At 42.5% G+C, this 72,089-nt stretch overlaps 2 protein-coding genes and 1 non-coding gene across 4 annotated transcripts; 2 read left to right on the plus strand and 1 right to left on the minus strand.

Annotated features, from left to right (window-relative positions):
* Window positions 1–2,931: 2,931 nt before the first annotated feature.
* Window positions 2,932–54,641, plus strand: LOC106583019 (protein FAM107B). Of its 2 annotated transcripts, XM_014166756.3 has the most exons (5): window positions 2,932–3,387; window positions 33,054–33,117; window positions 48,006–48,234; window positions 52,805–52,964; window positions 53,069–54,641. In XM_014166756.3, the coding sequence occupies exons 1-5, from the start codon at window positions 3,364–3,366 to the stop codon at window positions 53,180–53,182; spliced, it is 591 nt and encodes a 196-aa protein (XP_014022231.1). In that variant the 5' UTR covers window positions 2,932–3,363; the 3' UTR covers window positions 53,183–54,641. The 2 variants fall into 2 exon arrangements, with proteins under 2 accessions (XP_014022231.1, XP_014022232.2); XM_014166757.3 differs by lacking the exons at window positions 2,932–3,387; window positions 33,054–33,117 and adding an exon at window positions 34,302–34,577.
* LOC123729729 (U7 small nuclear RNA) lies at window positions 14,871–14,925 on the minus strand. Its single transcript, XR_006761437.1, has one exon. It is a non-coding gene; the product is annotated as a U7 small nuclear RNA (small nuclear RNA).
* A 1,591-nt stretch (window positions 54,642–56,232) lies between the features above and the next one.
* LOC106582949 (uncharacterized) lies at window positions 56,233–58,051 on the plus strand. The gene is made up of 4 exons (XM_014166593.3): window positions 56,233–56,346; window positions 56,799–56,932; window positions 57,440–57,493; window positions 57,577–58,051. Exons 1-4 carry the CDS (start codon window positions 56,277–56,279, stop codon window positions 57,619–57,621), a joined length of 303 nt encoding a protein of 100 aa, XP_014022068.1. The 5' UTR covers window positions 56,233–56,276; the 3' UTR covers window positions 57,622–58,051.
* The last annotated feature ends 14,038 nt before the right edge of the window (window positions 58,052–72,089 follow it).

Genomic DNA, 72,089 nt, shown 5'->3' on the forward strand with positions numbered 1-72,089 from the left:
TCCATATACTGTAGGTAGTGAAGCATAATGTTGAGACAAGTGTATATGATGGCTGGCAAGGGGTGGTGGAGATGGGAGGCTGCATCCTGAGGAAGAGCAGAGAGAGGGGAATATGATGGCTACACGGAAGAGTTCCTTTACAGAGCTGTCCTCATTATTCAATTTGTAAAACATTACATGTTGATGTTAAGTTCTTTTTTCATTTTACTTCAACTGTATCAGTTTCTATCCTTTCAGAATTCAAATCAAAGTTTATGTGTCTCGGAAACAGTTTAGCAGATATTATAGTGGGTGCAGCGAAATGCAGATGTTAGTAGCTCCTAACAATGCATTAACGTCAAACAAGTGCACAAATAATCCAAAAATAAAATACGGGGATCACGTGACCCTTGAACGAGATGGCCGCATGAACTGAGAGCTCCGCACAAGTAATTTCCAGTTCTTAATCTTACCTCCACTTCAAGTTAAAACCCCATTAGCTTTAGTTAAAAAGTCATGGCGGCTACAAAAGGTGAAATTACATGTGACATTTTTACCCGGACTCGGAGAAATAGCCGTGGAAAAAGCCTCCAAGAAACAGCTACCTTCAGAAAAAGCTAGCACCATTAGCCAGGGGCAAGAGGACCCATCCCTTCCCAAGGCCAAACAACTGCCAACCGCCCTCTGTTGAAGACATCCTTTCTGTGCTGAGATCCCAACGTACAGAACTCAACATCAAACGAGATGGCATTAACTCTCAGCTCAGTGCGATAGGGGGCAAGGTGACAACCCAGGAAAATGCCTTGCCTGACATCAACAACAAGATAACCATCAACACGGGGCGCCTGGATGAGGCAGAGGGGCGAATCCTATTCATGGAAAACTCACTGGCAGAAGCCATGGAAACAATAGCATCTGCTAAAAAGAAAATAGAGCATCTGGAAGAGAAAACAGAGGACCTGGAAAATATGGGGCGAAGGAATAATTGTGTTTTATTAAACCTGGCTGAAAAAGAAGACGGAAACATGCCACTGAACCACTACCTGCAAGATAAACTTCGTAGTGGCTCCGCCTGTCCACCGACAAGCCCATAAAACTCGAGAGAGCTCACCGAGCACAATCACCATACGTTTCCTGAGATTCACCAAAAAGGAACGAGGCAGCAAAAATCAACACCATTACAGTGGGAAAGCCAAACTCATTTACACCAGGACCTGTCAGCTGGAATACGCCGAAAGCGCTGAGAGTTTGACAAGGTTAAGAAACACTCCATTGACCGAGGCATCATTAGGGGATTCAAATACCAAAACGAGCTCAGGATTCTTCACCAAGGAGCCCTGAGACACTTCAAAACTCCCGAAGAGGCAAAACGTTTTTTGAAGGACAGTCCTGCCAACTGAGAAATGGACCAATGACTAAAAGCGATTACTGTTATTACTAATGGAGGTAAGACAACATATAGCCGCCATCCAATGACCCACCCGCCCCGCTAAATGTCTTTATAGCCGTCTAATATTTATTTTCTTTTAGCTGAGAGAGGGATAGGCCCTATAGCCTATCCTAGGCCTATTAACGTTTTAGCCTACTTTTATTTCCCCTTTTATGTCAAGTAAGAAAATGTGCCATTTACAGCCTGTTATATTGTCTGTAGAACATATTGGCTAGTTGGCAGACAAAGTGATCAGATATTAGGCCTATAGACAATTTTCTGTATTTTTTTGTTTGTTGTATTTATCATTTTCACATAGGCCTTCTTCATTTATCACCATTTTATCGATTAAGACACATCTACAGTCATAACGAGAGGCTCAGTGTGTCAATTATCTCCATGCCGCCTAACAAGAGCCTAGGCCCAGACAGATTTCCCAGAGAGATTCACAAAGCTTTTTGGCCCCAGCTTAGATGTATTTTCATTCCAATGCTGGATAAATTTTGCAAAAACAGAGCTCTCCCAGACTCTATGTACACAGCCCAAGTTACAGTGTTGCTCAAAAAAGACAAGAACCCTCTATCCTGCTCGTCCTTTCAGCCCATAAGCTTGTTGGATTTTGACCAAAAAATTATTACCAAATTGCTCGCCAAAAGAGTAAACACTTTTCTTCCCAAAATAATAAAAGCGGAGCAAACTGGATTTATTAGAGACAAGTACTCTTCTGATAACATTCGCTGTTTTTTTCATATTATAGATCAAGTAAACACACAGAAGACCCCTGTCCTGCTGGCTTCACTGGATGCTGAGAAGGCGTTCGACAGGATGGAGTGGAGCTTTCTGTTCTCAGTCTTAGAAAAGTTCAATATGGACCCAAACTGAATCCAGTAGTACGTTAGAATGCTTTCCCTGGGACACTTGCCCGATTTGTGGCAGCTGCTCCTAGTGGCCAAATTCTCAAACAGGGAAGGGGACGACACTCAGAACCTGGGACTGTATTTCAGTCAGTAAATGACAGACGAGGGAGTAAATAAGGGCATAAGCGAGGGAACAACTTTCTCGAAATAAATGCAGCTCTAGCAGAGCCTGAGAAGGTCAACCTAAAGAGGTGAGAAGCAGAAAAGACCATAACAAACAGTTATAAACTCCCACACACACTCACACACCTAGGCATGGTCCGTCCAGCCCAGTGTTTTCCAGCTCCTGGTAGTAGCCAGGGGGATGACTGGTGACATAGCGACAGTGACCACCCTGGCTGGAGCTTCTGTCCCACAGTGTGCTTTCTCCCTGGGTTCCTGCACTGTCAGGCCCAATTAGCATAATCCCCCCTACTGTCCTTAAGTCTGCTAAGAGTGGGGAGTCAGCCAGCAACAGGTGGCTGAGAAGGGTCCGCTCTAGTACAATGGCCATGCTCAGACAGGTGCTCACTCACACACATACAGCACATACACCTCTCTCTCTCTCTCTCTCTCTCACACACACACACACACACACACACACACACACACACACACACACACACACACACACACACACACACTACCCAGCCTTCTCATTCTTACTCTCCCTCTCTTTATACAATCTAACTGATAGCATGACCTTGCAATAGTTGAGGTTTGATTTGTGGAGTTATGGATCCCTCCTCAACCAGTCAGGACAGCCAGTCTTGAGGTGCATCTTATGAACTAGCCTTGTCTGGAGTACAGTACAGCAACCCTGTCTGTTGTTGTCAGCGTGCCAGAGGGAAAGCTAGGAGGCCCCTTTTCTCTACCGTCCATCTGCCCCCTCCCTGGAGCAGGCAGGCAGGGTGGACATAGCAGAGCTGAGGGAGAGCCTGGAGCCTGGCCCTGCCTGGTGGAAGTAGAGGGACGTAGGGAGAACTGTGGTGAGGGAGACCCAAAAAAAGCCACACCTGGCCGGGCATACGGAGTTAGCAGACCTCTACATGCAGGAGCATGGGGGCATCTTATTCAAAGAAAGTAAGTGGGCTTCCTCTTCTAAGACGGGCTGGAGTTGCTGTTCAACACTGTTAATATGTCTTACTATACTGCCTCAATACATCTTGTTAACTAACCCTAGATATGAGTAAGTCGCTCTGGATAAGAGCGTCTGCTAAATGACTAAAATGTAAATGTAAATGTATATGTTTGGTTGCTTATTTATTGATTTACCTATTGGGGAAGGTCTTGGAGGGAGTCACATTCGTTGGCCTTTGTGCTAGACTACTACTTGTTACTAAAGCTATGGTATATAATTTGCTGAAAACATGATTTATTTGAAGACTCATTATAAAGAACCAAGAACAGCTTTTGCAGACAATCTCTTTAATGGCTTAGAATAGACAGAAATACCTGTGTTTGTTTGCTAGTATACCATGTTCAGTATAGTAACTGTGGACTTTACAGACTAACAAATCAATTGAATCACTTGGCTGAACATCACACAGAACATAAGCAACTTTCACTAGTCAGCCTTGAAATATGTGATATTAGCTGTTTGAATGGCAGGATTAGCAACCTTGACCTTTCCATTGTTTACCGTCACACATCCATGCATAAATGTAACTGTGGATAATGCTGGGCATGAAGGCATGCATAGAGAATATAAATTCCGCAAATACCCCAGAGGTTTCTGATTAACTAGGGAACTTCATTGTTGGCCATTGAGCAAGCAGACCATGTCCAATAGAGTATGCACAGGGCTGCATTCACAAACATTTGAACTATGGGGTGGGACACACCTGTTTGAGGGTGTGGATCAGGTTGTGTTACCATGGAGCCAGCGGATGCCAGCTGACAGCTGGGGTTCCCAGAGGGTTACTAGAGCATTATGGGATGCATGTGTCCTCTCATCACCCGAGGGGCCTGTGTCATATCTTTTTTGTTGTTGTCATTTAGCAGACGCTCTTATCCAGAGTGACTTACATTTCATTTCATGCATTTTTGTACGGGGGTGACCGAGTAAGATTAATGGGCATATGTTTGACTGTAATTCATACAGTATCTATTTATGTGCTATGGTGAAGCCATCCTGGAGTCAAAATGTGTTCATGTGAAAGAGCAGGGAAATGAAAAGTGCAAAAGTTAGGAAGTTTGTCATAAGAGAAACACATTACAATATCACCTATATCAGACACCTGCAGTCTGCTGCAGATGTTTTTGCATAGCTATGTTTACCATAGCATTGTCACCAAGTAAGGGAAAAAGGTACACACACACCACATACAAATAGTCTTATACTGTGATGAAATACAACCATCATAGGACTAGAATATTTACTCCATAACATTCACGGATCTCAACACAGTGTGACTGTATCTTCAGCTATCTCTTCCCATCTTTACAAATTAAATGACTCAACCTTGCCCAATATCACCAGCATTTTAACTGCATAGTCCCAATCAGAATTACCCCTATGGGTGTTTGGGTGTTGTGGCCCAAATGCAGCAAGAATTTTTGTAAACAACGTTAGATATGAGGCATTAAGAAACATACTCACTCGGTATTATGTGCCTCTTTACAGAAGCTAAGGGGGCGTTATAACAATGTTCCTTATTATTTAACGGGTTACATAACAGAATACAGTTCAGTAGACAACCAGCTGTAACATGATTGATTCAGTCTAACCCTTTTGTTTTGATTTCTCCCAATTCTTTCTCATTGGATGGCTAGGGATTTTTTGACATTATTTTAACAATGCTGAGACCAAGTTCTCTTTTCCAGATGAGGCCTGTAGCAACACAATACACATCAAAATTCAATGAACACAATGAACACAAATTCAAAGTACACATTCATATACACATTAAAATACATGTTATTATACACAGCAATACACAAAAAGAAGAACACCATCATAAAAAATGATGTTAGGTCCCCTAACAACCGTCTGAAATGTACCAATTCCTCCAATTTTAAAGTGTACTATAGATCATTCCACACGTAAGGTGCAAAAACACACAAAAACAAGAAAACTAACGACAGTTAGACAGTTTTGCAGGCTAACAGACAACAATGCAAAATCAACTTCCCACAAAAGACAGGTGGAAAAAGGGCTACCTAAGTATGGCTCCCAATCAGCGACAACGATGTACAGCTGTCCCTGATTGAGAGCCATACCAGGCCAAAACAAAGAAATACAACACATAGATAGGGAACATAGAAATAGAAAACATACATCAAAACCCCAAACACACAAAACAAACACCCCCTGCCACGCCCTGACCAAACTACAATAACAAATAACCCCTTTTACTGGTCAGGACGTGACAGTACCCCCCCAAAGGTGCAGACACCGAATGCACCTTAGCCATAAGACACCAACAATAACCCATATCAACAAACAAAAAACTAAAGGGAGGGAAGGGAGGGTGGCCACCGTCACTGACGGTTCTTGTGCTACACCCCCCCTTCCCAATCCTCCCCCCTACGGATGTGTCTCAGGAGCGGGACGCAGACCCCGCTCCAACACTGGCTCACCCCACTTTGGTGGCGCCTCTAGAGCGGGGTCCCTCGCCGCCAACCCCGGATGGGGGACCCTCGCAGCGGGCGACTCTGGCTGCGCCGGACAGGCGGGCGACTCTGGCTGCGCCGGACAGGATTCACCAGGCTGGGGAGACATGCAGGAGGCCTGGCTCTGGGAGCAGGCACAGGACTCACCAGTTTGGGGAGACATGCAGGAGACCTGGCTCTGGGAGCAGGCACAGGATAGACCGGGTCTTGAGGATGTACTGGAGGTCTGGAGCACACAGCCTGCACAACCCGTCCTGGCTGGGTTGTAACAGTAGCCCTGCACGGGCGGAGTGCTGGCACAGGGCGAACTGGGCTGTGCAGAGGACTGATGGCTGCCATGCGTAGAGCAGGAACAGGGTAGCCTGGGCCTAGGAGATGCACTGGTGGCCAGATGTGCTGCGCAGGCATACTCCTTCCTGGCTGGATGCCCACTCTAGCACGGCACTTGCGGGGGGCTGGGATGTAGCGCAACGGGCTATGAGCGCGCACTGGAGACACTGTGCGCTCTACCGCATAACACGGTGCCTGACCAGTACCACGCCGCTTCCGGAAAGCACGGGGAGTTGGCTCAGGTCTATTGCCTGACTTAGCCAATCTCCCCGTGTGCCCCCCCCCCAAAAAAACATTTTTGGGGCTGCCTCTCAGCCTCCTCTTGCCGTGCCAGCTGATCCTCCCAGAAACGCCGTTCTGCCTTCGCTGCCTTTATCTCCTCCGGCGGGCGACGGTATTCTCCCACTTGTCTCCAGGGTCCCTGTCCGTCGAGAATCTCTTCCCAAGTCCATGACTCTAGATAGCTCCTCTCCAGCTCCTTACCCCGCTGCTTGGTCCGTTGGTGGTGGGAAGTTCTATAACGGCCGTCGTAGTGAATGGACCAAGGAGCAGCGGGTTGAGTGCTCATTTTTGACTTTTATTGAACACTTACACAAAAACAAGAAAACGAAGGACAGCTAGACAGTTTTGCAGGCTAACAGACAGCAATGCAAAATCAACTTCCCACAAAAGACAGGGCTACCTAAGTATGGCTCCCAATCAGCGACAACGATGTACAGCTGTCACTGATTGAGAGCCATACCAGGCCAAAACAAAGAAATACAACACATAGATAGGGAACATAGAAATAGAAAACATACATCAAAACCCCAAACACACAAAACAAACACCCCCTGCCACGCCCTGACCAAACTACAATAACAAATAACCCCTTTTACTGGTCAGGATGTGACAGGAACATTTTTGGAAAGCAACTACAGTTTAGTAGTTTTAGGTTATTGTCTTGCTAAAAGGTGAATTCATCTCCCAATGTCTGGTGGAAAGCAGACTGAATCAGGTTTTCTGCCAGGATTTTGCCTGTGCTTAGCTCTAAAACGTTTTTCATTCGGAAAAACTCCCCAGTCCTTGACAATTACAAGCATACCCATAACATGATGCAGTCACCACTATGCTTGAAAATATGGAGAGTGGTACTTAGTAATGTGTTATTGGATTTGCCCCAAAAATAACATTTTATATTCAGGACAAAAAGTGATTTGCTTTGCCACATTTTCTGCAGTATTACTTTAGTGCCTTGTTGCAAACAGGGTGCATATTTTAGAATATTTGTTATTCTGTACAGGCTTTCTTATTTTCACTCTGTCAATTAGGTTAGTATTGTGTAGTAACTACAATGTTGTTGATCCATCCTCAGTTTTCTCCTATCATAGCCATTAATAAACTGTAACTGATTTCACCATTGGCCTCATGGTAAAATCCCTGAACAGTTTCCTTCCTCTCTGGCAACTGAGTTAGGAAGGACACCTGTATCTTTGTAGTGACTGGGTGTAAAAATACAACATACAAAGTGTAATTAATAAGTTCACCATGCTCAAAGGGATGTTCAATGTCTTATTTTAAAAATGTTACCCATCTACCAATATGTGACCTTTGTGAGGCATTGGAAAACCTCCCTGGTCCTTGTGGTTGAATCTGTGTTTGAAATTCACTGCTCGACTGAGGAACCTTACAGATAATTGTATGTGGGGGGTACAGAGATGAGATAGTCATAAAAAATGTATGTTAACCCCTGGTCGGACATCCAGCGAAAAATCCTTTCCTCATTAGCATAACGAAATGTAATATATATTTTTTTCAAATATAGGACTATGTTATATCGTTTTATAGATACACCTCTCCTGAATCGAACCACGTTGTCCGATTTCAAAAAGGCTTTACAGCAAAAGCAAAACATTACATTATGTTAGAGGAGTATATCGTAAAAGTAGCCACATAGCCATTTTCCGACCAACCACATGCATCACAAATAACCAAAAAACAGCTAAATGCAGCACTAACCTTTGACAATCTTCATCAGATGACACCCCTAGGACATCACGTTACACAATACATGCATTATTTTGTTCGATAAAGTTCATATTTATATATAAAAACAGCATTTTACATCGGCGCGTAACGTTGACTAACTATTTTCCCTCAAATGCATCCGGTGAATCAGCGCTACAATTTACTAAATTACTATTCGAAATTTTTTTTTAAATGTAATATTGTCATTCTAAGATTTATAGATGAATATCTCTTGAAAGCACCTGTAATGCCAGATTTAAAAATAACTTTACTGGGTAATCACACTTTGCGATAAAAGGGGATGCGATACTCAGAAAATAGGCTACTGTTACAGGTCAGCGCCATCTTGGAACAATCGCATATCAAATCTAGTCTTGTATACTATTGTCAATAATCCCTTACCTTTGATTATCTTCATCAGAAAGCACTTATTTCGGTTCGTTCAAACATGTCAAACGTTGTATAACATAAATCTTTAGGGCCTTTTTCAACCAGAGCTCCAATAAGAATCAAGGGGGACGATTGCATTGTGTTTCAAAATGTTTCGAAAGGGGAGGGTAGCCAGGGGCGCCGGCGTCATAATGGTGATGGCCCTCTCTGTGTGACCACGTTCCACTGCGTCTCATTCATTCAGTTTTCACAGTAGAAGGCTCAAATCACTTTGTAAAGACTGAGGGCCGGGAAACAATAAGAAGTGCTCAATGAACCATTGCTCACTGTGTGATTTACAGGCAAACTGATGAAGTTGAGTACGCAATTCAGAATTCCACTTCCTGTTACGATCGGTCTCGGGGTTTTGACTGCCATATGAGTTCTGTTATACTCACAGACACCATTCAAACAGTTTTAGAAACTTTAGGGTGTTTTCTATCCACAAGTATTAATTACATGCATATCCTAGCTTCTGAGTTTGAGTAGGAGGCCGTTTAAAATGGGCACCATTTTTTTTCAAAAATCGCTGTAGCGCCCCCTATCCTAGGCGAACGACAAGAGGTTAAACACTATTATGCACAGAGTGAGTCCATGAAACTTATTTAGGCTTGCCATAACAATGGGGTTGAATACTTGTTGACTCAAGACATTTCAGCTTTTCATTTTTAATTAATTTGTAAAACTTTAGAAAAACTTAATTCCACTTTGACATTATGGGGTATTGTGTTTAGGCCATTTTATCACTTGTAAATTCAGGCTGTAACACAACAAAAGTCAAGGGGTGTAAATACATTCTGAAGGCACTGTAGATTGTTAAAACTGTATCAGGTTGACCTTACTAAACTCCTATTAATCATAGAGGGGAAGAGACACATGTAACACCAGGGTCTTTTATTTGACTGCAACCATGATGAGAGAGAGCATGGATATGGCTCTCAGTTTCTTCACTGATAGTACTGCATTTTCCCTACTGCTATCTGGGACATCGAGTAGAGTTAAATCTGTCTTGTGCCAAAAACCTACTGAGGCAGACTAAGTCAATCAGAGACAATCCCTGTCCACATTACCCAACGGACAGACTAACAATACTGGCTACCTCTTTAGAAAGAGTTTAACTGTGAAGTAACTAGTGTTATGGACTCGTTCATGCAGAGAAACTACAGTATCAGTGCTATGTTTTTTCACAGGTCTAATGTTACCCTAAAGCTTGCCATTTTTATTGCAAAGTAATGTACACTGTTGGTCCCATGTTTCATGAGCTTAAATTAAAGATCCCCCCTAAAAAATGTATAAGCACAAAAAGCTTATTTCTCTCAAATTCTGAGCACAAAAGTGTTTACATGCTGGGGACTCTAAAATGTGCAGTTTTTTCACACAACACAATGCCGCAGATGTCTCAAGTTTTGAGGGAGTGTGCAATTCGCATGCTGACTGCAGGAATGTCCACCAGAGCTGTTGCCAGAGAATTTAATGTTTATTTCTCTACCATCTCTAACATAAGAATTTGGCAGTACATCCAAGCAGTCTCACAACCGTAGACCATGTGTATGGCGTCATGTGGGCAATGTCAAAGTTGTGAACAGAGTGCCTCATGGTAATGGTGGGGTTATGGTATGGACAACAAACACATTTTATCGATGGCAATTTGAATGCACAGAGATACCGTGAAGAGATCCTAAGGCCCATTGCCGTGCCATTCATCCACCGCCATCACCTCATGTTTCAGCATGATAATGCATGGCCCCATGTCGCAAGGATCTGTACACCATTCCTGGAAGCTGAAAATGTCCCAGTTCTTCCATGGCTTGCATATTCACCAGACATTTCACCCATTAAGAATGTTTGGGATGCTGGATCGACGTGTACGACAGCGTGTTTCAGGTCCCGCCAATATCCAGCAACTTCTCACAGCCATGGAAGAGGAGTGGGACAACATTCCATAGGCCACAATCAACAGCCTGATCAACTCTATGCGAAGGAGATGTGTCGCGCTGCATGAGACAATTGGTAGCCACACCAGATACTGACTGGTTTTCTGATCCTCCCCCCTACCTTTTTTTAAAGGTATCTGTGACCAACAGATGCAAATCTGTATTCCCAGTTATGTGGAATCCAAAGATTAGGTGTCACGAATGCTAGGAGTGGTGGTAGGAGTCAGGCGCAGAGAGCAGAGGTAAGAAAAAATGAGATTTATTTTCTCTGGTACGACACGGTCGACGCCAACACAACAGGCGTGTGAACTAAATGACCAACCCATACACAACGGGCACACAGTCCGGAAAGAAAATAATCCAGGCAGATCGCCAGCACATCCAAAAAGCACACTGACGTAAAATAATCCCGCACAAACCTGGGCGGGCTAAACAGGCTTAAATAACCACAAATCAAGACACACAAATAAGGAACAGGTGCAAACAATAAGACATACCGACAGAAAAGGGAAAAGGGATCAGCAGCGGCTAGTAGGCCGGCGACGATGACCGCCGAGCGCCGCACGAGCAGGCAGGGGGGCCAACTTCGGTGGGATTCGTGACATTAGGTCCTAATTTATTTATTTAAATTGACTGATTTCCTTAAATGAACTGGAACTCAGAAAAATATTTTAAATTGTTGCATGTTGTGTTTATATTTTTGTTCAGTGTATTTGATAGAACATCACTATAAGAATTCTACTGAGCAACCATTCGTCTGTTACCTACAAACCCAGAATATATGTGTAGGTATTTCTTACATAATTGTTTAATTAGACTTTCAGACATAAGACCAGACCCATGCAGAAATTTGGAATGCTTTTTTATTAAACTGTCTGGCTCATTGATGGGGTTCTTTAGTCACTATTGTCTGTGGCCACCAACAGTGTCTAAATCAGGGAAGGAAGAGAAAGATGGTGGAGGAAGGTGAGAGTTGATGAGTAGTAGCCTACAGGTCTGTCCTCAAAGTGCTGGGTCATGGCTAATTAGGTGCTAAGAGTGTTTAAAAAGGGAAAGCATTCTGAATCCCCAAACAGTTTACAGTCAATTACTGGGCACAGACGTCAATTCAACATCTCTTAATTTCATTGAAATGTCATGGAAACAATGTTGATTCAAGCAGTGTGTGCCCAGTGGGAATGCACAATGGAATTGGAGTACACTGGGGCACTAAAGAAAACATTTACAACCTATTTTGAAATGTACTCAGTAGTCTTTTTGTTATTTTCAATGAGTACCATTAGATCAGTTGTGGAGCTTTGAGTAAACAGTCACACCATTCTCCTTGAGAGTTTTTGGGAGTAAATCAAGGCATTGTTGAGGTGAGGCACGGTAGGTGCGAAAGTATTCACCCCCCTTGGCATTTTTCCTATTTTGTTGCCTTACAACCAGGAATTAAAATAGATTTTTTGGGGGGTGTGTATCATTTGATTTACACAACATGCCACTTTGAAGACGCAAAATATTTTGTATTGTGAAAGAAATAAGAAGAAAAAAAAGAAACTTGAGCGTGCATAAGACCCCCCCCCCCCCCCCCCGGTGTACAGCAATCTTTAAGTCATACCACAGATTCTCAATTGGATTGAGGTCTGGGCTTTGACCAGGCCCTTCCAAGACATTTAAATGTTTCCCCTAAAACCACTCAAGTGTTGCTTTAGCAGTATGCTTAGGGCCATTGTCCTGCTGGAAGGCGAACCTCCATCCCATTCTCAAATCTATGGAAGACAAACAGGTTTCCCACAAGAATTTCCCTGTATTTAGCACCATCCATCACTCCTTCAATTCTGACCAGTTTCCCAGTCCCTGCCGATGAAAAACATCCCCCACAGCATGATGCTGCCACCACCATGCTTCACTGTGGGGATGGTTTTCTCGGGGTGATGAGAGGTGTTGGGTTTGCACCAGACATAGCCTTTTCCTTGATGGCCAAAAAGCTACATTTTAGTCTCATCTGACCAGAGTACATTCTTCCATATGTTTGGGGAGTGTCCCACATGACTTTTGGCGAACACAAAATGTGTTTGCTTATTTTTTTCTTTAAGCAATGGCTTTTTTCTGGCCACTCTTCCGTAAAGCCCTGCTCTGTGGAGTGTTCGGCTTAAATTGGTCTTATGGACAAATACTCCAATCTCCGCTGTGGAGCTTTGCAGCTCCTTCAGGGTTATCTTTGGTCTCTTTGTTGCCTCTCTGATTAATGCCCTCCTTGTCACGTCTGCTCCCGCTCTTCCCTCCTCCTGGCGCTTGAGGGCGCCAGCTTGCCCTGCATAATGCACTCCTGCCATCCATCACGCACACCTGCCTTCCCTCGTCACACGGATCAGCGTTATTGGACTCACCTGGACTCACTTATCACCTGTTTATTTCCTCCCCTATATTTGTCAGTTCCCCAGCTCTGTTCCCCGCTGCTACATTGATTGTTTTTTTGTCTTTGTTTTCTGTATGCTGACGCTATTCCTGGCTCGTTATATGTCCATCAATTATTAAATGTTACTCCCCGTACCTGCTTCGTCTCTCCAGCGTCAATACATATGTAACTCCTTGCCTGGTCCGTGAGTTTTGGTGGGCGTCCCTCTCTTGGCAGGTTTGTTGTGGTGCCATATTCTTTATATTTTTGAATAATGGGTTTAATGGTGCTCCGTGGGACGTTCAAAGTTTCAGATTTTTTTATAACCCAACCCTGATCTGTACGTCTCCACAACTTTGTCCCTGGCCTGTTTGGAGAGTTCCTTGGTCTTCATGGTGCCGCTTGCTTGGTGGTGCCCCTTGCTTAGTGGTGTTGCAGACTCTGGGGACTTTCAGAACAGGTGTAAATATACTGAGATCATGTGACACTTCGATTGCACACAGGTGGACTTTATTTAACTAATTATTTGACTTCAGAAGGTGATTGGTTGCACCAGATCTTATTTAGGGGCTTCGTAACAAAGGGGGTGAATACATATGCACGCACCACTTTTCCATAATATATATATTTTTTATTTTTTGAAAGAAGTTATTTTTTTCATTTCACAATTTTGTGTATGTCAATTACATGAAATCCAAATAAATAAAAAAAACATTTAAATTAGAGGTTGTAATGCAACAAAATAGGAAAAATGCGAAGTGGGATGAATACTTTTGCAAGGCACTGTAGGCATGAAGGTTTTTAAAGAAATGTTCCCATTCATGGTAAAGGCTGTATATGTTGGCTCAATCAGAAATTACCTTTACAAGCTGCAATGCCTGTAGCCCATGATTGGATTGAATCCTGGCATAATTTAGGAAGACATTTTTGGGGGAATAATGCGAAGGGGGATTAATACTTTTACAAGGCACTGTATCTGTAATTATATGGCTGTAGGGTGAGGGTAGGGTATCTTAGGTAGATGGCTACATTGAAATAGGAAACAGCCATTAGCTATATTTGTTGATGATTTGTGGGCCCCTATGCCAACCAGATGTACTGCTTACTTATTAAACACACAGTGGTAATGATGATAGGACTTCTGACTAAAACCCTTAAGACTGACAATAAACTTAGAATCTGTAATGTAATGGTTTACTGTAACGCCCTAATGTTCAAGATGCTCCAAAGACCAAGCTCTGGGCAGGACAAATTCCATGCCTGAAAACCAAGTCATATGAGTTATATGTTTAAAACTGTGAGACAGACTAGCACTTGCTATTTAAACTGAACACAAGCCAAAAAGGGCCACTCAAGATTAAGGTTAAAGAGTAAGCCACATACTAACCTTTCCCTGACCCTCTGCAAATGCTTACTTAAAGGCCCCCCATCAGAGGGCAATGCTTAATTCCTGTCCTAGAGCGGAAATTCTTTATTTAGGTTCCACCTCTGAAGAATGACGCAGGCTGCTAATACTTATTTACGAATTGAGGGTTGGAACGTTGTGGTGATTTCCACATGGAGTGGAGAAATAACAACAAGTAGGGCAGTGACAGCTGTCAGTGTAGCTAGCTAGCATATTTAGCAAGCTAATGCTAACTGTTTCTGTTTTTTTTACTACACCATATTCAAAAGATTAGCTACCTGGCTAGGCTATCACACATGGAAAAATACTATAGTGTATACTATGTTAGGAATACTATAGTTCACTGTAGTGTTTTGCAGACTGAAGTCTGGTATACTGTAGTATTTACTATAGTGTTTTTGCGGACTGTGGTGTACCGTAGTATTTACTGTAGTGTTTTGTTATTATCTTTAATATATACGTGGGGGGCTTTCTCCTTGAGAAAACCTACTGGATAAATACTAAAAGAACAAATGTTCCATTACCTGAAGGTAGGTAGGTAGGAATAAAGGAAGAACTGGGATCTGTACATTCAGCGCTTCAGCTGTCTTTCAAAACCATAGGGAACACTATATATGGTCTATACTTGGCATGTAGGTTTCTCACTTACGGGTGGCACAAATTAGGATATGGGGAGAGGAATGGTAGGGTATATGCTAATTAAATACTGTAGTATTTACTATAGTTAAAAAATATATGTTTTTGCGGACTGTAGTGTTTTTGCAGACATTTATGAAATATTTTGTGTGGATAATACTTTAGTATTTACTATAGCATTCTACAGTATACTACAGTATACTACACAATTCTATACTAAGTACTACACATGATTGAGGGATAGCATACTACAGTGTGTAGTGTAGTATTCTACTTAAGTGATAATGCCCGAGAAGCGGGTGTTTGGAGGACATATTGGCACGGATGTTGGGCAAACCGTGCAAATATATCACCGGTTTCTCGGGCATTATCACAACGGTTGCCAACATATTCAAATAATGATTTATATATTTTAATAAAAAATGTTATTATGATTAATTTATTCATATTATTTCATCCTTCAACAAGATATAGTCCTGAAACAAATCTAGGGTTGCTACCCAAGCCGGCTGGTCGTTCGTTCTATTGGTTCAGTTGCCAGAGACGCGACCCAGTCATTTAGTCTTTTTGTTCTGTATCTATAGACGTTCAGTCGTTTGTTCTAAATGTACCATTGCCATACTGGCTGGCAACGTTCTCATCCATTGCTTGCTAGCCTGTTGGGGATCGAGGGTAACCTAATCCCACTGACGGGATTGCTAGCAAGGCGGGAAATTCAAAACATCAAAAATCTAATAATTTAAATTTCTCAAACAATCAACTATTTTACACCATTTAAAAGATACACATCTCCTTAATCGAACCACATTGTCCGATTTTCAAAGAGGCTTTACGGCGAAAGCATAAAGTTAGATTATGTTAGGAGAGTACATAGCCAAAAAAGTACACACATCCATTTTCAATTCAAGGACAGGCGTCACCAAAAGCAGAAAAACAGCAAAAATTATGCACTAACCTTTGACAATCTTCATCAGATGACACTCCTAGGACATTATGTTAGACAATACATGCATTTTTGTTCTATCAAGTTCATATTTATATCCAAAAACAGCATTTTACATCGGCGTGTGTCGTTGAGAAAATGTGTCTCCCCAAAATTGCCAGTGAATTTACAAAAAAATACTCATTATAAAACGTGGTTAAAGTATTAAACTGTTATTCAAAGAATAACGGTTGCGCATTGACAGATTTCAAAATAACTTTACTGGGAAAGCATACTTTGCAATAATCTGAGTACTCTGGTCAGAAAAATACACTAGGCTATACAGCTAGCCGCTATGTTGAAATCATCTAAAACCATGAATAACATTAGCAATATTCCCTTACCTTTAATAATCTTCATCAGAAGGCACTTCCAGGAATCTCAGGTCCACAACAAATGTTGTTTTTTTCGATGAAGTTCATAATTTATGTCCAAACAACTCCATGCTGTTCCGTGTGGGAGGGAAAAGTCACGACGAAAAGTTAAAAAAAAAATCTATTTACGTTCGTTCAAACATGTCAAACGTTGTTTAGCATCAATCTTTTGGTCCATTTTTAACGTGAAACATCAGTAATATTTCAACCCGACCTCTCCTGTGTCTTGAAACAAGTTTTGAAAAATGTCTCGCCTCACATGAACGCGCATGTGCGCGCAATAATGAAGTGACGACCTCCCAGGGACGTCAACTTCCCTTCCTTCTCATTCGTTCTCTGTTCATCATAGACGCTTCAAACAACTTTATAAAGATCGTTGACATCTAGTGGAAACCATAGGAAGTGCAAAATGAATCCTTTGTGATTTATTACCAATGACTTGAAAATAGTACAGCCACAAAATTTTCATTTCCTGCTTGTATTTTTTGCCATATGAGTTCTGTTATCCTCTCTGGGCTAGGCGGGACGAATTCGTCCCTCCTACATAACAGCCACTTGCAGCCTGTGGCGCGATTTTCAAAAAGTTAAAAATCCTATTACTTCAATTTCTCAAACATATGACTATTTTACAGCTATTTAAAGACAAGACTCTCGTTAATCTAACCACACTGTCCGATTTCAAAAAGGCTTTACAACGAAAGCAAAACATTAGATTATGTCAGCAGAGTACCAAGCCAGAAATAATCAGACACCCATTTTTCAAGCCAGCATATAATGTCACCAAAACCCAGAAGACAGCTAAATGCAGCACTCACCTTTGATGATCTTCATCAGATGACAACCCTAGGACATTATGTTATACAATACATGCATGTTTTGTTCAATCAAGTTCATATTTATATCAAAAACCAGCTTTTTACATTAGCATGTGACGTTCAGAACTAGCATACCCCCCGCAAACTTCCGGGGAATTCGCTAACATTTTACTAAATTACTCACGATAAACGTTCACAAAAAGCATAACAATTATTTTAAGAATTATAGATACAGACCTCCTCTATGCACTCGATATGTCCGATTTTAAAATAGCTTTTTGGTGAAAGCACATTTTGCAATATTCTAAGTACATAGCCCAGGCATCACGGGCTCGCTATTTAGACACCCGGCAAGTTTAGCATTCACCATAATCATATTTACTATTATAAAAGTTTGATTACCTTTTGTTGTCTTCGTCAGAATGCACACCCAGGACTGCTACTTCAATAACAAATGTTGGTTTGGTCCAAAATAATCCATCGTTATATCCGAATAGCGGCGTTTTGTTCGTGCGTTCCAGACACTATCCGAAATAGTAAAGAAGTGTCGCGCGCATGGCGCAATTCGTGACAATAAAATTCTAAATATTCCATTACCGTACTTCGAAGCATGTCAACCGCTGTTTAAAACCAATTTTTATGCCATTTATCTCGTAGAAAAGCGATAATATTCCGACCGGGAATCTGCAATAAACTAAACAGCCGAATTAAAATACTCCACGGGGGCTAATCGCGCACGCGCCTCACTCCATTGTCACCTAATGGGACACTTGAATAAGATGATAATCTGTTTCAGCCTGAGGCTGCCTCGTCAACCTTCATGATTTTCCCGCGTCCTGAGAGCCTATTGGAGCCCTGGGAATTGTCACGTTACAGCTAAGATCCTTACTTTTCAATAAACAGATGCAAGACGCACGACTCCTTGTCAGACAGGCCGCTTCCTGCATGAAACCTTGTCAGGTTTTTGCCTGCCATAGGAGTTCTGTTATACTCACAGACACCATTCAAACAGTTTTAGAATCTTCAGGGTGTTTTCTATCCAAATCTGAACAATAATATGCATATTCTAGCTTCTGAGTTGGTGTAGGAGGCAGTTAAAAATGGGCACATATTTTTTCCAAAATTCTCAATACTGCCCCCTAGCCCAAACAGGTTAAACTTAGAGACACCATTCAAACAGTTTTAGAAACTTCAGAGTGTTTTCTATCCAAATCTACTAATAATATGCATATTCTGTTTTCTTGGCCGGAGTAGTAACCTGTTTAAATTGGGTACGTTTTTCATCTGGCCGTGAAAATACTGCCCCCTAGCCCCTAGAGGCTAGCAGGCCAACTACAGCTAACTTACAGTCAGGTCAAATAGTGCAGGCAGAATAACAAAAGTAGCTGCATTTGCATTTGTTTAAGCTGTTTTCTAGTGACATTTATTTGGATACATCCATAACAATGAGCTAATGAGGCGCAATTTCGCCTGGCATAGAAAATGTGCTCTCTCGTCAGGACGCTGTTGTTCAGGGGAGATAGCCAACAACACAGCTCACACAATCAATTCAAACTGATGCTGGAAAGACTACAAACTAGCTCCACCGTTTCGTTTTACCTTTTTGAATTTACATTTACACTTTGTATATGTTCATAAAAATGATGCTAGCTGATTCATGATTTTGACTGGCTGAGAAACGTTGCCTGCCTGTCTGTCTCTTCCCGACTCCCGACATGTTCATTACTATGGGACAGCTGGAGATCTAATTTGAATATTGAAACAATGTTGCAAATGTCGAAGAGACAGAGAGCAAGGTTTATACAAATCTCCGCTGTTGAAAACTAAATGTTAGTCTAAAAGAAATGTGTGATAATGTCTAGATGTATTTTATTGTGGATATCAAGTTTATAAATTACCTGGCTGGGCTGATGAGACAGTGGATTGCGCAGTCAGATGGAAAGGAGTAAATAGGAATTTTAACATCATAGATTTAGCCGGTGGTAACTTAGAATAGACACCGTCTGGAATGCAGTTTTAACCAATCAGCATTCCAGATTAGAACCAGCCGCTGTATAAAGTATACTACAGTTTACTCTAGAATTCTATAGTAAGTACTGTAGTATTCCATAGTAAACTGTAGTATTTTGTATGTGGGATAGCTGGTTCTGGAGCAGGATTTGTCATATGCATTCAGGGAAAACTTCGCCACAGATGGATAGGGGAAACCAGCAGCTATTGTTATCTCCAAAGTTGTTTCATCTTACATATTGCGAATGCAAATATGCCATAGAAATAGAAGGTATAAGATGAAGCTCCGGTAATATGCATAGCCTAACTACTGAACGGTTTGGACTAGAGACACGTTTTTCTACATTGTAATTGACACAGAGCAACCTTTGGTAGGCTGCTGGCAGGATATTCGGCTGCACTACAGCAATGCTATACTGGACTCGCTAAATGTACAGTAGCCCTTAGGGTGCTAAACAACTAACAGGTCCAGAACAAATGCTAAGTCAGCCAGTGCTCATACCATGGTTCTCACAGCGAGGGGAAATGGAATGATTGTCTACAATGACTTTGCTCATGATGCATGCCGCAAATGACATGTAACAACATTGTGAGCTCATCGGACATGAAATGAAACACCAATACAAATGTAACAGCACAACAAAACAGAAAACAAGTTTGTGGAATCTTCTTTCGCGGATGCCTTTCCATTACAGGATACACACTTGTGGATTCTAGCTGAACCAATCAAAGGAGTGGGCATCGTCTTTCAGCAACAACAAAAATTAAGTGAATTCCACTCCTGTCTGCGTTGAAAGGTTCCTTACGTATCAACAGGTGCTCGGGGAGTATCCATGACCCGTTGTGATACAGCGGGGGGGGGGGGGGGGGGGGGGGGACACATGAGAAAGCGTGTGTGTTCAAATCTCTTTAGGGAATCTACAGGACTCAGCCCCCTTGATGGTTTGCACATAGTGTTGAGCAGGGGCACAAATTTCACTGGGGACGGTGGGGGGGAAGTCCTCCCCACACTTATAAAACTAAAGTTGTGCCCATGGTGTTGATTGTGTGCTGTTGGACATGTTGTGGTGAGGAAGGAAAGGGTTGAAAGCACCTCAGACACCAGCCTGGCCTCAGATCCATACAAAATATACTTTACATATTTCTGAGCACCTCCAAGACATATGAAACCTACTAATGGTCTAGTTACTTTAGCCAGAAACAAAAGTAAGGAGGTTGGTCTGGGAGGATGGGTGGGCGATGGGTCCGCGACGGTCTAGCAATCCAAAGGTTGAATGTTCGAGTTGCGTCGGGGACAACTGTAGCATTTTAGCTAACCCTTCCCCTAACCCTTATTGTAAACTTAACCCCTGCTACGTAAATTGTCATTTTAGTTTTCCTAAGCGCCAACATAAATTCTCCCTGTAATTCTCCTTTGTTATGGCGCAACAAGCAACCTGGTCTCAGATAAAGATGTGCAATACTATACGTCCTCCAAGAGGAATGATAAGTTACTTCATCCAATTCGTATGCTATTGTACGACCGGGTAAGATGTATGATACTATACGTCCTCTGATTTGTATGATATTGATATTGTATCCATTCATTATATATCCTAATGTAATTGAACATATCATACTAAATGGATTGCCACATATTTACATACAGATTAATACAAATTGTCCTGAGACCTCGTTGCAGACACAGCTTGCCCTGGCAGTATCCGTAAGACTTCATTAAATAGGAGGAATTCAGGATCAGTCTCAGTGAGTACAGAGACGTCTGTGGGTAATGGGTTTAAATATGCCCAAAACAGCAGTTTGTGTCATGTGAATTTCTATATAAGGCAATGTGGAAAATAAAATTATACATTAGTATACACTTGCCAAAAGTGAATGAAGAGCGATGTGGATGTCTGTATCTGTTGTTATTGTTAAGGTTCACTGAATGTTTAAAAGGAAGGATTGACCATTGCTCTCTGGGCCATGACATTTAGCCTGATGCCTTTGATACATTTTGAGCTGTAACAATCCCAGGGGCATCCAATCCTCCAATCGCCAGTCACTCCCTCAACCATGAAGCCAGTGTGATGCTGTATTTAGACAAAAAAGATATACTCCAAGCAGGAGAGATAACATTAATAACACTTATCACAAAGAGAGAAAACAGAGAGAACCATAATGTAGCTTTATTCCCATATCTGAGAAGAACTGGGCTGGACGGAATGTGCTGTAGCTGTGTCTTTCTATTACATATTTTAAAGTTCCTATAGGTTAATGTAACCAAAGCTCCTATGATTACATACTTCTTCAATAAACTATCATGACTATTATTGTTATCAAGAAAACTGACATCATCCATGTTTTGTAATAAACTAAATGGTACTCTACAATATGTTATGGAAACAGTACTGTAACTATGACAGTCCAGCTGATAAAAAAAAAATTCACATGTAAACATTACAATGACGGTTTGTCCTTGAGAACATTTCAGTCATTCTAGAATTTGAAAAATGCACCAACAGCAGCAGAGAGAGAAGTTTACACAATCATGTCTGTATCATGGCAATAATGATAAGATATCAAAACATGTGGAGTACTCACAAATTCCAATTCTAAATCCACTTGAGCCCAACCCTGCTGGACAGGCAATCAATAACAAGCTGGCAAAGCAGCAAACCCAGACACAACATCATACAAGCCAGGCCTGGTCTCTCACCTGTGTGCACACATTTTGATCCCAGGCTATGCCAGGCTGACGCTGGTGTCAGTGCAGCCTATGATGAAACTACAACCTGCCCTGTGTCATCCGTCCTTGTGTGACATGCTGTCTGACATCTGTCCCTGTTGCTGGCATGTGACCTACAGTCGCCCAGCTGCAGATCCATATGACCAGATGGTGTTTGTGTTTACCTGCATGGTCCTGTCCTCATTACAAGCTCTTCTGGCTCCACCATATAGGACATTATTTTATTTGTATTTTATTTCACCTTTATTTAACCTGGTAGGCCAGTTGAGAACAAGTTCTCATTTACAACTGCGACCTGGCAGTTATACTGAAAATACTATACCATCCAACAGTTAAAATCCTTCAAATATCGGTTTATTCACCAAAGCTGCAACATGGACCTGAAATGGTACTGTAGCTGTAGTGAGAGTAGAGGGCCTCACTTGGACAAGCTCTGAAGGTGCTGCTATCACAATCAGTTGTGGCAGATATACACTGAATGTACAAAACATTAAGAACACCTTCCTACTATTGAGCTAGCCCTCAGAACAGCCTAAGTTTGTCGGGGAATGGACTCTATAAGGTGTTGAAAGCATTCCACAGGGATGCTGACCCCTGTTGACTCCAATGCTTCCCACAGTTGTGTCAAATTGGCTGGATGACCTCTGGGTGGCGGACCATTCTTGATACTAACAGGAAACTGTTGAGAATGAAAAACCCAGCAGCATTGCAGTTCTTGACACAAACCGGTGTGCCTGGCACCTACAACCAAACCCCGTTCAAAGGAACTTAAATCTTTTGTCTTACCCATTCACCCTCTGAAAGGCACATATACACAATCCATGTCTCAATTGTCTCATAAGGAATCATATCTTTCACCTGGATTCACCTGGTCAGTCTGTCATGGAAAGAGGTGTTCTTAATGTTTTGTACACTCAGTGTACAGTAGAAGTGTTTCTCCACTAGGGGGCAGAATCAGTAGTCTCAACAGAGTTCAATCTGATAATGCATAAATCTGAATTTGTATGACCATTGCATGTTGTGTAGTGTTGTTGTTGTTATTGATGTTGTTGCTGTTGTTGTGGCTATGTGTGTGCACACATACATGCGTGCGTTAATGTGGGTGTATGTTACAGCCTGACGCAGGAAAATGAACACTTTGCAGTTTAAAATTGTCTGTAAAAATGTTGTTCTGCCTGAGTACATTAGTTTTCCTTCCTTTGATGACTTGTGGTGTAGAATCGCCTTACTGGGATCCCAGATAGGGGGCGGTGAGAGAAACACTAATGTACCGTCCTGAGGTGTACACTGCCCCTGAGCACTGATCTAGGATCAGGTTCATGGAGTGGTTCTCATATTTGTTTACTTTCAGTAAACAAAAACAACTGTCTAGTCAGGATCCTGACTTACCAAGGAACTAGCTCAGCTTTTCCAAGTCCTCAAGGGAGACGACAGTGGGTTAACAGCAACACTGACTGTGTCGCTGCCCAATATCAAGGGGCAATGCTGAAGGGCCTGTCACCAGCATGTGGCTGTCCTACTACATGTGTCAGGTTCTAAATCAACATTACAGGTTTTAAATATGCACACTCTCTTGGGTAGTTCCCTCTGTCTCTTCCAATGAACTAGTCCTGAATACCTCTGACAATCTCTCTGTTTTTACTGCTCTTTCATCTTATCTAGAAAGCAGTGTGTTAAGGGACTCCAGGATCATGTAGGGTATTGTACTGAGGCAATGTGTCAGCCACAAGACTTGATTGTGTAAGATATATATATATTTATATACATGTTTTAAATGGCCAATGATGACACTGCGTCCTTTCAATATTGAAATATGTAGTAATACTATTCAAAGGGTATAATGCCAACATAATTATAACGTTGTGTAATTATCATGATATACTCACATTGTGAGTGTGGACGTGTTTAACAAAAACACAACAAACAAACATTTCACCAACTGGGGACATTTTGTTTGTCCCAACAAGGTCAAATGCTATTTCTAAGGGGTTTAGGGTTAAGGTTAGATTTAGTGTTAGGGTTAAAATTAGGTTTAGGGTTAGGCGCTAGGGTTAGTTTTAGGGTTAGGGTTAGGAGCTAGGGTTAGGTTTAGATTTTCGGGTTAAGGTTAGGGTTAGGGTTAAGGTTAGGGTTAGGGTAAGGGACAATAGGATTTCGAATGGGACTGAATTGTGTGTCCCCACAGGTTAGTTATACAAGACTCTGTGTGTGTGCATGTGTGTGTGTAACTGAATGCATAACACTGATCTCTAATGTGCCTGAGCAGGTAACCAGTCCTGCTCCTGGCGATATCAACCAGTTAGGGGTAAGGTTAGGGTTAAAGTTAGAATTAGTGGTTAGAAGGTGCCATGGTTGTGTACTTCCTAGCAACCCTGCTCTCCCGTCCGGAGCCTCTGCTAACAGCCTGTGTCGTCTGGGTAACCTGAGCACCCTGAGGTGTGAAACCAGAGCACCAGATCACCGGACCAGGGTCCAAATTGATTTGACAAAAAAAGTCAAACCTCTTTGTCTCAAATCTTATTATTGGGTTAGAGGCATAGAGGCACTTTCTCAGGATGCTTAATAAAACCTGAGGAAAATCAAACAGGACTCTGAAAGGAAAGGTCAAATGACCACTGGTGTTAAGGAGACACTGGGCCAGGGCAAAACACAACATAACATTCTAAACCCAGGTCAGCAAGCCTGTAGGCATACAGTAGGATGCTTTATGAACGCCGTGTTTCCCGCTATCTATTGCTGTTCACTGGACCCTATGATTACTTGGCTACATAGCTGATGCCTGCTGGACTGTTCATTAATCACGGTACTCCATTTTGTTTATTTTGTTTATCTGTTGGCCCCAGCCTCAAACTCAGGACCTGTGTGTAGTTAACTGAACCTCTCTGTCCATTCATCGACATTTTACCTGTTGTTGTTGTCTTAAGCTGATTAGTTGTTGCTGTCTTACCCATTGTTGTCTTAGCTAGCGCTCCCAATCAACACTTGTGATTGCTTTATGCCTTGCTTTATGGCTCTCTCTAATGTCAATATGCCTTGTATACTGTTGTTTAGGGTAGTTATCATTGTTTTATTTTACTGCGGAGCCCCTAGTCCCACTCAAAATGCCTCAGATAGCTCTTTTTTCCCACCTCCCACACATGCGGTGACCTCACCTCGTATAACTAGTGCCTCCAGAGATGCAACCTCTATAATCGTCACTCAATGCCTGGGTTTACCTCCACTGTACCCGCACCCTACCATACCCTTGTCTGTACATTATGTCCTGAATCTATCCTACCACGCCCGGATATCTTCTCCTTCTATTCTCTGTCCCCAACACACTAGACAACTAGTTTTGATAGCCTTTAGCCGTACTCTCATCCTACTTCTCCTCTGTTCCTCGGGTGATGTAGAGGTTAACCCAGGCCCTGTTTGTCCCCAGGTGCTCTCTTTTGTTGACTTCTGTAACCGTAAAAGCCTTAGTTTCATGCATGTTAACATCAGAAGCCTCCTCCCTAAGTTTGTTTTACTCACTGCTTTAGCACACTCCACCAACCACGATGTCCTTTCCGTGTCTGAATCCTGGCTTAGGAAGGCCATCGAAAATTCGGAGATTTCCATCCCCAACTACAACATTTTCCGTCAAGATAGAACTGCCAAAGGGGGATGAGTTGCAATCTACTGCAGAGATAGCCTGCAAAGTTCTGTCATACTTTCCAGGGCTATGCCCAATCAGTTTGAGCTTCTAATTTAAAAAATGAATCTCTCCAGAAATAAGTCTCTCAATATTGCCGCCTGTTATAGACCCCCTCAGCTCCCAGCTGTGCCCTGGACACCATATGTGAATTGATTGCCCCCCATCTATCTTCAGAGTTCGTTCTGTTAGGTGACCGAAACTGGGATATGCTTAACACCCCGGCCATCCTACAATCTAAGCTAGATGCCCTCAATCTCACAAAAATGATCAAGGAAACCACCAGGTACAACCCCAAATCCGTAAACATGGGCACCCTCATAGATATTATCCTGACCAACTTGCCCTCCAAATACACCTCTCCTATTTTCATTCGGGATCTCAGCGATCACTGCCTCATTGCCTGCATCCGTTATGGGTCCGCGGTCAAACGACCACCCCTCATCCCTGTCAAACGCTTCCTAAAACACTTCTGCGAGCAGGCCTTTCTAATCGACCTGGCCCGGGTATCCTGGAAGGATATTGAGCTCATCCCGTCAGTAGAGAATGCCTGGTTGTTCTTTAAAAGCAATTTCCTCACCATCTTAAGTAAGCATGCCCCTTGCAAAAATTTTTTAGAACTAAGAACAGATATAGCTCTTGGATCACTCCAGACCTGACTGCCCTCGACCAGCACAAAAACATCCTGTGGCATACTGCACTAGCCTGTTGGGGCTCGGGGGCAGTATTGAGACATTTTGAAAAAAATATGTGCCCATTTTTAACTGCCTCCTACACCAACTCAGAAGCTAGGATATGCATATTATTAACACATTCGGATAGAAAACACTCTGAATTTTCTAAAACAGTTTGAATGGTGTCTGTAAGTATAACAAAACTCATATTGCAGGCAAAAACCTGTGAAAAATAGATCCAAAAAAATGTGAATTTTGTGACTGTACTATTTAGTGTCATTGTTTTATAGATACCATAGTGAGAAAGGATTCATTTCGCAACACCTACGGCTTCCAATAGATGTCAACGATCTTTATAAAGTTGTTTGAAGCGTCTATGATAAACAGAGAGCAAATTAGAATCCAAGGAAGTTGACATGTCATCACTTCATTTTTTTGCGCCTGCGCATAAATCTGAGAAACGTGAGTTTGTCATCATTTTTTATCTAGACATAGGATAGGTTGTGTGAAAATATTACTGATGTTTAACGTTAAAAATGGACCAAAAGATTAATGCTAAACAACATTTGACATGTTTGAACGAACATAAATAGATTATTTACTAGGTTTTTTTAGCTTTTCGGCGTGATTTTACCAGCCCCCACCACGTTTTGTGGGAGCATAATGAACGCTAAGTACTTGGTGTTATTTGGACATAAATTATGAACTTTGTCAAAAGAAACCACATTTGTTCCGGACCTGGAATGCCTTCCGGACCTGGGATCCTGCCTTCTGATGGAGATAATCAAAGGTAAGGGGGTATTTACAATGTTATTATCGATTTTAGATGATGCTAACTGTATAGCATAGCCTGTTGTTCTTAGCATAGCACCCCGTTTATTGCAAAATGTGATTTCCCAGTAAAGTTATTTTGAGATCTGGCCATTCGGTAGCAATTACGAGATGATAATATATTATTCTTTGAATGACAATATTATAATTTACCAATGTTTTCGAATAGTAATTTTGTTATGTTCACCGGAAGCATTTCAGAGAAGAAAAAAAATCTGAATTTCACGCTACTGTAAAATGCTGTTTTTGGATATAAATATGAACTTGATGGAACAAAAAATGCATGTATTGTATAACATAATGTCCTAGGAGTGTCATCTGATGGAGATTGACAAAAGTTAGTGCATAATTCAAGCTGGTTTCTGCTTTTGGTGACGCCTGACCTTGAATTGAAAATGGATGTTTGTACTTTTGTGGCTATGTACTGTCCTAACATAATCTAACTTTATGCTTTTGCCGTAAAGCCTCTTTGAAAATCGAACAATGTGGTTAGATTAAGGAGATGTTTATCATTTAAATTGTGTAAAATAGTTGATTGTTTGAGAAATTGAAATTATTAGATTTTTGATGTTTTGAATTTCCAGCCTTGTTAGCAATCCCGGCTCGGGGTTCATTGCTAACCTGTAGCCCCAACAGGCTAGCATCGAATAGTCCCCGCGTTATGCAACTTTTCAGGCAAGTCAGGAACCAATACACACAGTCAGTTAGGAAAGCAAAGGCTAGTTTTTTCAAACAGAAATGTGCATCGTGTAGCTCTAACTCCAAAAAGTTTTGTGACACTGTAAAGTCCACAGAGAATAACAGCACCTCCTCCCAGCTGCCCACTGTACTGAGGCTAGGAAACACTGTCACTACCGATAAATCCACGATAATCGAGAATTTCAATAAGCATTGCTCTATGGCTGGCCATGCTTTCCTCCTGGCTACCCCAACCCGGGCAACAGCTCGGCACCCCCCGCAGCTACTTGCCCAAGCCTCCCCAGCTTCTCCTTCACCCAAATCCAGATAGCAGATGTTTTGTAAGAGCTGAAAAACCTGGACCCATACAAATCAGCTGGGCTTGACAATCTGGACCCTCTCTTTCTGAAATTATCCGCCACCATTGTTGCAACCCCTATTACTAGTCTGTTCAACCTCTCTTTCGTATCGTCCGCTATTCCTAAAGATTGGAAAGCTGCCGCGGTCATCTCCCTCTTCAAAGGGGGTGACACTCTAGACCCAAATTGTTACAGACCTATATCCATCCTGCCCTGCCTTTCTAAAGTCTTCAAAAGCCAAGTTAAAAAAACAAATCATTGACCATTTCGAATCCCACCGTACCTTCTCCGCTGTGCAATCCAGTTTCCGAGCTGGTCACAGGTGCTCCTCAGCCACGCTCAAGGTACTAAACGATATCATAACCGCCATCGATAAAAAAACTGTGCAGCCGTATTCATTGACGTGGCCAAGGCTTTGGACTCTGTCAATCACCGTATTCTTATCGGCAGACTCAACAGCCTTGGTTTCTCAAATGACTGCCTCGCCTGGTTCACCAACTACTTCTCAGATAGAGTTCAGTGTGTCAAATCGGAGGGCATGTTGTCCGGACCTCTGGCAGTCTCTATGGGGGTACCACAGGGTTCAATTCTCGGGCCAACTCTTTTCTCTGTATATATCAACGATGTCGCTCTTGCTGCGGGTGATTCCTTGATCCATCTCTATGCAGACGACACCATTCTGTATACATCTGGCCCTTCTTTGGACACTGTGTTAACCTGTTGGGTCTAGGGGGCAGCATTTGCACGTCTGGATAAAAAAAATGTACCCGATTTAATCTGGTTACTAATCCTACCCAGTAACTAGAATATGCATATACTTATTATATATGGATAGAAAACACTCTAAAGTTTCCAAAACTGTTTGAATGGTGTCTGTGAGTATAACAGAACTCATTTGGCAGGCAAAACCCTGAGACATTTTCTGACAGGAAGTGGATACCTGATGTGTTGTATTGACTTTAAACCTATCCCATTGAAAAACACAGGGGTTTAGGAATATTTTGGCACTTCCTATTGCTTCCACTAGATGTCACCAGCCTTTACAAAGTGTTTTGAGTCTTCTGGAGGGAGATCTGACCGAACAAGAGCCATGGAACGATGATGTCCCATTAGACACCTGGCGCGCTAGTTCATGTTGGGTACCCTCGTTCCAATACGTTATAAAAGAGTATGCATTCGTCCACCTTGAATATTATTCATGTTCTGGTTAAAAAAGGCCCTAATGATTTATGCTATACAACGTTTGACATGTTTGAACGAACGGAAATATATTTTTTCCCCTCGTTCATGACGAGAAGTCCGGCTGGCTTACATCATGTGCGAACAAGACGGAGATTTTTGGACATAAATGATGAGCTTTTTTGAACAAAACTACATTCGTTATGGACCTGTGATACCTGGAAGTGACAACTGATGAAGAGAATCAAAGGTAATGGATTATTTACATAGTATTTTCGATTTTAGATCTCCCCAACATGACGTCTAGTCTGTATCGCAACGCGTATTTTTCTGGGCGCAGTGCTCAGATTATTGCAAAGTGTGATTTCCCAGTAAGGTTATTTTTAAATCTGGCAAGTTGATTGCGTTCAAGAGATGTAAATCTATAATTCTTTAAATTACAATATAATATTTTACCAATGTTTTCTAATTTTAATTATTTAATTTGTTACGCTGACTTGACTGCCGGTTATTGGAGGGAAACGATTTCCTCAACATCAATGCCATAGTAAAACGCTGTTTTTGGATATAAATATGAACTTGATAGAACTAAAAATGCATGCATTGTCTAACATAATGTCCTAGGAGTGTCATCTGATGGAGATTGTAAAAGGTTAGTGCATCATTTTAGCTGGTTTTATGGTTTTGGTGACCCTGTCTTTGACTTGACAAAACATTACACACAACTCTTGTAAATGTACTGTCCTAACATACTCTAAATTTATGCTTTCGCCGTAAAACCTTTTTGAAATCGTAAAACGTGGTTAGATTAAGGAGATGTTTATCTTTCAAATGGTGTAAAATAGTTGTATTTTTGAAAAATTTGAATTTTGACATTTATTTGGATTCAAATTTGCCGCTCTTGAAATGCACCTGCTGTTGATGGAGTGCACCACGGGTGGCACGCTAGCGTCCCACCTAGCCCCAAGAGGTTAACAAACCTCCAAACAAGCTTCAATGCCATACAACACTCCTTCCGTGGCCTCCAACTGCTCTTAAATGCTAGTAAAACTAAATGGATGCTATTCAACCTTTCGCTGCCCACACCCGCCCGCCCAACTAGCATCACTTCTCTGGACGGTTCTGGCTTAGAATACGTGGACAACTTCAAATACCTAGGTGTCTGGCTAGAGTGTAAACTCTCCTTCCAGACTCATATTAAGCATCTCCAATCCAAAATTAAATCTAGAATCGGCTTCCTATTTCGCAACAAAGCCTCCTTCACTCACACTGCCAAACATACTTTCGTAAAACTGACTATCCTACCGATCCTCAACTTCGGCGATGTCATTTACAAAATATCCTCCAACACTCTACTCAGCAAACTGGATGTTGTCTATCACAGTGCCATTCATTTTGTCACCAAAGCCCCATATACCACCCACCACTGCGACCTGTATGCTCTCGTCGGCTGGCCCTCGCTACATTTCGTCGCCAGACCCACCGGCTCCAGGTCATCTATAAGTTTTTGCTAGGTAAAGCTCCGCCATATCTCAGCTCACTGGTCACCATAACAACACCCACCCGTAGCACGCGCTCCAGGAGGTTTATCTCACTGGTCATCCCCAAAGCCAACACCTCGTTTGGCCGCCTTTCCTTCCAGTTCTCTGCTGCCGATGATTGAAATGAATTGCAAAAATCGCTGAATTTGGAGACTTATATCTCCTTCACTAACTGTTAGCATAAACTATCTGAGCAGCTTACCGATCGCTGCAGCTGTACACAGCCCATCTGTAAATAGCCCATCCAACTACCTACCTCATCCCCATATTGTTTTATTTACTTTTTTTGCTCTTTTGCACAGCAGTATTTCTACTTGCACATCATCATCTGCACATCTATCACTCCAGTGTTAATTTGCTCATTTGTAATTACTTCGCTACTCTGGCCTATTTATTGCCTTACCTCCTTACGCCATTTGTACACACTGTATAGATTTTTCTATTGTGTTATTGACTGTACTTTTGTTTATCCCATGTGTAACTCAGTGTTGTTGTTTTTTGTCGCACTGCTTTGCTTTGTCTTGGCCAGGTCGCAGTTGTTAATGAGAACTGGCCTACCTGGTTAAATAAAGTTTTTTTTTTTTTTTAAGTAGGGGCTAGGGCAAGTGCTTACAGAAGGGATTTGGCCCAGGAATCCTCTACTGTAACTGGGATTTCTGGAAAACTTGGTAATTTTGGGAAAGGTACCAGAATTTTGCAACCCTAGTACTGAGACCTGAGGCCTGTTATAGGACAGGTAGAGCCTGCTTGGATTTGATTGTCCACTTATAGAGGCAAGGCATGAACCTCGATACACTCCTGGGGCAGGAAAATTAAGAGGATAAAGTTATGGACACTCATAAGCACTGGAGATCAATACAGAGCTTACTGTTCATTATTCAGACAGTATGAGTTGACTCATCAATGAGAGAGGGGCTTATGCAGTGTGTGGCTGTAACTATAGAGGGATTTTATTCCATGCTAAGCTCATTTAAAACTTGACTCTATTGTTATTGGCACAGGCTTTTCTTCTTATACCTTCTTAGAGAGCCCCCTGGTAATTGTAATACTGCTTAGACCAACTCTGTTGTAATTCAAAGCAATGAGAGAAAGCATTCATATAAAGAGCAATGTACTGCAAAAAAGTTATTATTTTCTATTATAACTATTCAATTTTACAAAAATGTATTCCATTTACCATGAAAAAAATAAATGTCTTTAGACATTATCATGACTGAAGACTCTGTTTTGATCATTTCACAAAAAAAAAATGTGTATCATAGTACATGACACAATCAACAGATATTATGTATTTTCCATGTGAGGACATGTATTATTTATCATTTTTCATATTCACAGAACATTTTAGAGTTGGGAGTACATGAGGAACACCCTGTCCCAATACGGTGACAAAGGCATATTTAGGAGAAACCTCAAAACCTCCATCCCCCCAACTCTCCATTTCCATGCAAGACACAGAACTCACCCCATACCCCACCAGTGGATTAACAGAAATGCCCCCACCCCAGTAATGCCAGGTTGTGGGTTGGTGGGGGGGACTCAAGACAGTAAGGGCCTTGTCACCACACCAAGCCTGAGAAGGCCTCACCTAGCAACCGTAGACGGCAACACAATAACCTTTCACACAGCCGACAGGGCGTCCAAAAGGCCCTTTGAATGGAGCTCAGCTCACCCCTGTGAAGAGGCTGTACTGCAATGCTTCATTATGAACAACCAGGCCTCTGGAGCCCTGCCAAAGGGAGGGAGGGAGGGAGGGAGGGAGGGAGGGAGGGAGGGAGGGGAGGGAGGGAGGGGATGTGGGGAGAAGGATGAAGCAGTTACAGGATGGAGTAGAGGTATGGGGATAAAGGTGAGGAGGATGGAGGAAGATGAAGAGAGGAATGGATAGGAGTAAAATGAGTAAGAGGAGTAGAAATGACAGGGATGGAGGAGGAATGGAGGGGAGAGAGGGACAGGACACCAATGGAGGAGTGTTTCAGATCTGTTGTCACTGTGCCAGTGGCCTTCAACTGTTTATAGACCCCAGACCGGTAATGTCCATTTCAAATCAATGAGGAGAGACACTAATGACGTCACAAGCATGGTGGGCGGATATGATCAAATTATCAGGGTCGGATGTATTGTCTGAACTGATCTCTGCCCCCCCCCCCACCCCTCTCTCTGCAGAAGGCGTACAACATCAACCAACAGCAGCAGCGTGTGAAAAACGGAAAGCACCGGAATGGCACAGGTACGTCTGGCCTTCTAAGTGTCATGAAACAATAACAGGTCTGGGAAGTAAAGCCTAAGCACCTCTGAGTTACCATCCTGTGTTATCAGCCTTTCCATGTACATAGAAGAGTAATGGACCTGGCCCTCCACTCACCTGTCTTCCACACACTTGGCACATTTGACTGTTTACTGGTCTGGTTACAGTGTTTGTGTTATGCATGAACACATGTTTTAAAGGGTCCAAATCATCCAGCAAGAACCTTAAGAGTCTTACAAGAGTCTCACAATTCAGGACCTGTGCTAACATGATAAACTCTGATTATGTCGATTTTGTGAAATAAAATGGACTATGTGGTACTCGACAGAGACTTAAGAGTCCAACATTAAGTCAACATGTCTTGGAGAGTTTTCTTCAGAGTGCTAAAGAGATTTTTTTTGAAATCCTAATCCCATGTCTCACTTTGTTGAAAAACTAAGGATATGTTTAATGAAAAGCAATATTTATAACTGTAACAAGTAAGTCAGTGAACAACTTGTCACCCAGTTATCTTTTCCATAGTGGTAAGTATCCCTCTCTTTGTCAGGAGAAAAATATCACAGTGATAATGATAACCCTCTGGGTGGTGGCAGGCTAGCTCATCATCTCTACGTAGCCTAGCTAATGCTGTATACATTATACATCCCCCTTAAAGCAGAGGCCTTGAAAAAGTAATGTGGAGATGAACAGCCCAGTGTGCCCTTTCGCAGTACAGCCAGCCTGTCTACTGTACTACACTCTGCTGAGTATGAAAGCACCCAGATGATTTATGGTTAATATGAGCATTGGGCCAGAGAGCTTAAACTCTCTGCTAATCCTACCAGCTATAGACCATTGAGGATCAGAGAGAGGGGGGAGACGGAGAGAGACAGTGGGGGGAGAGGGGGAGCGAAAATAGGGAAATAGAGAAAGGGGGTAGTGGAAGAGAGAGAGAAAATAGTGAGAAATAATTGAAGAGAGAGAGTAGGGGAGAGGGAAAGGGAACATGAGAGGATAGAGGAAAAGAAAGAGAGAGACAGAAGATAAAAAATGTGTAAGAGAGAGCATGAGAAAGAGAGCATGAGAGGGGGAGAGAGAGTATCCAACAGCATGTTAGAGGGAAGGGAGAGGCAAAAGAGAGAGTAATAATATTAGAGGGAGAGGGAGAGAGCACAGAGGGGAGGGAAGGAGAGGTAGGGGCGGGGCAGTGGAATGCCCAGGGTCATGTGACTGTTTACTCTAGCCTGGGCACAGAAGTTTAAAGGAGTGCTGCAGCAGCCCTGCCTCTGACGGGCTTCTACACAGAGACATTTAGGTTTCAGAGACAGGACACACAGAGACACCCGGACAGAGAGAGAGAGAGAGAGACACAGAGAGAGGCATGGCACAGAGAGTTACCCACAGCCACAGCCTGTTCCCTCCTGGCCAGTCTGGGAGGCCCAGGGACGTGCTGGTCAAGTCAGGTAAGACCCATGCAGAGCCAGACTCCACTCTGTCACTATGGCAGAACAGCAGGGCTGATCAGCAGAAGCCAGATTTTGCAGGACAGTGTTTTATATGTTATAGACTTTGTTTATTTAGGGGAAAGGGAAATTGTGCAAGTACAGAGAAGGTAGTGAGATCTGTACAGTATGTTGATAATACAACATGGTTTCGCAAGGACAGTGGGATGTATTATTGAGGTTAGCTGGTGGGAACTTTGTAGATACTATATAGATGTTGTTATCAGTTTCTATTTATGGGGAGAACGTGTTTCAGACAAATCTAAGAGGGTTCATTGGCAGTGCCTGGAACAGACAAACATGGAGCGAAATATACTCGAAGTTGTGACACAAAAAGCATTAGATCAGTTTCACAGAAAATCAGTTGTGGACAGCTAGCTTATATCTATGACTGATGCATTGGCACAGCAGCGCAGATTGACATGTTAACAGTTTGTTGGACACAACAAGGTGTCACAAAGCTCTCTGACTTCACATGGCAAGATGATGACAGCATAGCAATTGTAATCACCTAATTTGATTATTTTGTAATCCGTAATCCTTGAATAAAGTGTTTTAAAAAAAGATATATATTTCAACTTTATTTAACCAGGTAGGCCAGTTTAGAACAAGTTCTCATTTACAACTGCGACCTGTCCAAGATAAAGCAAACCAGTGCGACAAAAACAACAGCACAGAGTTTCACATAAACAAACGTACAGTCGATAACAGAAAAATCTATGTACAGTGTGTGCAAATGTAGAAGATTAGGGAGGTAAGGCAATAAATAGGCCATAGAGGCAAAATAATTACAATTTAGCATTAACACTGGAGTGATAGATGTGCAGATGATGATGTGCAAGTAGAGATACTGGGGTGCAACAGAGAAAAAATAAATAACAATATGGGGATAAGGTAGTTGGGAGGGCTATTTACAGATGGGCTGTGTACAGGTATGATGATCGGTAAGCTTCTCAGATAGTTGATGCTTAAAGTTAATGAGGGAGATATATGAGGAGTTGGCTTTGAGGATGATGTTTACTTCAGATAGATTAATTCAGATAATGTCCAAGCAGAATTTTCATGTTTTGTACCCTTGAGAGTCTTGGGACATTAACACGTGCTCTGTGCAGAAAAGCCTTACGTCCACTGTCCGTCAATTGGACAGTGCAGGGCCTCCCATGTGCACTTTAAACTGATCAATGGTTGCTCTGTTGTCATATATTGCTCAAACTGTATGAGACTTCCACATTTCGCAACCTATTTTTCTGTAATTTCACTTGCAGTATCTGGATGTCTTGTTTATTTAAGTAGAATAACACTGGGTTCACCTCTGTGGTATAATGGCTGAGGTGTGATCAAGTCAAATAAACTGTGCTGCCTGCCGGGCATGTTATCAGAGGGTGTGTGACCGACTGCCCTGCATGAGTATGGCAACAGTAACATACTCTACTTAAACATACACACCATGTACTTGGGTCCCTTATTCAAGCAGAATGTGTGTACCGTTCTGTCCGTATCACTAATTAATCTAGTAACCCTGAGTGAAAAATGTGTTTAATTCAACTCTACAGTCACAATTCTAAGTAGCGAACTGTATGATTCTGATGGCCTGTCTGGTTAGGCCTAACATCCGTCTTCCTTGGCTGCTGCTGATACGAGGTTAGACCCCTGCCTTTTTTAATGATAATGACTTCATGGAGCCTCAGTCTGAATTTCATGGTGTGTCGTCAATCTGTATTCACAGTGTATTCTGGGAAAACAACTCTCCCACCCTGCCCGGTGGGAGCCTGCGTTGCCACGACGACAACCAGTGTTCTGTTTGTATACAATCTGAGAACTCTTTCGCTCTGATTTTTCCTCCCAAGGTGCATAGCGTCAGAACTAATAAATTCCCTACCCAAGCCATCTGCATGCACTTCCTAGAATACCAGGGAAGTAAATCTCACTGAAAAACATTAGAATGTGCCTTGGTTGAAAGTCATAAGGAAATAATTGATTGATAGGCCAAGCCATTTCACCTTAATTTCCCAAAGTAATGTATAATCAAACAATGTGTAGCCTGCTTTCACTACAATAACCACTTACTCAGGATAACATAACTTAATAGTGGCAAAAAAAAAGCATTTAAAAGAACAAACAGCGACTCAAATTACATTGCCATAAAAATGGTTTGCTGCAGATTGTGGGAGGATGGGGACTGAAAGGGCTCATGTTTCTCTAGCCACTGTAGCCTGAGCCTGCTCTCCTGCCACAGACACCAAGAGGAAAATATTATTTCCCATGCTCTTCGAGGGTTATCAGAGCACCCTCTAAACACATTATCCCAATGCAACTGGACAATGGACTCAGGGCACAGAGGTACAATTAACTTACCCAGGGTGCATTGAGATGACATCTAGCTTGGTCTAAATGTCAAATCAATACAACCACAGTCAGGATTATATGACTGAAGAACTACTGAATTCACCTACGTGTCCATCTCCCACGTGACATTCTGCATCTCTCTCTTGATCTTTTGAGAGAGTCTTGTCTATTTTACACACACATAGTACATACACAGTACACCCATAGAGAACACATTCCTCTCACTGTATGAGTGGTTGTGTAGAGATGTGTAGAGATCCAGCAGAGAATTGGAGTACAGTAAGCTTCTTTAGAAATCGCTACTGCTTTAGAAACAGCCAGAGGTGGGACCAAGTCATTATTACTCGAGTCAGAAGCAAGTCTCAAGTCACAAGGTCCGAGTCTCAAGTTGAGTCCAAGGTGGTGAAGGTAGGAAACAACACCTCCACTTTGCTGAATCTCAACACAGGGGCCCCACAAGGGTGCATGCTCATCCCCCTCCTGTACTCCCTGTTCACCCATGATTGCGTGGCTATGCATGCCTCCAACTCAATCATCAAGTTTGCAGACAACACAACAGTAGTAGGCTTGATTACCAACAATGACGAGACAGCCTACAGAGAGGAGGTGAGGTCTGTGGGAGTGTGGTGCCAGGAAAATAACCTGTCACTCAATGTCGACAAAACAAAGGAGCTGATCGTGGACTTCAGGAAACAGCAGAGGGAGCACGCCCCTGCCCACAACGACGGGACCGCAGTGGAGCAGGTGGAAAGCATCAAGTTCCTCAGCGTACACATCACTGACGATCTGAAATGATCCACCCACACAGACAGTGTGGTGAAGAAGGCGCAACAGTGCCTCTTCAACCTCAGGAAGCTGAAGAAATTTGGCTTGGCACCTAAAACTCTCACAAACTTTTACAGATGCATAATTGAGAGCATCCTGTCGGGCTGTATCACCGCCTGGTATGTCAACTGCATCACCCGCAACCGCAGGGCTGTTCAGAGGGTGGTGCGGTCTGCCCAACACATCACCGGGGGCAAACTACCTGCCCTCCAGGACACCTACAGCACCCGATGTCACAGGAAGGCCCAAAAAATGATCAAGGAAAACAATCACCCGAGCCACTGCCTGTTCACCCCGCTATCATCCAGAAGGTGAGGTCAATACAGGAGCAAAGCTGGGACCGAGAGACTGAAAAACGGCTTCTATCTCAAGGCCATCAGACTGTTAAAAAGCCATCAGTAGGCGGCTTCCACCTGGTTACGTAACCCTGCACCTTAGAGGCTGCTGCCCCGTATGCATAGACTTCAAATCATTGGCCAATTTAATAATGGAACACTAGCCACTTTAATAATGTTTACATATTTTTGCTTTACTCATCTCATATGTATATACTGTATTCTATTCTACTGTATTTTAGTCTATACCACTCCGAACATATTTATATTTTCCTTAATTCCATTCTTTCACTTTTGGATTGTGTGTACTGTTGTGAATTGTTAGATATTACTACACTGTTGTAGCTAGAAACACAAGCATTTTGCTACACCCGCAGTAACATCTGCTAAACATGTGTATGTGACAAATAAAATTTGATTTGATTTTGATTTGAAGTAGAACGGGTCAAGTCTCGAGTCAAGTCCAAGTCGTGAATTCTAAGTCCAGTCACACGTTTTCAAGTCTTAGGTCAAGTTAAAAAAACATCTATACATACAATGACTTGTTCAACTACAAATCTTTGTCTAGTTATTGAGGCTACCAGATAGCCAAATTTTGATTTGCCTATGTAGTTGTAAAATAGGGATCTTGTAGCAGTCGAAAGGGCATGAAATCAGCAGAAGGCAAGGCAGGTTGACATGTTCAGAGTGTAGAATTATTTACAAGTCTTTGTGATCCAATGGTGTTAGCGCCATTTCATACAAAATATACAAGTAGATTTACCAAATATACACGGGCAATAGCCAAAAATATATAGCCTCTGTATCAGGCTTAACCTGTCCTATCTGAACAAACACAGGTAGAGGGCTTGACTGTACAGCCTCCCCATGAGAAACCAAATCGAATCTGTCTAACAGGAGCTCAAACAGGTAGGCCTACATAATATAAGCATCTGTCCCACAGGACCATACAATAAAATAAAATAAAAAATAAAATAATATTTTATTTGTCACATGCACCTTATACAACAGTGAAATGCTTACATACAAGCCCCTAAATAATGCAGTTTTAAGAAAAACAGGTGTAAAAAAGTTTTTACAAAATAAACTGAAGTAAAAAAGAAAGAAAAAAAAGAAAATAGAAGAATAACAAATAATTAAAGAGCAACAGTAATTGAGGTAATTGTACATGTAGGTAGAGGAAAAGTGACTATGCATAGATAATAAACAGAGAGTAGCAGCAGAGTAAAAATGCAAATAGTCCGGGTAGCCATTTGGTTAGCTGTTCAGTAGTCTTAAGGCTTGGGGTTAGAAGCTGTTAACCTGTTGGGGCTAGGGGGCAGTATTTTCACGGCCGGATAAAAAATGGACCCGATTTAAACTGGTTACTACTCTTGCCGAGAAATGAGAATATGCATATAATTAGTAGATTTGGATAGAAAACACTCTCTAAAGTTTCTAAAACTGTTTGAATGGTGTCTGTGAGTATAACAGAACTCATATGGCAGGCCAAAACCTGAGAAGATTCCATGCAGGAAATGCCCTGTCTGACAATTTGTTGTCCTTCTGTTGTATCTCTATCAACATTACAGCATCTGTGCTGTTACGTGACACTTTCTAAGGCTTCCATTGGCTCTCTAAAGCGTTCAGAAAGTGGAATGACGTGTCTCCTGTCTCTGGGCAAAGTACAGCAGCAGAGTTTGTAAGTGGCCTGCCTGGGGACAGTGAGACTGAGATGGGTGTTCACGAGACTTCTCCATTTTTTTCTTTCAGTCTTTGAATGAATACAACGTTGTCCGGTTGGAATATTACCGCTATTTTACGAGAAAAATAGCATACAAATTGATTTTAAACAGCGTTTGACATGCTTCTAAGTACGGTAATGGAATTTTTAAATTTTTTGTCACGAAATGCGCTCGCGCATTACCCTTCGGATAGTGACCTGAACGCACAAACAAAACGGAGGTATTTGTATATAACTATGGATTATTTGGAACCAAAACAACATTTGTTGTTGAAGTAGAAGTCCTGGGAGTGCATTCTGACGAAGAACAGCAAAGGTAATCCAATTTTTCTAATAGTAATTAGGTTGTCCCAAACTTGGTGGTTGTCAAATTAGCTAGCCTGTGATGGCCGAGCTATGTACTCAGAATATTGCAAAATGTGCTTTCACCGAAAAGCTATTTTAAAATCTGACTCCGCGATTGCATAAAGGAGTTCTGTATCTTTAATTCTTAAAATAATAGTTATGTATTTTGTCAACGTTTATCATGAGTATTTAGTATATTCACCGGAAGTTTTCGGTGGGTATGCTAGTTCTGAACATCACATGCTAATGTATAAGCTGGTTTTTGATATAAATATGAACTTGATTGAACAAAACATGTATGTATTGTATAACATAATGTCCTAGGAGTGTCATCTGATGAAGATCATCAAAGGTTAGTGCTGCATTTAGCTGTGGTTTTGGTTTTTGTGACATATATGCTTGCTTTGAAAATGGCTGTGTGATCATTTTTGGCAGGGTACTCTCCTGACATAATCTAATGTTTTGCTTTCGCTGTAAAGCTTTTTTGAAATCGGACAACGGATTAACGAGAGTCTTATCTTTCAAATGGTGTAATGGATATGTTTGAGAAATTGAAGTTATAGCATTTTTGAGGTATTTGTATTTCGCGCCACGCGATTCCACTGGCTGTTGACTAGGGTGGGACGCTAACGTCCCATTGGCCCAGAGAGGTTAAGAAGCCTTTTGAACCTAGACTTGGTGCTCCGGTACCACTTGCCATGTGGTAGCAGAGAGAACAGTCTATGACTAGGGTGGCTGGAGTCTTTGGCAATTTTTAAGGCCTTCTTCTGACACCGCCTGGTATAGAGGTCCTGGATGGCAGGAAGCTTGGCCCCAGGGATGTACTGGGCCGTACGCTCTACCCTCTGTAGTGTCTTGCGGTCAGAGGCCAAGCAGTTGCCATACCAGGTGGTGATGCAACCAGTCAGGATGGTCTCGATGGTGCAGGTGTATAACTTTTTGAAGATCTGAGGACCCAAATCTTTTCAGTCTCATGAGGGGCAATAGGTGTTGTCGTGCCCTCTTCACGACTGTCTTGGTGTGTTGGTGATGTGGACACCAAGGAACTTGAAGCTCTCAACTTGCTCCACTACAGCCTCGTCGATGAGAAGAGGGGCATGCTCGGCCCTCCTTTTCCTGTAGTCTTGATCACGTTGAGAGAGAGGTTGTTATCCTGGCACCACACTGCCATGTCTCTGACTTCCTCCCTATAGGCTGTCTCATCATTTTTGGTGATCAGGCCTGTTGTGTCGTTGGCAAACTTAATGATGGTGTCGGAGTCGTGCTTGGCCATGCAGTCATGGGTGAACAGGGAGTACACGAGGTGACTGATCACGCACCCCGGAGGGGCCCCCGTGTTGAGGATCAGCGTGACAGATGTGTTGTTACCTACCCTTACCACCTGGGGGTGGCCCGTCAGGAAGTCCAGGATCCAGTTGCAGAGGGAGGTGTTTAGTCCTGGGGTCCTTAGCTTAGTGATGAGCTTTGAGTTAACAATGGTGTTGAACGCTGAGCTGTAGTCAATGAAGAGCATTATCACGTAGGTGTTCCTTTTGTCCAGGTGGGAAAGGGCAATGTGGAGTGCAATAGAGATTGCGTCATCTGTGGCTCTGTTTGGGTTGTATGCAAATTGGAGTGGGTCTAGGGTTTCGGGGATAATGGTGTTGATGTGAGCCATGACCAGCCTTTCAAAGCACTTCATGACTACATACGTTAGTGCTATGGGTCGATAGTCATTCAGGCAGGCTACCTTGGTGTTCTTGGGCACAGAGACTATGGTGGTCTGCTTGAAACATGTTGGTATTAAAGACTCGTTCAGGGACAGGTTGTAAATGTCAGTGAAGACACTTGCCAGTTGGTCAGCACATGCTCAGAGTACATGTCCTGGTAATCTACCTGGCACTGTGGCCTTGTGAATGTTGACCTGTTTAAAGGTCTTACTCTCATCGGCTACAGAGAGCATAATCACACAGTCGTCTGGAACAGCTGGTGCTCTCATGCACGCTTCAGCATTGCTTGACTCGAAGCATGCATAAAAGTCCTTTAGGTTGTCTGGTAGGCTTGTGTCACTGGGCAGCTCACTGTGCATCCCTTTGTAGTCCGTAATAGTTTGCAAGCCCTGCCACATCCGGCGAGCATCGGAGCCGGTGTAGAAGGATTCAATCTTAGTCCTGTATTGACGATTTGCCTGTTTGATGGTTTGTTGGAGGGATTCCTTATAAGTGTCCAGGTTAGAGTCCCGCACCTTGAAAGCGGCAGCTCTACCCTTTAGCTCAGTGCGGATGTTGCTTGTTATCCATGGCTTCTGGTTGGGGTATGTACGTACGGTCACTGTGGGGGGGACGGCATCAATGCACTTATTGATGAAGCCTGTGACTGATGTGGTGTATTCCTAAAGGTCATCGGAAAAATCTGTGCTTGCAAAACTGTCCTGTAGCTTGTCTGCGTCATCTGACCACTTACGTATTGAGCGAGTCACTGGTACTTCCTGCTTTAGTGTTTGCTAGTAAGCAGGAATGAGGAGGATAGAGTTATGGTCAAAAAATTGGTAAATGGAGGGCAAGGGAGAGCTTTGTACGTGTCTCTGTGTGTGGAGTTAAGGTGGTCTAGTTTTTTTTCCTCTGGTTGCACAAAAATATAGATGAAAACAATCTTGGTAAATAGTGTAATCTACAGCTTATCATGAGATACTCATGTGAGGAAAACCTCGAGACTTCATTAATATTAGATATCGTGCACCAGCATTTATTGACAAATAGACACAGACCGCCACCCTTCGTCTTACCGGAGGCAGCTGTTCTAGCTTGCCGATGCATGGAAAACCCAGCCAGCTGTATGTTATCCATGTCGTCGTTCAGCAACGACTTGGTGAAACATAAGAAATTAGTTTTTAATGTCCTGTTGGTAGGATAGTCTTGATCGGAGCTCATCCAGTTTATTATCCAATGATTGCACGTTGGCTAATAGGATTGATGGTAGAGGCGGGTTACACACTCGCCGTTGGATTCTTACAAGGCCTTCCGATCTACGACCCCTATATCTCTGTCTCTTCTTCATGGGGGTTTGGGTCTTGTCCGGTGTCTGAAGTAAATCCTTTGCATCCGACTTGTTAAAGAAAGAATCTTCGTACCAGTATGAGGTGAGTAATAGCTGTTAAGATATCCAGAATCTCTTTTTGGTCATACGAGACGGTGCTAGAAACATTATGTACAAAATGAGTTAGGAATAACACGAAAAGACACAAACAATAGCACAATTGGTTAGGAGCCCATAAAACGGCAGCCATCTCCTCCGGCACCATTATATCAATTACAACCAATAAAATGGTTCTACAATGTAAAAGGCAATTTACAGATCCATTGGTACATTCATCTTAATCAGACTTAATGATTATTAATGATACTTCAACACCATGCATACATGGAACAATCATTTTCTCTTAGTCAACATTCTGACTGCAAAGCGTGGAGCGCAGGCCACGTAGCCTATTTCTATACCCACTGAGGTGCACGCGCTCCTATTACGCACAACCATGAATGACAAGCGACATAGTACACAGACACATGGAACTCTGATATTACCCAGAAAATATGAACAAAGGAAACCATACATTGAGTTAAATAAACATAACTTCTACCTCATGAGTCTTGTGAATGTTCATGTGCACAATAAACGTTGTGCCCACTCAGTGGGTAAGAAATGGTTGGCTAAATTAAAATGTATTGTTGGTCTATCAAACATGAAACATAAATGTCTACGTGTTGCAATGCAAGGCACAGGGATGGAATGATGAAACGCTAGGAATTATTATAGTATTAGATGGAATATAGATTTATCACATAGGGCCGATGCAAACGTGTGAAAGCAAGAACACACATTTCAACAAGAGAAAAAAAGAACTCCCCATTGGCGGGAGTTTGGAGTGTGCAAGTGAAGAGCCGTGCCTATGATGCGTCTTCGCCACAGTAATAATTCATTTTAAACAAATTACAAATGCAAGCTTCATAAGTACAAAAAAAATTATAATACCAGTAGGCATATGTTAGTAATTGTTGCCCCATTGCTGATGAGCTTGCAAAGTAAACAGTTAATATTCTTGAATACCAAACCATTTTTGGAGCTGCAAATGTATTTATTATGGCACTAGCCAATCTGTTGCAGGTTTTTTGCAAGGGCGATGCTGCGGCTACTGTTTCTGGCTGCATGTAGAGTAATGCAACTAGACCCTGTGCCACAAAATTAGTGACAAAACATTACAAAACCTGGCCAGATAAGTTCAAGGGCTTAGCATTGATGGGAACTCCTTCAAGACTGTTGGAAATGCATTCCAGGTGAAGCTGGTTGAGAGAATGCCAAGATTGTGCAAAGCTGTCATCAAGGCAAGGGGTGGCTACTTTGAACAATCTCAAATATAAAGTATATTTGATTTGTTTAACACTTATTTGGTTACTCCGTGATTTCTTATGTGTTATTTCATAGTATTGATGTCTTCACTATTATTCTACAATGTAGAAAATAGAAAAAATAAAGAAAAACCCTTGAATGAATACGGGGGTAAAAAAGTTTGACTGGTACTGTATATACAAAAGTACGTGGACACCCATTCAAATGAGTGGATTCAGCTATTTCAGCCACACCCATTGCTGACAGGTGTATAAAATCGAGCACACAGCCATACAATCTCCACAGGAAAACATTAGCATAAGAATGGCCTTACTGAAGAGCTCAGTGACTTTCAACGTGGCACCGTCATAAGATGCAACCTTTTCAACAAGTCACTTCTTCAAATTTTGGCCCTGCTAGAGCTTCCCCGGTCAACTGTAAGGAGCAACACTGGCTCAGCCGCGAAGTGGTAGGCCACACAACCTCCCAGAACAGGACTGCAACACTCACTACCGAGTTCCAAATTGCCTCTGGAACCATTGTCAGCACAAGAACTGTTCTCCTGGATCTTCATGAAATGGGTTTCCATGGCCGAGCAGGCGCACACAACCCTAAGATCACCATGTGCAATGCCAAGCATTGCCTGGAGTTGTGTAAAGCTCACCACCATTGGACTCTGGAGCAGTGATGAAACACACTTCACCATCTGGCAGTCCAACGGACGAATCTGGGTTTGGCGGATGCCAGGAGAACGCTACCTGCCCCAACGCATAGCGCCAACTGTAAAGTTTAGTGGAGGAGGAATAATGGTCTGGGGCTGTTTTTCATGTTTTTGGCTAGTTCCAGTGAAGGGAAATGTTAATGCTACAGCGTACAACAACATTCTAGACGATTCTGTGCTTTGTGGCATCAGTTTGGGGAAGGCCTTTTCCTGTTTCAGTGTCACAATGCCCCCATGTACAACGCGAGATCCATATAGAAATGGTTTGTTGAGATCGGTGTGGAAGAACTTGACTGGCCTGCACAGAGCCCTGACTTCAACCCCATCGAACACCTTTGCAATCAATTGGAACACTGACTGCGAGCCAGGCCTAATCACCCAACATCAGTGCCCGACCTCACTAATGCTGTTGTGGCTGAACGGAAGCAAGTCCCCGCAACAATGTTCAAACATCTAGTGGAAAGCCTTCCCAGAAGAGTGGAGGCTGTTATAGCAGCAAAGAGGGGACCAACTCCATTTTAATGCCCATGATTTTGCAATGAGATGTTTGACAAGCAGGTGATCACATACTTTCAGTAATTGAGTGTATCTGCGTATGTTCTGATGGAACCATTGACATCCTAACAATGGAACCAACATTCTATGAATGATTCTATAACTTCCATTAAGAGCACTGGGGAGTGACAAAATCTCATGCACTTCCCATGTCACTTAGGATTGCGTTATAGTCACCCCACCTTTATGAAGTAATTAAAAAAAAAAAAAAAAAGTCAAAGCTCAGTGAACCTGGCATTCCCTCTGGGGTTTGCATGTGTGTACAGCCGTGACCAAAAGCTTAGAGAATGACACAAATATTAATGTCCACAAAGATTGCTGCTTAAGTGTCTTTAGATATTTTTGTCAGATGTTACTATGGAATACTGAAGTATAATTACAAGCATTTCATAAGTGTCAAAGGCTTTTATTGACAATTACATGAAGTTGATGCAAAGTGTCAATATTTGCAGTGTTGACCCTTCTTTTTCAAGACCTCTGCAATCTGCCCTGGCATGCTGTCAATTAACTTCTGGGCCACATCCTGACTGATGGCAGCCCTTTCTTGGATAATCAATGCTTGGAGTTTGTCAGAATTTGTGGGTTTTTGTTTGTCCACCCGCCTCTTGATGATTGACCACAAGATCTCAATGGGATTAAGGTCTGGGGAGTTTCCTGGCCATGGACCCAAATAGCGATGTTTTGTTCCCTGAGCCACTTAGTTATCACTTTTGCCTTATGGCAAGGTGCTCCATCATGCTGGAAAAGGCATTGTTCATCCACAAACTGTTCCTTGATGGTTGGGAGAAGTTGCTCTTGGAGGATGTGTTGGTACCATTCTTTATTCATGGCTGTGTTCTTATGCAAAATTGTGAGTGAGCCCACTCCCATGGCTGAGAAGCAACCCCACACATGAATGGTCTCAGGATGCTTTACTGTTGGCATGACACAGGACTGATGGTAGCGCTCACCTTGTCTTCTCCGGACAAGCTTTTTTCCGGATGTCCCAAACAATCGGAAAGGGGATTCATCAGAGAAAATGACTTTACCTCAATCCTCAGCAGTCCAATCCCTGTACGTTTTGCAGAATATCAGTCTGTCCATGATGTTTTTCCTGGAGAGAAGTGGCTTCTTTGCTGCCCTTCTTGACACCAGGCCATCCTCTAAAAGTCTTCGCCTCACTGTGCGTGCAGATGCACTCACGCCTGCCTGCTGCCATTCCTGAGCAAGCTCTGTACTGGTGGTGCCCCGATCCCGCAGCTGAATCAACTTTAGGAGACGATCCTGGCGCTTGCTGGACTTTCTTAGGTGCCCTGAAGCCTTCTTCTCAACAATTGAACCGCTCTCCTTGAAGTTCTTGATGATCCGATAAATGGTTGATTTAGGTTCAATCTTACTGGCAGCAAAATCCTTGCCTGTGAAGCCCTTTTTGTGCAAAGCAATGATGACGGCACGTGTTTCCTTACAGGCAACCATGGTTGACAGAGGAAGAACAATGATTCCAAGCACCACCCTCCTTTTGAAGCTTCCAGTCTGTTATTCAAACTCAATCAGCATGACAGAGTGATCTCCAGCCTTGTCCTCGTCAACACTCACACCTGTGTTAACGAGAGAATCACTGACATGATGTCAGTTGGTCCTTTTGTGGCAGGGCTGAAATGCAGTGTAAATGTTTTTGGGGGATTCAGTTCATTTGCAAGGCAAATAGGGACTTTGCAATTAATTGCAATTCATCTGATCACTCTTCATAACATTCTGGAGTATATGCAAATTGCCATCATACAAACTGAGGCAGCAGACTTTGTAAAAATTAATATTTGTGTCATTGTCAAAACTTTTGGCCGTGAGTGTATGTTTAACAGTTAGCGAAGAGGGTGTAAACTAGCGTTTCAGCATCTCAACCCACAGCTCCAAAGATCCCAAACAGAGCCAAGTGCCTTGCGGATCACCTGCCGTTGCTCAGCTGTTGCTAATGTGTGCCAATGAGCAGGAATATTTTCCCATCTCCTGTTCTGTGGATGCAGCGGCTATTGCCCCATTATGGGAATGTGGAACCTATGGCCACCTTCCTGTTTCCCTCGCTCAAGCCTCAATTGCTAGTACATGATTACCCTGTTTCCCTTCGCAATCACTAATACTGGTATCTTTCTCTGTTCATTCATCCTGTCCCACCCTCTCTTCTACTCTCTTTCCTACAGCATCGGCCTATGCGAACCTACAGTGGGAGCAGCAGCCCAGGCAGGATGGGAGCCACCCACCTCAGGACTACCCTCAAAGGGACCAGCCCCCAGTGGCTGGCTACATCCCCCAGCCCAATTACATGGAGGAAGATCATGATCTCATCAAGCCCAAAAAGCTCCTTAATCCAGTGAAAGCCTCCAAAAGCCACCAGGACCTCCAACGAGAGCTGCTAATGAGCCAGAAAAGGTACAACTCCCACCCAACAGTCACATACAAAATCTTGGATGGGACAGCTGATTGAGGTTATTATCCAGCAATCTAGCTATCAGTGTTTTCCAGCTCTTCTGTGTGTACATCTGTGTGTACACACAGGTCAACCTGACAAGGCATTCAGCATTCTAAGCCAAGCCCTCTGTAATGTTTTGCATCACTAATAATCATTTTGTATGAGAGGATGGATTTTCCTACGGTAATGCCCCATTACAGATCCATATGATATGACATTAAAGGCACATACCCATATCAAGGCATTACAAAAATAAAGAGATCCAGGATTACTCATAATAACTATATGTACCTAAACATGTACAGATTTACATAAAAGGAGAAGTACATTCTAAAACATAGACATCATTAGTCAAGAAAGGTCAGATGACAACTGATCGTAATGCTACAATGGTGTAATCCCACTTCTCAATTATATAAGCCAAAGGTACTTTATTGTAACAACATAACAAACAGAAAGGATTGGGTTTAAAAAGGGTCATAATGATTGAAACAAAGTGTAACAGCATAGGCAACATTCCCATTTCCCCTCTCTCTCTCTCCTGACTAGAACCCCATAAACTGCCCCTCCAAAATGCTTTCTGAAAGGGGTCTTGGAGATCCACTCACAACATATGCTAGTAACTACACTTAAACGTTCCCAAAATATTTAGTTCCCAGGAAGCAGGATATTTTCAACATGCCAGGTTGGGTACACTCTTATAAAAAAAAAAGGGTTCCAAAAGGGTTATTCAGATAACCCTTTTTGTTTCAAGGTAGAACCCTTTTTGCTTCCATGTAGAACCCTCTGTAGAAAGGGTTCTACATGGAACCCAAAATGGTTCTACGTATAACCAAAAAGGGTTCTTCAAAGGGTTCTCCTATCGGGACAGTCGAATAACCCTTTAAGGTTCTAGATAGCACCTTTTTATCTAAAAGAGTTTGGGGGAGATGGATGTTAATCCCCCCCACCCACTATTTAAAGGGTCTCAAATAGGAATTCTAAATGACTACAGAGAATCAGCTGTATTTGGATCTTGGGATGAAAAATATGTAACGATTTTTGCTTGAAAAACAAAAAAAGCGACAATAGTTCTGTTTGTTCATCTTGAGACGCTGTAGCCAGTATACACTTCCTCAAAATAGTCAGAATTAATATAAAATAACTAAAGAAATCTGTCATTAATTTGGACGTTATTGCAGAGGAGATCATAGTCGCACAATTTTACATCTAAGATGTTTGTTGCAGTAATTCTGTAGTGAAATTTGCATAAAAATGAGTTGTCTATCATTGTATGACAACAAACACTTCATTGAGGAACCCCTAATGTTGACCAATGACCAACGAAGGGGCAAGAACAATTTCTGTGTGCACAAACAGCCGAAAAAACCCTTGCCGAAGACCAAAATGAACAAAAACGTCACAAAATGTTGTCATAATATGCACGAACTTGCCTTAAGGCATATAAACAGAGCAGTGTTTTCTCTCCATTGAAATCTGTCGTCTGTCTCTCTCTCTTTCTCTCAACATTCAGATCTCTTTAATTAGCAGGCCAATTAGAAGCCAGTTGTTGCTAGGTGACAACCCACCAAGATACTGTCCCGATCGCTGAGTTGTTGGGAACTGGGCAAATCCCCATGGCTCAAGCACTCCAACCATCCTTGAGGGGACAGTGGGAACTCAAACCTTTAAGAGAGTGGGCAACAGAGGGCCTTTTATGCCCCTCCAGCCCTGCTGTTTTCTAGTGTTCCTCTTGTTTGTTTCATTATGCAGTTGGATTTGTATTTATAGTCATGGTATTCAGTGATCATAAACATGAATCCAAACCTTTTCCAACATGCAAGAAGAATACAATTATATAATGCCATAGAATGGCCCGGAAACCCCATTCCCAGGAAGATAGAATGCAGTACATAATGGTGAAATACCTCCCCTATCTGCTCTTCCCTTTCTGTAATCAATCTACAGTATGTTAATACATTTTCATGGTGTATCTGAACTTGATTACACTGTAGTTAGTCAGTTAATCAATCAGGTGCTAAATAGGTTATAATAACAACATCATCATACAGGAGAGCCAGACTAATCGTTTATAGCCCACTAGTCTAGTAATACATAATTCACTCTAAAATAAATATGTTCAAGAAAGGACATGCATGTCTCACCTGCAGCCTCTATTCTAGTAATATGACCCTTATTAAATATGTCCACCTTCCAGTATTGATATGACAGAGAGAGGAAAAACCAGTACACTAAACCTGGAGTGTTCTTAGAGTGAGAAATGGGAAGAATATAAAAACATAGAAATGAATTGATAAATGTAGCAGGAATTTCAGGTCTAACATACAGTATTCCATATATGTCCTTGGGGCTATGTAAGGTTATCTTTCACTGAGCCTGCTTTGGTGCTTCTGTCAATGTTCATCTAGAACAAACAGACACCACATCGAGGGGCCCATTTGGCCGTGATCAGCAGATTATTATATTTCCCTTGAGATGCACACACATGCATTAGCGTCTGCTTTTCTGCAGGCAGACAGGCAGATACTCAGAGGTAAGCTGGCATGGCACCATGCTTTCAATTAAGCATTTATCTGCAGGGCTTGGGTTGGCACTGCTACTGGTGCTAAGAGGGGTATGGCTGTGAGAGTCAAAGCCCAGAAGAGGCAATCTGTGTTGGGCACCATAACAGAGAGAGCCCTAACAACGCTGGGAGATAAGCCACACCACTGAGGTGGGGGTGCAGGAATTAGGTCATCAAACTGAACAGTCTCTCTCTCTAACTGATTGGTCTCCACTCTCCTTTCTCTGATTGCTTTTTCTCTCCTCCTCTCGTTTGCTCTCTCGCTGTAGATAAGGCTTTTTGTATCATTGAGTGGCATTGATGGCTGGGAGATTTGAGGGGGCGGATGGAAGAGAAAAGAGGGACTAAAAAGCATTGTCAACAACACACAGAGAGAGAAAACCTGTTTGGGTTCAAATGTCACTCCAGTTCACAATGCTGTGTAGCTAGGAAGGAAACAGGAGCCCATCTATGGATTTCTAAGCATTGAGTAGGTATAGAGCAGTCAGTGGTCCCAGGGTCATGAGTATAGACGACAGAAACCAGAAAGTAATATAGTGGCCTCAGATATCAGCCCTTTTAATGTGCTATTCTTGTCCTGTGGTTGGCCAGCGAACTACACCTTCCATAGATTTCTTGGGGAAAATAGATTGTAGTCAATACTGGTAGTGTATTTCTTTCATAAACAGGCTGCTGCTATACACAGCAGTCTAGTAGTGTGTGCGTGTGTGCGTTTAGATACTACTGCACTGTTGGAGCTAGCATTTCGCTACGCCCACAATAACATCTGCTAAATATGTGTATGTGACCAATAAAATGTCATTTGATTTTTATTTGTTTTGTGTGCAGAGAAGCGAGTGAATGCTGATGAACACAGAATCACTCTATTTTAATCACCTCCATGTTTGTTTGTGTACACCTCTCCGACTTATTCGATGAGCACAGACAAAATGAATGAAAACACTAATCACACCTCCCATAGCAGCCCTCCCTCTATCTGCCACGTAATACAAACCTGTGACTGCACCTCCCTAAGGAAGAAGAAGGCACTACATTGATTTAATTAGCCGTCTCACAGAGGAGAGCTGAGAGGAGGATTGCCAAGAGACCTACTGTTTTCATTTACATTTGGTTCAGTTGTCAACTAACATGAGTTCAAAGTGAAATTAACCAAAAATGTCACCATGTCATCGGATTTAGGTTCAAAGTTAAATCCACCTAAAAGTTGGATTTAGGTGGATTTTTGCAAATCCAATAAGTTTTTCACGTTGATTCAACGTAATCACGTATCATTTTTTGCGGTGAAATGACGTGGAAACAACATTGATTCAACTAGTTTTTGCCCAGTGGAGAGTTCAACACCTATCTTATCCTGAGTGTAATAGCTTGTCACTCTGAAGTTAGCTGATGTGAGATATCGAGGGTAGATATTGCATTTATTCTTTATCAGTTTTAGAGGCCATGTGCAGTGATTGAATAAATTCAAAGTATCTTAATAATTGAGAAGGATGTTTTTTTGCCTTCCTGATGGAACAAAAGTCCCACCACCGAGCCTCAGCAGTGTGCTTCCTGTTGGCTTTTTCTATCTAATTTGAAAAGAGGCTGCCAATCTGAATGGATTGGCATCACCATAGAGATTCAGCGACACACACAGAAACACAGCTCATGGATCACCAGTCCCTAGCCCGCTCATGTTAGGACTACAGGAGCCTTTATCAGCAGGAAAATTTGCTTTAGGCTACTTCTATGCAATTGTTGTATACTAAACTGCAACATAATCCTTTCACATTTGGTTATTTTTATCATATTATTATAATAGAATCATGAAGAAAATCAATGGGTGAGGACAGGATATCAGATGACAGAGCAAAATCAGAATTTAGCATTTAGCATGATAAGAGTGACCTCTGCTGGAGACAAGATGAAAACATTGAAGTTAAATTCAAATGCATATGACATTAGTAAATACCTTCTCTGCCGGCTCATAGGACTGGTGTTGTTGGTGTGGAGTCTAAGCCGGAGCTGCAGCGCGTGTTAGAGGCCAGGAAGAGGGAAAAAATGATAAAGCAGAGGAAGGAAGATGAGGCCAGAAAGAAGATCTCTCCTCTGGAACAAGAGCTCCTCAAGAGGAAGGATAAGCTAGAAGAGGTAGGAATCATCAATCGGTCAATACAATTATATTGCTATAGGAAATTTTACAAAGGCATCAGTCACAAATTGATTGAATAAACTCCCTTTTGTTTCTGATTCAGTTGGAGAAGGAGCAGGAAAAACAAGAGGAGACCGTGAAAGCCCCAGAGTTTGTCAAGGTCAAGGAGAACTTGAGACGTACGTCCTTTCACAGTAATGGAGAGAAAGAGGTGTAGAGACTAACCGGTCCAGGTATACAATTTAGTTGGAATCTGCTGGAGTTTGCACACATGTGTGTATTATACGTGTGAATGGACAAAGAACTGCTGTGATGTGTTGTTCTGACTGCACAACTCAGACAACAGCAAGGAACTTCTACCTGTTACAAGGACTGGCCGACAAGCCATGACACAATGCCTTCACTATCCTACTCAGAGCAGAGACAAAGAGAGAGAGAGACAGCGAAGGAAGGTTGACTCTGCATTGGGCTACTGTTACAGTCAGTAACATAGGCCAAACTATAGCTGTGACATCTCAATCCAGAGTAACTGGCATGAGTGTGAGGGTCAAAGAGGGGAGCAGCTATTCACTAGTGGACATAGTGTTCCGTATTGCAATGACTCTAGAAATAAAGCCAAGATGGGTGTTCTTCTACAGTGTGTCACAGCAGTGGTTACTTTTCATTTTAAGCTGTGTATATCCAAGAGTCATTCTCTAGGATACAGTATAAGAAGCACACTGTACCTGCACATACAATCAATATAGATTGTTAACAGGAAACAATCCAATTAACTTAATGGCACATTCATAATCTTCTCATGCAATTTAAGGTCACGTATCTCAATGTGAAATCTCTCACAGAGAAAGTTCCTATCCCTAACAGTGCCTTCCTAGTTGCATGTCATCCTAATAAAAAAGTTCAAAACAAGAAAAGCTATCATTATGAAACGGTATACTATCAATCATTTAATGTCACCTGGGCATCATATAGAGTACAGTATATAGGTGAATGTGAGTGTTGGTGTGATGTTGAAGAGACACAAGAGGCACAGATATTTATATTACCTCCAACCCCATCTCACCTTTTTTTTTCGTAACATTTACATATTTTGAAAAGTGATATTTATGTTTTGTGCTAAAGGTGTGAGACAAGGTAGATATTCTCACATTTGTAATTCTATCACAGCTCTTTTTAAATAGTATTATGTAGCGATACACAATTAAATGCAATCAATTGAATAATTTTATTTAAATAAGGCACTTTAGAAAATAAAATTATGTATCTGAATATGTATTTCAGTGATGAATTATGAATTAGTCATTTTTTAAATACTGTCTTTTTAAAATCCAATGATTAAGTTTGAATTTGTTTTTATCCTGATTGCGTATATTTGTATGTTTGTTTTTTGCACCACATATTGTTCTCTGCCTTTACTGACTCCTGAAGCCACTTACAATGTTTAATGGTATAAAACTGTACATGTTATAAACATGAAGACATTACTACTCATTTATTTTTCAGTCTCTTCATTGCATAAAAGTATGACTATTAATGTATGATTATTTCAATAGCACAATGATTGTTATGAATAACAATAAAACATCAAATTACTACATATCTGAGAAGGGAGGTACAAAGAGCGTAAGTAAGATTGCTTTTCTTTCTAAGAAAATAAATAAAGGACTAACACTGCATTGATAGTAGCACTGTGACCATTCATTTGGACGGAGAATGTCTAGATTCATTGGTAGTTTATTGAATGCTGTTGAAAAAGAGATTAATATTTTGTGAGCTACATTAGAGAGACAAACACACCACTGATCCAGCCTTCTACCATCACGGCTGAAAGTTCTAGAAAACAAAGTTCCATCAGTAAGTTTGCAACAGCGTATTGAGTTTAGTGTCCCTATTGGGTCCCTTTAGGCAGAGCCAGGAAGCTGTCTCTTGTGCCAAACAACCAGAACACAGGGCACTCACTACAGTGCCACTTCCCATGGAATGTTACAAACCAGAAAGTAAGATGCTGAGCAACATCGTCAAGGCTGGAATTCTGGACCGGTGACACCTGAACAGGTAAACAAACCAAAGCCTGGGAGAGAGTGAGTGGCAACTCTGCTATGCCTTCATTAAGATAGGAAGATTGTGGCAGTACAAAGTACATTGTCACTGAAATTCTAAAGATGTGTCCGTCTGTGACATTTTTGTTTGGGTTTGAGCCCTCAATGTAATACCCCAACTTTGACCAACCATGCAAATTCTCCAAGGTATCCAATGGAATGGCTTCATGAGAGTAGGATTTTTGCCCTGAGAGAATAGTGAAATGCACGAGAGAATGATTCAGAATCAGTCCCTAACCTAAGAATACTTGATGGCTATGAGTAATACAGACAGAATATCTCGTTTGAAAATGATTTTTATGGTGATTTTTAAATTATGCTAATTATATTTCCGTGGGGTGAGGACATCGACTCTAGGCAGTTTGCTAAGCATTGCGAGACACCATTAGACATAGTCCCCTGTGCCCTCACTAAATTCTTTGGCCCCATAATTATGGGGGTAGAGTAATGCGACACTCTGCATCACAAGAAGACTCTTTGTCCTCAAACTACTATCACCCTCCTGTGTGCTTAATCCTCAAGAATCTTCAGGATCCGATTTGTAGTGCTCCGCTACACAAGAGCCAAATTGTTTCAACGTTGCCTTGGTGAACCTGAACTGAAGGGTACAGCGAACGGAAGACCTATAATGAAAGTGCCCACATTCAGTCCTGACTCCTGATTAATATCCGAGTAATAGAATTTGCTATTCTTTACAAAGTGGCTAAATACAGCAGTGGAAGTATCCTATTTTAGATTATACTATAGAAACCGATAACTACCGATAAGTTCAGCCAGATAAGCAAGTTCTACTTTATAAATGCAAAGACAGAAATATGTTACTTACAACTAGTCTGTGTCATAACTGTTGTGGCGATGGGGATTTACATGGATACACACCATGTTACATTTGTGTCTGCTCTTCAGTTTGATTAGTGCAGTAATGTGTGATTGTTTATATATTTTTCCTTATTGAACAAGCTAATTCGACCTGAAATTAAGCTGCTTGTGGCACATCCACAGGTAAATGCTTAGAAATAGAGCACCCTCTTTGGCCTTGTTCCACCTGTCTAGAGTCTACACAGACACACACATACACATGCTCACACATGCTCACACACACACACACGATGAACGATGTTGTTGAGGTGCTTGGGGGGCGTGGTGTTTTCTCAGGTAACATACAAAGAGCTAGGGCTTTTAGGGGCATTGCACTTTGCTTGTTGAGAGGCAATGAGGCTGTGTATGGATATTGCTGTGCCACTGCTGGCTATGGTGCACATGACCTACATCTGTGAAGCAGGTAAGAGTCCATATATTATCTGTATTATAAGTTTCTTTAAAACTGGAAACAGCTCAGTTGTAGGTGTTTCAAGAACACTCAGGTAGTACTGAATAGAAACAAATAATGGAATTTGTAATTGAATTGCCACATGAGGGTTTCAAAGCACTTTATAATGGCTATACAAGTACGTTATTTTAACATCTATCTCTCTGTAAGACTCAGAGCTGGTGATCCATATCAAAGTGATGGTGTTGCAAGGACAAAAAAAAGCAAAAAAAAGCTGTGGAGTAAAAATGTACTCATATTTGATTTGATATTATTTGACTTGGTTCTATCACTATTATCACTATTGTCATCCGGTACTACATTTGACATTGATATTTTAGTTACTTAAGACATTATTCCTATGTACATTAAGTACTGTGTGTTGGTGAAAATATTCCTCTGTGGGTTTTTTGTTGTTTTTGTAGCTCTGCTGAGGAAATCCACAGCGGCTGACTTCCTAAGACCAGTAAGAGAGAAGCGTGCTGCAGAGTGTTTCCCTGCAGGCTGCAGTATGGAGGACAGTGAGGCTGAGGAGCTACTGGAGGCCAACTCACACTATGTGAGTTCAGGCTGGCAGACACACTGGAGGATAGACAGTAAATATGGGTGTCTCAATATTATAGTCTTACTCAAATTCATGTTACAGTGTTCCTCCTTTTAGGATGGCTAAATCAAAGCTAGAACTGATTAAATCTGTTTCAGCTAACTGGGTCTCTCCTGAAAAAAAAATATTTTATCACTATATACGGGCCACAGACTGAGAAACACGACTCTGTAAATTGATCCTCCAGGGCAGTGGTGCATCTACCACTACTGCACTCAAACATACAAGAGAACAAAGACAGGTCAGGACATTGACTCTGACATCTGTTTCATTTGCACCAACTTGAAATATCACAATATCACATTTCTAGTATGAGAACTGTTACTAGTCCTGAACTTGAACAACTCTGACTAACTCACCAACAGACAGAAATAATATGCAGTACTTTATATTTTGTAAAACCATAAAGCCATCTATGTGTAACACAATTTGTGAGGATTACATGACTTTCTGAATTCGCAGAAGGACAGTTCGAAGATGCTGTTGAATGGCGGCACTGGGGCAGGGGTGAACTCGGTAAGTTCCAAGTTTTCCACGTTTTTATGGAAAACAAGGTGCACACAGTCCATAATATTTTGTTTTCTGGTTCTTGTTTTCAGAGTCCTGGTAGTGAGGCTACAGTGGAGGAAGGCTCAGGGATGTAGTCCTGGGATGTACTGTAGCATCATCAGGCAAACGCCAGGAGAGCTGCAGCAGACAGACAGGAGATGCATGGGTCTTATCTATAATGAATGACAAAATGCAAGGCCAAATATTCCACTTTATTAATCATTATCTTTTGGGATGGGTGGAATTATAAAAACTTTAAATACTGGAAATATAGAACTCCAAGGTCAAGTGAAAGATGGATTTATTCTAATATTGTTATTCTCTCTGCTTTGTCAAACCATTTGATTTATGATTTGTGAGTCTTCCTAAGATTTGTTTCACAGTATTTCTTGATTTTTAACAAAAAACGGCTAACACTTGTTATGTTAGTTAAAGAATCAGATAATTGCCTACCTTCATATTGGTGCTTCGTAAGAATGGTGCTCAGTACTTCATTGATTTTGCAAGTTATCTTCGTAGAATCATAGATCTTAAACTGCATAGGTACAGTTCTTTATAAGCCATGAATTGTCCAAAGGAAATATTTCCCACTTTGACAGTTAAGAGTGGTAAAACTTGAACTATGAGAAGTAATTGAAGTTGATATACTAAATTATATTATGTGGAGCAATGGAAAATATTTGTATAATATTTTGAAAATGTACTTTTTGAAGATTTGCAAACAAAATGCTTTTACCATTTACAACTAATTTTACAATATTTCTTTGTAATGTGCCTAGTCCCAAGTCAAATATTATAGGGAATTATCCCTGACCTGTATTACCTGTATTTAAATATCCAACTTACTGATTTAGAAATATATAGGCAGGCCTACTTTCGAAATGTCTGTGTAAATATCTCAATAAATGCATATTTTAATCAATTGTTGTTAGATATCTTTTGTATACGCGGTGTCCAAGACATTACTAACGTAGATTGGGGAAATGAAAATATGCGCAATTAAGTGTGAGGCAATATTATTTCACATGAAGAGACCAATGGAAACAGCTATGTAAGCCTGTGAAGAGGATACATCAACAGATATCTGCAATATAGAATGAACCATCTGTACACCTGGGAAGCCAAAGGGCCTTTTTGACAAATTTGTAAATCTGAACTATCTGTGTATATCAAGACCCTGCTTTCCTCCTCAGGTAAAATATGAAACCTCAGGCAAAAGATGAAACCATGCTTAGAACCATGACCGAGAAAGGAACCTCACGGATTACTGATTAGATAGAATTACTATCCAAAACAGTACATGTATGTAATATTCATTCCATGCGTGTAAGAGATCACTCGTTCACAGTGGAAATTCCTTTTCCTACCAGGAGAGAGAAACTGCATGTGAATCTAATTCTATCTGCACCTGTCCATTGTCTTCCCCAGCTCTAGCAAGTCAGTGAAAGCATGTTGACAAGGGGTGGCTAGGCTGGTCCATACAAGGCTATCAGGGAGAACTACGGTATGGACACCAGACACTGTGTTCTGACACAGTTCCTACCTGTCCCTGGTGAGATGTTGTTAGGAGAAGCCAGGCAGGGAAGTATGGAGGTCTGTCAGCTATACCGTGGGAGAAGAAACGCTCCAGCGAGTCGGAAAATTGATCAAGTCGAGAGCTGGGCTTGGGAAAGGAATGGGAGAGGGGTTGTAAGAATGGAGGTCTGAGAAAAAAGGAACACCAGAAAAACCAACAGGACAGACAAAAGGTACTTTGATTTTCTAAAATGTAAACTGCTGGAGCTATTGTTAGCCCTCTGTTTTAGTGAGTTAGGGTATTCATCCTTGTAAATAAGAATTTGTTCTTAACTGACCTGCCTAGTTAAATAAAGGTTAAATAAAAATAAAATAAAAATCCCATGACCTAGATAGTAATATGGACCGGAGCACATAAAAGGACGTTGTACATTTGTTTTCTAAGTAATCTTATTGTCCTGCAGGATCTTTTCATGCTCAATGTCATAAAGCAAAAGTAAACTTTATTTTGTTATGGCTCCAGAAAAACCAATGGATCAATGTGACTGACTGGGTTCAAACCACGGTCTCCTATGCACCACAAACATTGGGCTTGTTTGAGTGGTAAGGCTGAAGCAACCCGACTGCAGACGAGAGTCGAAGAGTAATATCGGGGGAGGTGCATCTGCAACAGGAAAAATGCAACATGGCAGTTTGCCGTTGTTTATAAAAGTGTTTTCTTTTTAATGTGGAAACCCCCATATTACACACTCACAAACTGTTAATATATGTGTGTACATTGTACTATGAATTCAATTGGTGAGCGAGATTCACATATCACATTCATTTGTACATTGAAGTCTACACATGAATCGTGGCAAAGCTGGTTCCCGTTTCAGTCAAGGCTTTGGTCAAGCTCGCGTGGGTCAAACAAAAACACCCTATATAGAGCCTTCCACAATGCAGGCGCTGGCTGCAGGAGGAAGTTAATGAAGAGCAACAGCAGAAACTTGCAGTCAACTACAGTCAAAACTTCATGACCTTTGATCACTTGGTTTTTGTAAAGTTTATGTAGTTGTCATGTAGACACAAGATGGACAATTTTTTCCCCCAATGTAACACACTTTGAAAGGCGGTGACCGACTTTGTGTTAGACTGCTGAGCAAAAGTCTAGGGCCTAGATTCAATCAGATCAAGCGGTGTCGGTGGTGGAACTGCATTGGAGGTGAGAAATCGGTGAGCAGCTGCTCTTGTGATTATTGTCACGAAGCTCCACTCGCATTAGAAGTTCAGAACCATAATGTGTAAGCTATATAGAAATAATTATGCTCAAATGTAAAAATCATTCAAACTAAATAATGAGGATTTCTATCCTCTTAATCGAGGTGTACATTACATCTCTCATTCCAGTGTTCGAACTTGTGAACAAGGCTGCATGGGATTTCTGTTAATGTGACTCCGTGCAGCAAATGGCAATATCTGCTTTAGGTGTAATGCCAGGAGCCACTTGTGGATTTGACAGCTCTAATGCAGTTCCACCTCTGCCACCACCAAAACAACTGCTATTCGGATGTTGGCTAAAGCGGATCTGATTGAATCGAGCCCTAGCCCTAACTGTGGGTGTGTTCGAGCGGTAAGCCTAACAAAGCCGACTGTAGACGAAAGTCCGTGAGTGAAGTCGGGGGTGTTTCTTCTGTAATCAACATAGCTGCTATTGTTTATATAAGTTTTTCTTCATAAATGTCTAAATAAACTTTTCTATACTCGCATATCACACACTCACAAACTGAAAACATAACATGTGAACAATTAATTGGTTAGATCTCTCTCAAATATCACTTTCATTTGTAGCTTTAGAATCGCAGCAAAGTTGGTTCATGTTTCAGTCACGTCTTTGGCCAAGTTCGGGTGGGTCAAACAAAAACACCCTAATGATTGGTTGACAAACAATGCCTCCCACAATTCAGGGGATGGCTGCATGGTGCAGGTGGTGAAAAGCAACTAAAGCGACTTTAAGGTGATTTCATCAAAAACAGCATGATTTTTGTAAAGTTCATGCAGTCGACATATAGTCGAAAGTTAGACAATACTTTTACCCATAATGCAACACACTTTGAAAGGCAGTGATCAACATTGGTCAACATCTTGACAAAAGTGATCTGCTCCAATGTGCCCTGTATGAAAACCATATAACATGTTTCGCTGCCAGTAGCTAGGTTTCCATCCAATTGGCAACAGATTTTAATGCGAATATTCTAAAACAATATGCGCTTTTTCCATCAGAGATGTGTTTCACCCCAAAAAATTGCAGACCACACAACATATCATCGCTTGACTCCAAATTTACTTTGATATGATGGTTATTATCAAATAAATGTTTAGTTGTCACATGCGCCAAATACAACAACCTTATTGTGAAATAGTTACTCATGAGCCCTTAACCAACAATGGCAAAAAAATTAAGTAAGTAAGAAAAATGTGCTAAATAAACTAAAGGAAAAATAGTAATACAATTAAATAACAATAACGAGGCTATATATATATAGGACTATTTACATTGATCCCCTTATTTTATTATTATTTATTGTTATTTTTTGCACTGACTCTCTTGCACAGGCTTGATGTACACTCACTGGACTCTGACCACTCACTCACTCACACATACTACACTGACACTCCAACACACATACATGTTTTTTTTGTGTGTCAATGTATGTGTGTTGTCCATATATATATATGTGTATATATATATGTGTGTGTGTGTGTGTGTGTGTTTTTTTTGTGTGTCCATGTATGTGTGTTGGAGTGTCAGTGTAGTATGTGTGAGTGAGTGAGTGGTCAGAGTCCAGTGAGTGTACATCAAGCCTGTGCAAGAGAGTCAGTGCAAAAAATAACAATAAATAATAATAAAATAAGGGGGTCAATGTAAATAGTCCTTGTAGCCATTTTATTAACTGTTCAGCTCTCTTATGCCTTGGGGGTAGAAGCTGATAAGGAGCCTTTTGGTCCCAGACTTCGCGCTTCGGTACCACTTGCCATGCGGTAGCAGAGAGAACAGTCTATGACTTGGGTGGCTGGAGTCTTTGACAATTTTTAGGGCCTTCCTCTGGGTGACTACCTCATGAATCTGGTTGAGAGAATACCAAGAGTGTGCAAAGCTGTCATCAAGGCAAAGGGAAAGGGCAAAGGTGGATACCTAGTCAGTTGTCCAACTGAATGTATTCAACTGAAATGTGTCTTCCGCATTTAACCCTACCCCTCTGAATCAGAGAGGTGCGGGGGGCTGTCTTAATCAACGGGTGACTACATTGAAGAATCTCAAATATAAAATAGATTTTGATTTGTTTAACACTTTTCTGGTTACTATATGAATCCATAGGTGTTATTTCATAGTTTTGATGTCTTCACTATTATTTTACAATGTAGAAAATATTAAAAATAAAGAAAATCCCTTGAATGAGTAAGTATGTCCAAACGTTTGACTGGTAATTTTTTTTAAATATGCCCGCTGATTCATGATTTTGACTGGCTGAGAAAAGCTGCCTGCCTCTCTCTCGTCACGACTCCCGACCCCTACACATTCATTACTATGGGACAATTGGAGATCGAATTTAATATTGAAACAATTACTCATCTCATATGTATATACTGTATTCTATACTATCTTTTGCATCTTAGCATATGCCGCTCTGACATTGCTCATCTAAATATTTATATATTCTTATTCCATTCCTTTACTTAGATTTGTGTGTATTAGGTATTTGTTGTGGAATTGTTAGATATTACTTGTTAGATATTGCTGCACTGTCGGAACGAGAAGCACAAGCATTTCACTACACTCGCAAAAACATTTGCATGTGTAAGTGACCAATAAAATTTGATTTGATTTGATTTGAGGTGTTCTCTCATTTGTGTCTAGAAGTAGTTAGCAAGCGAGACAACTTTAGCCAGTTAGCTTGGGTGCTTGACTACCTTTGTGAAAGACACTCGGATCAACCCTGCTCCTCAGCCAGCACGTCCCGTGTCAATAGTGTAGTGTGCGCTCTGAAATTACAAACAGACCATCTGACAAAGGTCTGAATTTATTAACGACCCAGAGCGCCCTGTGACACACTGGAGTCAATTTATGAACGCCCCCTTGGTTGTCAATCAAATGTATTTGGCATCTATCAAATGGGCGAGCAGGCAAGCTCCCATTAAGATGTTAAAACGTGGGTTGGGACAAACATGCATTGGCAGGCAAGCTGCAGAAGGACGAGCAGGCAGGCCATTATTCCCCATCGTTTGTTGCAACCTTGTCTCAGAGCATTTTATATTATTCTGTATGTTTATCGGAGACACTCCATTTTGTATAATTCAGTGCATTCGGAAGGTAATCAGGCCCCTTTATTTTTGTTCCACATTTTGTTCTTCTACAGCCTTCTTCTCAAATTGATTAAATGTTCATTCTACATACGATACTTCATAATGATAAAGCAAAAAAGGATTTGTAGAAATGTTTGCAAATTTATGAACATTTTTAAATGGAAATATCACATATACGTACTGTAAGTACTCATACACTTTACTCAGTACTTTGTTGAAGCAATTTTGGCAGCGATTACAGCCTCAGGTCTAGTTGGGTATGACGTTACAAGCTTGGCACACCTGTATTTGGGGAGTTTCTCCCATTCTCCTATGCAGATGCTCTCAAGCTCTGTCAGGTTGGATGGGGAGCGTTGCTGCACGGCTATTTTCAGGTCTCTCCAGAGATGTTTGATCAGGATCAAATCCAGGCTCTGGCTGGGTCACTCATTTACATTTACATTTAAGTCATTTAGCAGACGCTCTTATCCAGAGCGAATTGGTGCATTCACCTTATGATATCCAGTGGAACAACCACTTTACAATAGTGCATCTAAATGTTTTAGGGGGGGGGGGGGGGGGTTAGAAGGATTACTTTATCCTATCCTAGGTATTCCTTAAAGAGGTGGGGTTTCAGGTGTCTCCGGAAGGTGCGGAGAGGTGGATGAGCGCAGTGCCCTCGTTTGGGTGTAGGGACTGATCAGAGCCTGAAGGTACGGAGGTGCCGTTCCCCTCACGGCTCCGTAGGCAAGCACCATGGTCTTTTAGCGGATGCGAGCTTCAACTGGAAGCCAGTGGAGAGAGCGGAGGAGCGGGGTGACATGAGAGAACTTGGGAAGGTTGAACACCAGACGGGCTGCGGCGTTCTGGATGAGTTGTAGGGGTTTAATGGCACAGGCAGGGAACCCAGCCAACCGCGAGTTGCAGTAATCCAGACGGGAGATGACAAGTGCCTGGATTAGGACCTGCGCCGCTTCCTGTGTGAGGCAGGGTCGTACTCTGCGAATGTTGTAGAGCATGAACCTACAGGATCGGGTCACCACCTTGATGTTAGTGGAGAACGACAGGGTGTTGTCCAGGGTCACGCCAAGGTTCTTAGCACTCTGGGAGGAGGACACAATGGAGTTGTCAACCGTGATGGCGAGATCATGGAACGGGCAGTCCTTCCCCAGGAGGAAAAGCAGCTCCGTCGTGCCGAGGTTCAGCTTGAGGTGGTGATCCGTCATCCACACTGATATGTCTGCCAGACATGCAGAGATGCGATTCGCCTCCTGGTTATCAGAAGGGGGAAAGGAGAAGATTAATTGAGTGTCGTCTGCATAGCAATGATAGGAGAGACCATGTGAGAATATGACAGAGCCAATTGACTTGGTGTATAGCGAGAATAGGAGAGGGCCTAGAACAGAGCCCTGGGGGACACCAGTGGTGAGAGCACGTGGTGCAGAGACAGATTCTCGCCACGCCACCTGGTAGGAGCGACCTGTCAGGTAGGACGCAATCCAAGCGTGGGCCGCGCCGGAGATGCCCAACTCGGAGAAGGTGGAGAGGAGGATCTGGTGGTTCACAGTATCAAAGGCAGCAGATAGGTCTAGAAGGATGAGAGCAGAGGAGAGAGAGTTAGCTTTAGCAGTGCGGAGAGCCTCCGTGACACAGAGAAGAGCAGTCTCAGTTGAATGACCAGTCTTGAAACCTGACTGATTTGGATCAAGAAGGTCATTCTGAGAGAGATAGCAAGAGAGCTGGCCAAGGACGGCACGTTCAAGAGTTTTGGGGAGAAAAGAAAGAAGGGATACTGGTCTGTAGTTGTTGACATCGGAGGGATCAAGTGTAGGTTTTTTCAGAAGGGGTGCAACTCTCGCTCTATTGAAGACGGAAGGGACATAGCCAGCGGTCAAGGATGAGTTGATGAGCGAGGTGAGGTAAGGGAGAAGGTCTCCGGAAATGGTCTGGAGAAGAGAGGAGGGGATAGGGTCAAGCGGGCAGGTTGTTGGGCGGCCGGCCGTCACAAGACACAAGATTTCATCTGGAGAGAGAGGGGAGAAAGAGGTCAAAGCACAGGGTAGGGCAGTGTGAGCAGGACCAGCGGTGTCGTTTGACTTAACAAACGAGGATCGGATGTCGTCGACCTTCTTTTCAAAATGGTTGACGAAGTCATCCGCAGAGAAAGAGGAGGGGGGGAGGGAGAGGTGGATTCAGGAGGGAGGAGAAGGTGGCAAAGAGCTTCCTAGGGTTAGAGGCAGATGCTTGGAATTTAGAGTGGTAGAAAGTGGCTTTAGCAGCAGAAACAGAAGAGGAAAATGTAGAGAGGAGGGAGTGAAAGGATGCCAGGTCCACAGGGAGGCGAGTTTTCCTCCATTTCCACTCGGATGCCCGGAGCCCTGTTCTGTGAGCTCGCAATGAGTCGTCGAGCCACGGAGCAGGAGGGGAGGACCGAGCCGGCCTGGAAGATAGGGGACATAGAGTGTCAAAGGATTCAGAAAGGGAGGAGAGGAGGGTTGAGGAGGCATAATCAGGAGATAGGTTGGAGAAGGTTTGAGCAGAGGGAAGAGATGATAGGATGGAAGAGGAGAGAGTAGCGGGAGAGAGAGAGCGAAGGTTGCGACGGCGCAATACCATCTGAGTAGGGGCAGAGTGAGAAGTGTTGGAGGAGAGCGAGAGGGAAAAGTAGACAAGGTAGTGGTCGGAGACTTGGAGGGGAGTTGCAATGAGATTAGTGGAAGAACAGCATCTAGTAAAGATGAGGTCAAGCGTATTGCCTGCCTTGTGAGTAGGGGGGGAAGGTGAGAGGCTGAGGTCAAAAGAGGAGAGGAGTGGAAAGAAGGAGGCAGAGAGGAATGAGTCAAAGGTAGACGTGGGGAGGTTAAAGTCACCCAGAACTGTGAGAGGTGAGCCATCCTCAGGAAAGGAACTTATCAAGGCGTCATTGACGAACTCTCCAAGGGAACCTGGAGGGCGATAAATGATAAGGATGTTAAGCTTGAAAGGGCTGGTAACTGTGACAGCATGGAATTCAAAGGAGAGAAAGAGAGAATGATAGACAGATGGGTCAGGGGTGAAAGAGAGAATGTCCACTTGGGAGAGATGAGGATTCCAGTGCCACCACCCCGCTGGCCAGATGCTCTCGGGTTATGCGAGAACACATGGGCAGACGAGGAGAGAGCAGTAGGAGTAGCAGTGTTATCTGTGGTAATCCATGTTTCCGTCAGCGCCAAGAAGTCGAGGGACTGGAGGGTAGCATAGGCTGAGATGAACTCTGCCTTGTTGGCCGCAGACCGGCAGTTCCAGAGGCTGCCGGAGACCTTTAACTCCACGTGGGTCGTGTGCACTGGGACCACCAGGTTAGAGTGGCAGCGGCCACGCAGTGTGAACCGTTTGTATGGCTTGTGCAGAGGGGAGAGAACAGGGATAGTCAGACACATAGTTGACAAGCTACAGAAGAGGCTACGCTAATGCAAAGGAGATTGGAATGACAAGTGGACTACATGTCTCGAATGTTCAGAAAGTTAAGCTTACGTTGCAAAAAACGTATTGACTAAAAATACTAAAATGATACAGTACTGCTGGCTGGTGAAGTAGGCTAGCTAGCAGTGGCTGCGTTGTTGACTTTGTTTGAAAGTGTAGCTGGCTAGGTAACCTCGATAGTTTCAGGACATTCAGAGACTTGTCCCGAAGCCACTCCTGCGTTGTCTTTGCTGTTTGCTTAGAGCCGTTGCCCTGTTGGAAGGTGAACCTTCGCCCCAGTTTGAGGTTCTGAGCTCTCTGGAGCAGGTTTTCATGAAGGATCTCTCTGTACTTAGCTCCCTTCGTCTTTCCCTCGATCCTGACTAGTCTTCCCGTTGAAAAACATACCCACAGCATGCAGCTGCCCCCACCATTTTTATTTTATTTAACTAGGAGTCAGTTAAGAACAAATTCTTATTTACAATGACGCCTTACCGGGGAACAGCGGGTTAACTGCCTTGTTCAGATGCAGAACGATACATTTTTGCACCGTCAGGACAGAGAAGCTACGTCTGGTAAAACGAGGGGCGGGGGTGTGTGTCTATTTGTCAATAACAGTTGGTGTCTAATATTAAAGAAGTCTCGAGGTATCGCTCGCCTGAGGTAGAGTAGCTTATTGTCATGACGTTGGCCTGTGGGTAAGGTTTATGACCCCCCCCCCCATAAATACCTTTCTCCCTTCTACTGAAGGACTTGAATAGCTTGTGTTAAATATAGAGAGTCTGGGAACATCAAACAAATGGGGAAAGGTACCACATATTTTGTTAATAAAACCAATTGGAAATATGCTTGGGAACGTAATGAGTATGTATGTCAGTTCGGTTGTCATCTGAAACATTATGACTGATGACAGGACGACATAAACTGTATCTGAGAAAGTATACGCCCGCTAGTTATCAGAGTCACATGGAAGTGTTATGCAATTGAAATGTTTGATATTGAAAATGTTTGTTAGGAGATGAAATGTAATTTTAGCGTCCGAATGAGAGATTTGGGTTTTCATAAGGAAAGTGCCCTGCTCGATCAGTGGCCCAACCCTGTGAAGAAACAGGGGTTATAAACGATGAAACACCTCCCTCCCCCTCTCCACTATATAATCCTTTGACGAAAAGATAACCACGTTGGTTCCAGACCGGGAGGTCAGCAGCCTCTACGTTAGAAGGACACACATGTCAAGTACAGAACTAAGCCAACCTCGGCGTGAGCTCTGGTATGAACTGGTATGAACTTTGAGCTTATTCACTACAGAAGTGCTACTTCCTAGCCGTTGAGTTAGCAGCGGCCGCTGCTAACGTGGGTTAGGAAAGGACGGACGACGGATCCAGTCTAACAACCAGACGAAGATACCACCACGTATCCAATGGACCACCATTGACATTCTTCCGAAAACAGGGAGATCTGTTGGCCAACCCGGCCAGCATCTACGACCAATCTACCGAAGCGCAGCTCAGAGTAAGTATTTATTGCATTTTCCCTTTCCAAATGGGCGGTAATTTAGAATGCATAAGATAATGTATTTACGATAGCATAGCTGCTGTTTCTGTGTTCCTAAATCTTCCCGCTCTTTCATTCAAGCCCAACCCCCTTTCCTTTATGTAACTAGCTTTCATACAGGTTCCGTCCACCAGGACGTTTTCTGTATGACATCATTGTATTCTGTGTATTTGTAATTCTGTGTGATTAGTTAGGTATTTAGTAAATAAATAATTAAACCCAATTTTGTATTGCTGATTCAACTTGTTAGCCAGGGTTCGTGAAGATAGCCAAGAATTTACAACTTTCATTATGAGACTGAAAATAAGACAAGGGTTAATATTGACTGCTATCGAGGTAAAATATTACAAAGTATTTTAAGAGTTTATTCGGAAGATAACAGCTCTATAAACGTTCTTCCGTGGTGCCCCGACTTTCTAGTTAATTACATTTACATGATTAGCTTAATCAGGTAATATTAATTACAGAGAAATCATTTTATAAGTTAGCATGTCATATCACTTAATCCGGCATAGCCAAAGACACGACATTATAATAAGCCGTATACAACACTATCTACCAAGAGAGTTCTCATCTATATTATTCGTAGCCGTCTATTTACCACCACAAACCGATGCTGGCACTATGACCGCACTCAACCAGCAGTATAAGACCATAAGCAAACAAGAAAATGCTCATCCATAAGCGACGCTCCTCATAACCGGAGACTTTAATGCAGGCAAACATAAATCAGTTTTACCTAATTTCTTCCAGCATGTCACATGTGCAACCAGAGGGGAAAAAAACTCTAGACCACCTTTACTCCACACACAGAGATGCATACAAAGCTCTCCCCCGCCGTCCATTTGACCATAACTCTATCCTTCTGAATCCTGCTTACAAAAAAACTAAAGCAGGAAGTACCAGTGACTCGCTCAATACGGAAGTTGTCAGATGACACGGATGCTATGCTACAGGACTGCTTTGCAAGCACAGACTGGAATATGTTCCGGGATTCATACAATGGCATTGAGGAGTATATCACCTCAGTCATCGGCTTCATCAATAAGTGTATCGATGACGTCGTCCCCACAGTGACAGTATGTACATGTCCTAACCAGATGCCATGGATTACAGGCAACATCGAGCTAAAGGCTAGAGCTGCCGCTTTCAAGGAGCGGGACACTAATCTGGCCGTTCATAAGAAATCCCGTTAGGCCCTCAGATAAACCATCAAACAAGCAAAGCGTCAATACAGGATTAAGATTGAATCCTACTACACAGGCTCTGACGCTCGTCAGATGTGGTAGGGCTTGAAAATTGTTACAGACTACAAAGGGAAACCCAGACGCGAGATGCCCAATGACGCGAGCCTACCAGACAAGCTAAATGCATTTCATGCTAGCTTCGAGGCAAGAAACACTGAAGCGTGGATGAGAGAACCAGCTGTTCTGGACGACTGTGTGATAACACTCTTGGTAGCCGATGTGAGCAAGACCTTTAAACAGGTCAACATTCACAAAGCAGCGGGGCCAGAAGGATTACCAGGACGTTTACTCAAAGCATGCGTGGACCAACTGGCAAGTGTCTTCACTGACGTTTTCAACCTCTCCCTGACCGAGTCTGTAATACATACACTACTGAATTTTTTGTGCTTTTCTTTAAAAAAACAAGGACATTTCTCAGTGACCCCAAACTTTTGAAGGGTAGTGTACATGTTTCAAGCAGACCACCATAGTCCCTGTGCCCAAGGAAGCGAATGTAACCTGCCTAAATGATTTCCGCACCGTAGCACTCACGTCGGTAGCCATGAAGTGCTTTGAAAGGCTGGTCATGGCTCACATCAACAGCATCCTCCTGAATACCCTAGACCCACTACAATTCTCATACCACCCCAAAAGATCCACAGATGATGCATCTTAATCGCACTCCACACTGCCCTTTCCCACCTGGACAAAATGAATACCTGTGTGAGAATGCTGTTCATTGACTACAGCTCACTGTTCAACACCATAGTGCCCACAAAGTTCATCACTAAGCTAAGGACCCTGGGACTAAACACCTCCCTCTGCAACTGGATCCTGGACTTCCTGACAGGCCGCCCCCAGGTGAAAAGGGGAGGCAACAACACGTCTGCCACACTGATCCTCAACACTGGGGCCCCTCAGGTGTGTGTACTTAGTCCCCTCCTGTACTCCCTGTTCACCCACGACTGCGTGGCCGAACACGACTCCAACACCATCATTAAGTTTGATAATGACACAACAGTGGCAGGCCTGATCACCAACAACGAGACAACCTATAGGGAGGAGATCTCTCTCTCTCAATGCGAGCAAGACAAAGGAGCTGACCATGGAGCTGACCATGGACTACAAGAAAAGGCAAGCCGAACAGGACCCATTAACATCGACAGGGCTGTAGTGGAGCAGGTCGAGAGTTTCAAGTTCCTTGATGTCCACATCACCAACAAACTATTACGGTCCAAACACACAAAGAGTTGTGAAGAGGGCACGACAACACCTTTTCCCCCTCAGGAGATTGAAAAGATTTAGCATGGGTCCCCAGATCCTCAAAAAGTTATACAGCTGCACCATCGACAGCATCCTGACCAGTTCCATCACCACCTGGTACGGCAAGTGCTCGGCATCTGACCACAAGGCACTACAGAGGGTAGTGCGTATGGCCCAGTACATCACTGGGGCCGAGGTTCCTTTCATCCAGGACCTATATAAACTGTGCAAAATAAGAAATGTTCTCTCACTGTCAACTGCGTTTATTTTCAGCAAACTTAACATGTGTAAACATTTGTATGAACAGCACAAGATTCAACAACTGAGACATAAACTAAACAAGTTCCACAGACATGTGACTAACAGAAATGGAATAATGTGTCCCTGAACAAAGGGGGTGTCAAATTCAAAAGAAACAGTCAGTGTCTGGTGTGGCCACCAGCTGCATTAAGTACTGCAGTGCATCTCCTCCTCATGGACTGCACCAGATTTGACAGTTCTTGCTGTGAGATGTTAACCCACTCTACCACCAAAGCACCTGCAAGTTCCCGGACATTTCTGGGGGGAATGGCCCTAGCCCTCACCCTCCGATCCAACAGGTCCCAGACGTTCTCAATGGGATTGAGATCCGGGCTCTTCGCTAGCCATGGCAGAACATTGACATTCCTGTATTGCAGGAAATCACGCACAGAACGAGCAGTATGGCTGGTGTCATTGTCATGCTGGTGGGTCATGTTAGGATGAGCCTGCAGGAAGGGTACTACATGAGGGAGGAGGATGTCTTCCCTGTAACGCACAGCGTTGAGATTGCCTGCAATGACAACAAGCTCAGTCCGATGATGCTGTGACACACAGCCCCAGACCATGACGGACCCTCCACCTCCAAATCGATCCCTCTCCAGAGTACAGGCCTCGGTGTAACGCTCATTCCTTCGACGATAAACGCGACTCAGACCATCACCCCTGGTGAGACAAAACGAGACTCATCAGTGAAGAGCACTTTTTGCCAGTCCTGTCTGGTCCAGCGATGGTGGGTTTGTGCCCATAGGCAACGTTGTTGCCGGTGATGTCTGGTGAGGACCTGCCTTACAACAGAGCTACAAGCCCTCAGTCCAGCCTCTCCCTGCCTTTTGCGGACAGTCAGACCACTGATGGAGGGATTGTGCATTCCTGGTGTAACTCGGGCAATTGTTGTTGCCATCCTGTACCTGTCCTGCAGGTGTGATGTTTGGATGTACCGA

This window comes from Salmo salar, chromosome 22 (genome assembly GCF_965601325.2).
Source record: "Salmo salar chromosome 22, fSalSal1, whole genome shotgun sequence".
In the NCBI taxonomy this organism is placed as follows: Eukaryota; Metazoa; Chordata; class Actinopteri; order Salmoniformes; family Salmonidae; genus Salmo; species Salmo salar.

Excerpts from the sequence above, each read along its gene's own strand:
- LOC106583019 (XM_014166756.3), top strand. The coding sequence starts at position 3,364 with ATGGGGGCATCTTATTCAAAGAAA. Across the intron at positions 3,388-33,053 it reads GGGCATCTTATTCAAAGAAA|AAGGCGTACAACATCAACCA; the intron begins GTAAGTGGGCTT and ends CTCTCTCTGCAG. Across the intron at positions 48,235-52,804 it reads CTGCTAATGAGCCAGAAAAG|GACTGGTGTTGTTGGTGTGG; the intron begins GTACAACTCCCA and ends GCCGGCTCATAG.
- LOC106582949 (XM_014166593.3), top strand. The coding sequence starts at position 56,277 with ATGAGGCTGTGTATGGATATTGCTGTGCCACTGCTGGCTATGGTGCAC. Across the intron at positions 56,347-56,798 it reads GACCTACATCTGTGAAGCAG|CTCTGCTGAGGAAATCCACA; the intron begins GTAAGAGTCCAT and ends TTGTTTTTGTAG. Across the intron at positions 57,494-57,576 it reads CTGGGGCAGGGGTGAACTCG|AGTCCTGGTAGTGAGGCTAC; the intron begins GTAAGTTCCAAG and ends TCTTGTTTTCAG.